The 72,089-nt window shown below is 41.6% G+C and overlaps 1 protein-coding gene and 1 pseudogene across 1 annotated transcript; one reads left to right on the top strand and one right to left on the bottom strand.

The window, feature by feature from the left end:
• The first annotated feature begins 11,494 nt into the window (after positions 1-11,494).
• On the top strand, positions 11,495-20,645 carry LOC142399986 (leptin receptor-like; annotated as a pseudogene).
• An 18,953-nt stretch (positions 20,646-39,598) lies between these two features.
• LOC142400682 (leptin receptor-like) lies at positions 39,599-60,555 on the bottom strand. Its single transcript, XM_075485785.1, has 18 exons — positions 60,489-60,555; positions 58,424-59,272; positions 57,326-58,127; positions 56,036-56,184; positions 54,775-54,916; positions 49,333-49,493; positions 49,100-49,205; positions 48,644-48,743; positions 47,452-47,666; positions 46,977-47,125; positions 46,213-46,366; positions 45,929-46,011; positions 45,219-45,432; positions 43,717-43,920; positions 43,523-43,606; positions 43,325-43,418; positions 42,882-42,957; positions 39,599-42,072 (listed from the first exon to the last, which is right to left on the bottom strand). Exons 2-18 carry the CDS (start codon positions 58,718-58,720, stop codon positions 41,248-41,250), a joined length of 3,855 nt encoding a protein of 1,284 aa, XP_075341900.1. The 5' UTR covers positions 58,721-59,272; positions 60,489-60,555; the 3' UTR covers positions 39,599-41,247.
• Positions 60,556-72,089: the final 11,534 nt, after the last annotated feature.

Genomic DNA, 72,089 nt, shown 5'->3' with positions numbered 1-72,089 from the left:
CCTGAAGTGGTGGAAAAGCCGAGCCCCTGTATACCCAAGGCTAAGCAAGTTGATGGCCAAGAAGCTTTGTGTGGTGGCGACATCAGTTCCCTCTGAGAGAATATTCTCCAAGACTGGACAACTGATCTCTGAAAGAAGAAGTCGCCTCAAGCCTAAAAATGTCCAAGCACTCGTCTTCCTTAACGCAAATTTGCCAAGGGTCAAGCCAGAGAAGAAGACAACGTAAGAAAAGTTTTTCACTCTCTCCAGATCTGTGCAACTCTCTGCACCTTTTTTTATTGTATTCTGTAGTTTTATATATTGTTAGGCCTTCTGAAAATGCCCAATATTTTACAGTTATTGTTTCTATCGTGGGTTAGCCTACTGTGACATTTTTGCACTCTGCAGCTGACTATTGTATTCTGTTTGTTTGAATTTTATCTACTGTTATCTACTGTTATTTATCTACTAATATTTTACACAGTTTATGTTTCTATTGTATGATACTGTGACATTTTTGCACTAACTGCTGCTGACTTAGTTTTTGTGTTTTTGTTCTTTGCATTCGCCACAGTTAAATATCTTCTATCAAAGTGTGCATTAAATCACATTGTATGTTCTATTTTTGCACTAAAAACTATTCTGAAGAAACATTCAGTACAGCTGGCTTTGTTTATTTATGAGAGTTTAACTATTCCATGAAAAACAAGTTGGGGTAGCATTACACACTTAAACATCCGTGTACAAGGTAAATCCACAGCATTGATGTCTAGACAGAGGGATGTTGTACCACCTAGTGGAATATTTAGCCTACAATGAATTCAGACCAAAATTCTTTTCAGCATAGGCCTACACATGGGGTTATAATCAGTATTTCCAAATAAGTCAGACTCAGATAGGGCCTAACGGTTGATAATGGCTGTGATATCAGATTTAGAGGGAATAGAAAAAAAAAAAACGTGCAACACACAAAAAAATGTGTTGGTCCTAATGACGTTCATTCATTTTTGTGTTCCTCAGTATGGGTTTTCCTGGTTATTTACAATGCGTGCATCGCCATTTACTGGCTACTGGCGCCTCCCAGTGGAAGTCAAGGGAAACTTGACTTTCTCAGAATTCTATAAAATGGCAATAACAAACGAACCATATTCATTGATCAAATACTGCAACTTAACATCCAAGATTCTACATAGTGTGTTTTCAAGCATGCTACATTTGATTTCAAATGGAGATGGCGTGTTAAAATGACAGTTCTTCTAATATGTATGATTTCTGCAGCATTCCCAAATGTGTGCAGGACTTTGCGTTTGTGGAGTAACCAGAGATGGTCAAATAGGACTAAGAAAATCTTTGGAGTAACCATGGGTACGAGCGGACTTGGACTTGGACTTGGACTCGGACTCGGCAGCAACAACAGCAATGCTCGAGGTGTTAGAAAATAAGGCATCTCAGTGTGGTTCAAAACGGTCAGATGGAATGAACTCTTATTTGGAAAGGAGCAAAGCCCAAAGATCCGTCGGACTAAATCCCCAAGCCAACGTCTTTGTTCCTCATGAAAATGTTCTTGCCGTACCTGATCCTGCACCAGTAGTAAGGCCAAGACAAAGATCTGCTGCGCAAATGAATGCAAAGCTGCCGCAAGTAACTCATACTGCTCGCCTCGGACATCAAATGGGAAACAGTTTAAACTCACAAACTCAAACTGGAAACAACAAAATTGATATGGTGAACATTATGCAAAAACAAAATGAAATCACTGCATTGTTAGTTCAGCAAAATGTTGTCATTTATTAGGGCCTTTGAAAATGGAGTGGAGATGAAGACGAATAATGGCAGCGACTGTTTGCACTTCCTTGAACAGTACACCAGGGGGCATCCAAGGGATCTTGTGCATAGCTGCCAACATTTTCCCCCAGATCAAGGCTATCAAAGAGGCAAGAGCCGTCTTGCACAGCACTTTGGAGATGAGCATAAAATTGCATCTGCTTACATGGAAAAAATAATGAACTGGACACCAGTAAAAAGTGAGGATGTAAAAGGATTACAATCACTCTCTTTATTTCTCAGAGGATGTTCAAACTTAATGTACATGAGTGAACTAGACATACCTTCTAACATGCGGAGCATAATCCTGAAACTTCCCTACAAATTAAGAGAGAAATGGAGGAATGTGGCATGTGATCTGCTGGAAAGAAGAGGACATAGAGCCCTGTTCATTGATCTTGTGAATTTTATTGAGAAACAAGACCTCAAAGAGATAAATGACAGCTAGCAAGAGAGTGAGAGACGGGATGGCAGTGTTTCAGGAGAAAGGGTTGGTAGTTTGATCCCCACATCCTCAAGTTCAGATGTCAAAGTGTCCTTGGGCACGGCACCCAAACTCTGGTGTTGATGTTGTGTTTGTCAGACAACGCTTCGGGGGCCGAGTGGAAATATTGACGGATGTAAAAGATTACGTATGGTTTCTAAAACTTGTGTTCTGTTCTAAGGTGGAATCATCATAGTGCGTAACGGTGTCGTGCTCACCTGGTAGTTATCGCTTTGACTGAGTGGTTGCTGCATGTCAGAGAGAAAGAGGGGGACGCACTGAACTCACCTTTGGAATTTTTTCAGGCAAAAGATAGGACTGTGAGCGAGTGTGTTGTGGAGTGTTACAAACCGGTTTATCTGCAGGACATGGCTTTGTAATTCATTTGGAAACTAGATATAATAGTAAGCATTCTCTTCACTGCTACCTGTGTCATGTCACAGTCATATAAGTACAGGAAGGTGGAACTATCTTACAGGCTAAGTTTCAGGAGGGGGTCCCTCCTTCTGATCCAGGCCTGATTCAAATCAAAGTACTTTATTAATCCTGCGAGGGGAAGTTAAAGGATTCCCCCTCGCAGGATTAATAAAGTGTCCACCTCTGATGTTCCTCCTTTGTGTGAACACATGTCACGCTGGCCTGAGCCTCTGTGGCTTCCTGCGGATGACAAAGAAACAACAACTCTGACACCAACGGAGGACAAAGTGGAACACCTGAGCTACCGCAGGTAACGTATTGTGCAAAACAGGTGAGTGCATGATTCCGTCTGACTAATGAATGAAATCTACAGAAATGAATGTGTGCTAGCTCACACATGTTGAGTACTTGTGCAGTTTTTCCTTCCTTTTCCTGCTGTGTTTTACCGAGGTGATCATAGATGAGAGAAGACTCCAGCGCAGGTCCGAAGGAGAGAGACTGTGGACCCGACATTGCCGTTATGCACCCAGGGTTTCCGTGACGACGAGGAGCTCCCAGCCGGATGAGTGAAGCTGATGTTAAAAAAAAAAAGCAAGAAAGGAGGACTTGGGGTAGGTCCTTTTTAGTGTCACAAAGTCGTGATCAGTTAAAAGGCCCATTATATACTGCAGTTAGATGATATTAGCTGATATTATAGAAAAAAGTAAAGAAACAAGCTGCTATTTTAAAAACAAAAGATGACAAATTGTCACAAAGTTATGCTTAAGCTTAAATCAGGACTTTCTTTCTGTCTTCCTTGTAGGACCTCACAGTGGACATGGACCAGTCCCAGGAAGCTCCAGCTGCACGGCCGTCCCCTGAACACACTCCAGCACCAAATCTGCTCCCAGACAGCGGACTGTTGATCGGCCCCAGCTGAAACGATGAAAAGCATCCCACACCGAGCCGTACAGATGAAGCCGTCTCCGTGTGTGAAGCTCCTCACAGACACACGGAGAAGAAGATCTGCTCACCTACACCTGCAGAAATAACAGTCGAGACGAGACGCAGATAATTGGGACTGAAAGACAACCAGTGGGACAGTGTTGTTCTTTAAAGACATTATTCGTAAATGATGTATTTAAAACAAAATGTTTGCATTTACATTTTACATGCTGCTTTGGTGCTGGAATCAATAAAAATGAACAGTTTTTACACTTACCCTCTCCTCTGCTGAATGAAACACGAAACAACAACTTTGCCTCAGAGAACGAGGTCTCTGCAAGTTAGAGATATGGACTGAAAAATGCGCCTCTCATCACTGCCGAAGCTGCCACGAGCTTTTAGTAATTTAAGACAAAGTTGCTCATTATTTTACACATCATTTCTGCTACCACTGTAGACACATCTGAAACTTCCAACAGAATACTGAATTTGTTGGAATTTTTGTCGTGTTTTATTCTGTTATTGAACGTAAAATTGCAAGATTTTCTACGATAAATAAATAGCAAAGGGTGTCCCTCAACTCAGTACACAATGCAAAATATAAAAAGTTAAAATATCGCCTAATATGCGATGATTATGTGTGAATTATGAGCGAAGCGCTGTTTTATGATGGAGGGAGGGACGGTGATTGGTCAAAAGTAAGCCCACAGAGGGAAACATGATTGGCTAATGTGGGCTTACTTTGGCCAAATTGACGGGACACAGTAACATGAGAGCAAGCGCTCTACCATCTGAGCTAATCCCCCGTGTGAACATAGCAAACCATCGTCATCAGCTATGTACTGTAGCCTTTCTAGGCCTATATGTCTGGCAAATTCCACACACCTGCGTAAATCTGCGGTGGAAGTGGAGTTACAGGGAAAGACAACGCATAAAAGGACGTCTTGTTTTACCTGGTGAGTACTATTAGAGTGGATGATTGATGACATAGTAGATCTAGATACAGTACATAGCTGATGACGATGGTATACAAATGTGATGAGGGGCGCTGGCCCTGGCCCTTTAAATCTTAGGTAGGTCTCTCAATAGCTTGTCACGGGACATGACGGTCTCCGGTAGCTCCATCGCATCTATTGTTCTCTCAAAACCACATTGACGCGGCAAACGCTGAGAGAAGCACTTGTACACTTTAGCTGCGCCGGCGGTGAGGAAATCCTACTTCAGTTACACGGGTACCGTCGCAGGTTTCCATCGATTATTCATTTGGGGATACTGTGAAAACAGACGAGAACCACGCGTTAGAGCAACGTTTGCACAAGTTAAATCAGTGTAGTGGAGAACAAAGGAGAACGTCACCTTAGACCAGCGGTTCTGAGGGACTGAACTTTGCAGAGGTTGCCATTTCCTTACGCTGACCCGGATGGAAAGCAAAGGCAAACTGCACGGAAACAAGACGGTTAATGCAACCACTGTTTTTAATATACTATTTTTAGGTTAATTTCCCAAGAACCTAGAACGTGAACACCAGGCTCGCTAGTCTGTCGTACTTGTGAAACCCCCTCCTTTCTAACCTTGTGTTTATGTTTATCTTCTCTTTATTTCTGTTTTTGTTACATTTATTTTGCTCAGTGCTGTGGCTGGGTAGCTTGGGGAAGTAGGTTTAGTAGTTGCACCCCTCAGGTGTGCTGTGTACTTGCTTGCTGTGTGAATAGCCCGAGTTGGCTCTTGTTGTGTCGTGTACGGCCCTTGAGTTGGCTACTACTAGTGTGTAGTGTACGGCCTTTGATGTGCCCCCTATTGGTGTGCAGTAAAATAGTATTTATTAGTGGGGTTAGGTGTACTACTGGAAATATTCCTCTGGGGGTCACAGCCACAGCCTGTGTTTCAACCATTAATACTTTTGGAAGCATGTGGTTTATTTTATTCATTTGATTAATTGTTAATAAAATACAGTAACTCTCCATTTCTCTCCTTTTTGAAACAGCGATTTAATAAAACAAATTATATTTTATTTTGCACATCAGTCTCCTCCCTTTTGTTAATTCTATCATTGAATATCCCTACATGTGTAGTAGCCTTGGTGGGGTTACACAAAGTTACAGTTTCTTTGCCAAATACATAAGAAAATGATAACGCGATTGACAGTATGGGATGAGGCTATGGACGTGAGTTTCAGTAAGATGTAAATTGCAGGAGAAAAGGACCATAACATTAGCCCGATAGCAATAATAACTTGGTAGTACCCGAGGCAAAGTTACGTGTTTTCACAAGCATAGGATGAGGTTTTAGTCAGATGTCAATCGCGGGAATAAAGGACCATAATATTAGCGCGATAGCAGTAATAACTTAGTAACTGAGGCAAAGTTATGTGTTACCGAAATGTGGCTGTCTACATCGACATGAATTAAATGCACAAGTCGTTTTCACAGTAGGTGTTATATTGCATCCGAGTTACTGATGTTATGACAGTAGCTGCTAATTTTCTAACTAGCTACAGGTTAGCATAAGGCTAGACTAACTTCAAACTTAATTCATTTCTTAAGCGGTGTCAGGAGTTTTTGAGAGCATGGTATATTTTAATGCTATTATGACTTTATTTTTTGAAGTAATTGTTAACAAAAGTCAGAGAAAAAAATGACATTTACCTCACACAACACGGAGAAATCTGTCGCTTTCCAGTCCTTCCTTCTGACCTTAATCTCCCATCATTTCCTCCGTTTTTTGTCACGGGGGAAACGGTGTAGTTGTTTCCCCTGACCCGGTCTTACACTACAGCCATGTGCACTGCAGCTTGGCATTATATTGGCATAACAACTAATAATAATTTAGTAATGTATTTGAAGTGTTCTTATATAGCTCACTGTGATTATCGCTTTATGAACTAGGAATATAGAGGAGCCAACATGGCGTCCGCAAAACACGTGACCAGCTCAGAACCAATCAGCATAGCCGGAATGCAACAAGGACTCATGGGAGAGAAAATTTAACCCCAATATGGGCTACAGATCTTTTTAATGCACTTGTAATGACGTTGTGATGACACCTGTGCACCTTACTCACCTCCCTCTTCCCTGCTGTGTATCATAGAGCGGTGTTGACCGCGGTACCGTCACTGTGAACGAGAGAGGGTGAGAGGGCTATAAATAGCGCTCGCAGCCGTTGACTTTATATGTGATTGGAGCTAGCTGTCTGTAGCACCTTGCAGATAGGTATCTCTGTGAATCTGACATGGAAAGTCCTCTGCAAATGTTCACAAAGCACTCAAAAAAAAAAAAAAGAAAACATGCATGTAGGGCTGTCCTAGTCAGTGCAAACTTGGATGTCTATCTTAGCTCAAATCACCATTTTCATCTTAGTCACTAGAAAATGCTGACATCTTTTTTAGCCTTTTTATTATTCTTATTTATTAACAAATAACAAGAAAACATACTTTATCATCCAAGTATCTTTCTTAATATCTTTTAATTACTGCTACGACTTAGCTTTGGCGAGCTAACTTAGCTAGCTAAGGAACCATAACGTTAGCCTGTTCAGGCCATGGTTAAGGCCATTGTGGGCGCTTTCCCACCATAGTCCTGTGATGGGCACAGCTCAATTCTGGGTGGATTTCTGCATGCCCGAGACTCGTGGTGTGAGCAGTATCGGAGCGGAACTGGAGGCATTTCATCAAAACTGGCTCCATGCTCCAACTATATTTTGCAGCTCCGCTCCGTTCACATGCTCTGATCAGCACACCATGCAGCCGTGCAGCCACAGTGAAGTACGCAACAGACCATAACATTAGCGCGATAGCAGTAATAACTTAGTAACTGAGGCAAAGTTATGTGTTACCGAAATGTGGCTGTCTACATCGACATGAATTAAATGCACAAGTCGTTTTCACAGTAGGTGTTATATTGCATCCGAGTTACTGTTGTTATGACAGTAGCTGCTAATTTTCTAACTAGCTACAGGTTAGCATAAGGCTTGACTAACTTCAAACTTAATTTATTTCAGTGAATGTGAGCGCGTCTCCGTGTCCGTTTGTCTCCGTGTAGCCCTGTGATGGACTGGCGATCTGTTCCCTGCCTATGGACAGCCGGGATAGGCTCCAGCCCCCCCACAGTACAAGTTGTTGCCTGATACCTTTAGATCGCATTTACTTGTTGCAGCCATAAGGTGACAGAATATCACTACAAGTGAGAACAACAATATTCAGTGTTTTTTGTGCTTGCTTTTTCTCTTATATTCGCTTCCTTTTTTTCTATGATTTTTTAATAATGATCATCCAAACTAAATAAAATACAAATTATTATTATTAAGCAGTAATACTATATAAGTGTTCAAAGGTTGAAAAAAATAATAAAAACCTTGCTGTAGTGTAAGACCGGGTCAGGGGAAACAACTACACCGTTTCCCCGTGACAAAAAACGGAGGAAATGATGGGAGATTAAGGTCAGAAGGAAGGACTGGAAAGCACAGATTTCTCTGTGTTGTGTGAGGTAAATGTCATTTTTTCTCTGACTTTTGTTAACAATTACTTAAAAAAATAAAGTCATAATAGTATTAATATATATACCATGCTCTCAAAAACTCCTGACACCGCTTAAGAAATGAATTAAGTTTGAAGTTAGCCTAGCCTTATGCTAACCTGTAGCTAGTTAGAAAATTAGCAGCTACTGTCATAACATCAGTAACTCGGATGCAATATAACACCTACTGTGAAAACGACTTGTGCATTTAATTCATGTCGATGTAGACAGCCACATTTCGGTAACACATAACTTTGCCTCAGTTACTAAGTTATTACTGCTATCGGGCTAATATTATAGTCCTTTATTCCCGCGATTTACATTTTACTGAAACTCACGTCCATAGCCTCATCCCATACTGTCAATCGCGTTATCATTTTCTTATGTATTTGGCAAAGAAACTGTAACTTTGTGAAGAATTCAGTAGTTAGTCATGAACATTTTGGCTTCAAGATAAGGTGGGGAACAATAGTCTGTTAAGTTGGGGGGGGGAAGAAGGGAGGAGGAAAGAAAGAAACACGAAGAAGAAAGCGGCTGATCCAAGAGTCGCGAGTTCGATCCCACCAGTCGCATATTATGTTTTAATGAAACGGCTCAAACTATAGTATTGTTTTAAAGTATGTATAATGTATATAAAGTATGTTTATTTCCTAAAGCACTTTCTGAGTGAAGTGACTGATAAATTGTTCCTAGTTTATGCATAAAATTATTACTAATATTTCAGAATCAATAGCAGCTCATATTTATTCACAGTAAAATATCATAGACCTTATCTGTTTTTAAAGAACCAAATATTTATTAGTCAATGTGGCAGGAAATGCCCATGAGTTTCCGGCTTGTTGAGATTATTTGCCAATCAGGTCTCACCATCCTGGTTATAAACGCTAGATGGTGATTCATGTTTTACGATTGAACTCGAGTGTTGAGTGCCATCCGCCCACGTACTGTTGAATCTCTGATAGATCGTCTCCCTCTGTGACCTCCCGTGTGTCTGGAACGTTCCCAGTAAGTTTGATTCTCACCTGTCATCAGTCTCTGTTGGATGTATTTTAAGCAGGTGGTTTAGCCTCAGGTAGATGCGCTCGTTTCCAAAGGTGGATAAGCCTCACGCTGCTGCTTGCTTGGATCACCGGCCTGATTGGTATGTAACATCCGCATCCCAGATCGTCCACTTACTGCAATCGTTTAGTAATACGTTTTATTTATGCCCAGAATTCTAGACTGGATCCAAATCCGGAGTAATTGGGACATACCACCGCTTGCCTGACTGCCGCTGTGGCTTAAACTGCAGGAACGCTGCTGCTTTGCCTGTAAATTTCATTTATGTGACCTGGATTTTAGGCAGCCACTGGTTGCGCGGCGCATATGGTGCCGGATCGATTCGTATCATTGTTTGATAACGGAGGACGCCGCTGATGTTTGTTTGAGTCATCGTTTATTTTACGTCTTGTGTTAAAACTGTAAATATATTGTTTAAATTTCCTTTTTTTACATAAACTTCTTTTTTTTTTTATTAATTCTGATTTCAGGCGCTGGAGAGCTTCCAGTGGTGGGGATCAGGGTCCTTTTGGTGGCGGAGTCTCCCTAGTGTGGTTGCATGTGTGGCACATTTGGGTTTGGGCTGCACCACCGCGTGATTGTGAGTGAGAGTGTGACATGTGTGCTGTGGTGTGATTTTTGAGATGTCTTCCTCCTAACCTGCCTCCCCCACTGGTAAGCCTTAGCATTATTATTACAGCCATTTCCTCATTGTTTTTAACTTGTTTTTAAACCATATCTGTTTTAATAAAATATTTTTCATATTGGAACACGTCTAATGCTTTGAGTAAAACGGACCTGAGTGTCTTTGATTTTTGGGGTTGCAACTGCAGCATCATATTACATTTTTGTTTAATTCATTTTTAGGTTTGTTCCCTGGGTGAAATTCCCAGGGTGGCGTTGTCGGGTTTTAACTGTCAGCTTATATTTCCAGTGAGCTCGGTTCGCCACATCAACAACAAAAAGAGTGAATTAAACAATTTTTAACCTAAAAAACCTAAAAACTGTGAACAATCTTAGCATTTACTTTACAAATTTACAAATTTTAAACAGTTGGACTTTGTACACAATTACAATAACAAAAATCATGTAGTATCACCACTAAATAAAATAAATAACCCTCTGTGAAATAAATTAAAAGATTGAGAGGTCTGAAACAGCAGTAACTATACAATGAAAAAAAGTTTGTAAATGCTAAAAAGGTATAAATGAGTACACACTTGTGGCTTCTTTTTAATTTCTTCCAGCCACTGCTCTTTAGTTAGAGTTTCACTAGAGGGACAGTAAATTTGCCCTCTATATTGGCTGTGTCCTGTTGCAGCAATTCTGAACTGCCCGCATTTTTTGCACGTGTTGTGCAACACTTTGCGGGTCAGTTTCCGGGGTGCTCTATTAGGGTGAGTGGAGCCTGCTATGGGAGCCAGAGGAGGGACCAAAACAGGAGCCAGAGCAGGAGCCAGAGCAGGGACCAAAACAGGAGCCAGAGCAGGAGCCAGAGCAGGAGCCAGAGAAGGGACCAAAACAGGAGCCAGAGCAGGAGCCAGAGGAGGGACCAAAACAGGAGCCAGAGCAGGAGTCAGAGGAGGGACCAAAACAGGAGCCAGAGCAGGAGCCAGAGGAGGGACCAAAACAGGAGCCAGAGCAGGAGCCAGAGCAGGAGCCAGAGGAGGGACCAAAACAGGAGCCAGAGCAGGAGCCAGAGCAGGAGCCAGAGCAGGAGCCAGAGCAGGAGCCAGAGCAGGAGCATGTGGAGGAGTGGCAGAGAACGTCCAAAAACTCTGTGTCTGTAAAGTAGTGGGGACAACATGAACCTGAGGCCTTTTGGGTGGAGCAGGGAGAAGCTGCCGCTGTCCTGGTGGATTTGTATCATCTGTAAATGTTAGCTTTCTTTTTAATTTGGCCTGTCCCACAGTGTTAGGTGGTAAACTGTAAATATGTGTTGGTTCTGAATGTGGTATGGCATAATGGGGACGTATACTTTATTAATGTGAATTCCAGGTATGCCTGTGACACACGTGTCATTCGCCTGATGCGGGATCGGACTCAGGGCAACAGCTCTGCACGGCTGTTAAAACAGCTGAAAGAAAACCACGGGGAGGAATGGCTGGATAGGTTGGGGCACTATTTTGAAGAGTGCCCTAACTTTGTTAATCGGCCCAGCCTGTTCCCAGTTGTGTGCCAGGAGCCCCCAGAGCCCGCTGACGTCCCCACTGCTCGCTGGCTGCTGTCTGTGTATGGCAGAGACATCCTGTCACGCATAGACCACATCAAGGCCAGGAAGGCCATATTTGCATTTCTTTATTGTTTCTGAGTTTTAATTTCTAGTTCCTTTGAAGTCTTTAAACACTTGATGTAAAACTCGTGGATTTATAGTTAATTTATTGGTGGAATTATTGTAATGTATGTTGAAACAATAGGATAACATCAGATGGGAGTGGGTTCCCTGTTATATTTGAAGAAAAAAGATCAATCAAAACCTGAACTTCATAACATGATTATAGAAATATATCCTGGCATAAATAAAGGTTATTTCTGAGGGCCTCATAAAAAGTAAGAAGTGAGAAATTACAGCAAAGTGCTATGTGTGGAGAAAGGATGATATAGTATTCCAGCATAAGAACCTTATCCCATGTGTGAAACATTTTGGTGAGACTAAAGCTTTGGGCCTACTGTGTATCTATGAAAGATACTGGACCCCTGGATCTAAACATCTCTGTACCTTTAACTGAACATTTGCAATGCTCAGCAGCTGAGAGTTGTCTTAACTCAAATGAGTTTCACAACTTCTTTAAAGTGCCAGTTGGAAATTCTCCAAAAACTGAAAAAAAAATAGATTAAGGACTTTGGGGATGTGAAGTTCTAGCTGTCAGAAAAGAAGAAAACAAGAATAACACACCGCACCCTTTACACAGAAGTACCCGCACATGTTTCTGTTCTGCCAGTATTAGCAGAACAGTGAGCTCTCTTCAGATGATAGTTGACTGCATGATATTCTACACCATCTGACAGAGAAAACACTTTATTTTTATTCCATTGAGGTTTCTAGTTTTTTTTTTGGTGAAAATCTAAATGGAAACTAGGTGAAATATAATGAGTCAGGTCTTACTTTTCATCTCTTATATTTCTTCTGACATTTATCCAGCTTCTTTTCAAAACATGTCTTGATTGCTGGAAACCAAAATGAGGAGGAGATATGCTGGTCCTTACAGAAAGAAACATTTGTATATTTATTTTCTGTGTGCAGCCGTGAGCTACATCCCTGAAACAGCTGTGGCACTACCAGGGGAATATGTAACAGTGTATTGTGTGTTCAACGACCACAGCAGCAACGCCAGCATGGCCATGTGGACGCTCAACCTCCACCAGCCACTTAATCACAGTCAGTACTACCCAGTCAACCAATGGGTAAGAAAAAATAATGTGTTTTTCTGATAACCAGTAAGCTCAATGACTCTCCTGTGATTTAATTATTTTTTTTAAAAAGCAGCTCATGTAAATATATATATATTTTATTTACTATTTTACCTATAACAGGTCAGCAAGATTACAGTGCGTGCTCCAGAGACTGGAATATACGACCTGCTGACATGCGCACCGGAGTTGACCTTTCCTTATCCTTACAGCAAGATCTATGTGGAAGGTGAGTTTTGTTGCACAAATAAAATCAAAACTGAATAGCATTCAGTTAATGACTAATACAGCTACAATTTACTCAACTCAACTTAACTTTATTTATAAAGCCTTTTAACACAGCCGTGGCTGAAACAAAGTGCTGTACAACACGAAATACAAGGCATAAAACACATTTAGAAGAAAGGAATGCATAGTTTATTTTCAGTGGCTGGAAGCCAATTCTCTCTGCAAGCAAACAAAAAAAGGAAATAAGGTGGGAACATGTCACAACTCAACAATGGGAGCCAAAATCATCCGAGGCAACCTTTGGTGAAGTTTGTTTCATCACTGCTAATTGTAACTACTTTTCGCTCTGTTTTTCAGGGGCTTTCATTGATATAAAGTGCACAACCAGTGGGGACATCGATGCTATGGTTTGCAAGTGGAGCAACAAAGAGAGGATTAAACTCAAATTTCAATCCAAGTAAAGCAGCATTTTCAACTTTCTCTGTAGTGAAGTGTTTTTTTATGTGTAGGCATGCAGTGTTGTTTATGAAACCCTTTGCAAACATTAAGGACTTAATGTGCTGAAAACATGGAAATGCCTGAACACGGAGCACCGGACACATCCTGGAAATACTACAAATCCTGTGCAATCCTGTGCTTCCTGAGGTGATACCAGGACATTTTCATTCAGTAGTTAACCTTATGTCACCGTTATCAGCGTGTCTGACCTCAAGAAAAACAACAAGAAAAAATATATGAATTTGACCTACATTCTGCTGTCTGGACATAAGAGGAAATGTTTTAACCCTTAACCCTTGATAAATGATTCTAAATTGGTAAACGAAAGGGTTTGTTGCTGTTATTTAGACTGTGCCTGAAAGTCTCCACTTAGTAGTAAATGGAAATGTGTTATACGCTTCATATGTCTTATGGGTTTGTTATTTTTTAGGCTAATGGCAGCTAAAAAGAGACAATTTATCGTGTCTTACTGTAGCTTTCACCATTTTGATGCTATTGTTTTGGCAAAATCTGCCCACCAACAAAGACAGATGGACAGCGTACTAAAGAGGTGCTTTGTGATAGTCTGTTTAGTCTATTTTCCTACAATTCATCTGTCCAGGACCACATTTTACTGTGATGCACTTGCACACACATAACAGTTCCAGCTTTGTCACTCCAGCTGGTAACAATTGTGTTACAAATTTAAGAAGCAAAGAAGTAAGGAGTTTCTGTTGCTAAGCAGTCATCCTAGAATCACTCCTGAAGAAGCACACTAACATTTTGGTGCTAAAGTGAGACTTAAGTTGAAATAAATGAGAATTATCTTTTAATTTTTGCTTGTGGGCATCTGATGCTATGTCTCATCTACAGCGGTTTTAATCCCACTGGTGGGGAGAAGACATAAGACCAAGAATAACATGACTTGTCTTATTTTTTGTAATTTATTCTTGGCAGGTGGGCTGTCATGCCATGCAAGGAAATGAAGGAAAGGGAGAGAGCTGGTGAGAATGTTGGGGTGATGGGACCTCCTTGCATGGAGGTCAGATCCACTCAGAAAACCTGCACCATCCAGCCTCTGAATCTAGCCTGCTACAAACTGTGGTTGGAGATGCCATCTGCATTGGGTCTCATCACATCCAAACCTCTCTTCCTGTCACCTTTAGATCATGGTGAGCGTGATGTGGGGAGCACATCTTTAGAAGTATTGCAGAAGTCATTATTAGTTCATATGCACTGGGTCCCTTGGGTGCATTTAAAAATTTTGGCTATTTGAGAAATATCGATCTCCTTCTGTTAGTTAAGATCAATTTTCCACGTTAAGTATTTGCAGAAAAAGAGACAAGTCATTTGACTTTATGGCTGAATTGAGAAATATTTTCTTTTATATTAGCTCCAAACATGTTCATTGGATGTTCTACAGCAACTGTGATACTGTCCTACATATTGTAGATACTCAAACCTGAAACCCTATGCTTTTCCTTGCTCCCCAATACAGTGAAACCTCACACACCTACGAACGTTAGGGCGCTGAGCAAGAGCAGTGGAGTCATGAAGGTAACTTGGAAGCATCCACCTCTGCCGGTCCAGGGCGTCCAGTGTGAGTTTCGGTACTGCTTGTCATCCAATGAGAGAGATGTGTGGAAGGTGAGTTTGTCACAATGATTAACCATCAAAGGCTTTTACTGAAATTTTGGCCAGGTGGCAGTATGGACTGCTTGCCGCTCTCCAGAATATATTATTCTCCACCCAGTATAGATTTGAAATGAAATATTTTGTAATTGCAAAACGGAACGCTCATTTATTGTTGCTCATTTGAACACGACTCAAACTGATCTTTCCAAAATGTTTTTCTTTTTTTTTTAGATATGTAATTACACTATAGGGATCAAGAATTGCTCAATTCCATTTTCAACGTTCCTGTTGAAGCTGAACAAAAGGAACAAACATAATGACTGAGCTTCAGATAGCTTTAATTACAATAGACTTCAGATTATTTTTTTTGTCTTCCTGCCGAAGTAGAGGCATAAGAATGCTGTTGCTTGTCTGCAAGCTTACACAAACTAACCAGCAAAATTTCATAAAATGTGCATAGTGGGCAATGGAATATCGCAAAACATTTTGGCTTTGATCCAAATCATACCAGTCATCTATTCAAAAGTGCTAAAGATGTATTGTCCCCATGCCAATCTTACTTCTATTTGTGATATTTGTCATTTTTCAATATGATCTCTAAAAACGTTGTATCTGCAGGTCCAGAGTTCAGTGCGGGATCCTTGGGGAGAAGTTGTGATACCAGACATATGCCAGGAGTACATGGTTCAAGTACGCTGCAAGCACATCAGTGGGAAAGGCTACTGGAGTGATTGGAGTAAATTTGTAAAGTCCACACCTCTTAACAGCAAAGGTAAGGACATTTCATTCCCAATCTAAACTTCAAAAAGCATTCACTTTGACAGATGCAGTTTCATTTGAATGTAAAAAGTCACATCACAACTTTACATATCTGCTCTAGCGGAAAAAGGTACACATAAATACCATAATCTTATCTTAAGGGTATAAACGGAGGGCAAAAATCTATTTAATGTTCAATGATTGGTCTCCTCAGCTCCTGAACGTGGTCCTGATTTCTGGAGAATCCGTCAAGATGACCCAGACAGAAGAAAGTCTAATGTCATTCTGCTATTTGAGGTACACAAAGAAACATTTTATGGCATATTATAAAAGACGGTGCTTGGATTTTTCAGCCTGGTCTCTATTTTCACATGTATTTTGGAGGAAATTATTGGTAATTGCAAAAATCTTTGTCATTTGATCCAGATTAAGTTAACAGCAATCACTATTCATTTCATTTGAATGGCAACCGCAGAGTAGTTGCAATCTGATTAGTAAGCTTGCCAGTTATGATTACAAACAGCTTTACTTTTCTTCATTCAGTTTCCCTGTTATGTCACATTGCAGCTGTTTACTTGTTGCTGGTCATTCTTTACACCAAACCAGGACTCAGGTTGACTTTTCTTAAATTTGAATAGAAAATGAACTGATTAACTAGTATCTGTGTAGCCGAACTTGATATATCTTATCCCTCCATGTTGTGCTTTAAGTTTTTGTTTATATTCAGCTTAAAATGGCATTGCCCAGCCGTCTAAAGTTGGTGAGCTTTGAAGATAGCAATGCTTTTTTTCCTAGGATTTCGGAGTATCTGGTGACTCCTACTGTGTGGATGGATTTATAATCCTGCGCCAGGCCTTGAATGGATCTGTGAAGAAGATAAAGACCGATCTGGTGTCCTCCTACAGCTTTGAGTGGGATCAGGACTTCCAGACTGTGACCGTGGAGGCCTTCAATAGCATTGGCAGCTCCATTAACAACATAAACATGACGCTGGAGAAACAACCTAAACGTGAGTGAGGAATCGTACAGAAGGTTTGATCAATCACAAAGGAAGGTTGACATGTTTTTGTATGAAATACATGGAAATCTGCCCTCACCACTGTGGTCTGGAGCTGTAGGTTCTATGTTGCGGCGTCAGAATTATGCTCAAATATGAATTTGCTTTTTGAGAAACAAACGTGTACTTGACTTGTTTTTGTTAATTGGCCACAAACTTTTATTCTTCCCTGCTTTACAACACATTGCAGAATAATATGTGGGAAAAATGGCCACTGAAGTGTATGTTTGAGATAAATTTTTTTTGTCTGTACTTGGTCAGATAAATCTATCTTTGATAATTGGCTATGTTCCATCCATCCATTATCTATACCGCTGAATCTGTCGATCGGGTCGCGGGGGGGGCTGGAGCCTATCCCAGCAGTCAATGGGCGAGAGGCGGGGTACACCCTGGACAGGCCGCCAGTCCATCACAGAGCCACATAGAGACAAACGAGACAAACAACCATGCACGCTCACACTCACTCCTAAGGACAATTTAGAGATGCTAATTAACCTAACATGCATGATTTTTTGGACAGTGGGAGGAAGCCAGAGTACCCGGAGAGAACCCACGCATACACGGGGAGAACATGCAAACTCTACACAGAAAAGCCCCAGCTGGGTGTTGAACCTGGAACCTTCTTGCTGTGAGGCAACAGTGCTAACCACCACACCACCGTGCAGCCTGGGTTATTAATGTTGGCTGAAATCTTTTTTTAATATTTAGCTATGCAGTTATCTAAATAGTATTATTTTGGTTATTGAGTGTCGTTGTTCTAAACCTTGGGAGTTTTTTTTTTTTTTTGTCCAAAATTTGTTTTTGATTTACATATTGAACAAGTCTCTCCATCAGCCACTTTGATTTGCAGAAAATTACCGAAATCAGAAGTGTCCAATCCCAAAGTGATGCTAAAAAACTGGTCCATGTCCTCATCACATCAAGTCTGAACTATTGTAATTCCATTTTAGTAGCAAGATTGAATTAATCTCTAATTTAGAATATATTTTAGGATACCCTAGTGTTCGTATCTGAATCAAAGCCCTAAACTGCCAATATCCTTACTGCCTTAAAGATCTTGTAGTTTCATTTGACCCCACAAAAGATGTACAATTCAGACACTTAAAAGCTGCTATAGATGTTGATTTGAAATTTCCAGCCCTGCACATGCAGATTTATCTGTAGGTATCAATGAATAAAATACGTTATATACAAAGTTATATGTTTATCAGTTGTTTAGTTTTAGATGCTGACAGGCTGAAAGCAAATGGAGAAGAAGCCTGGATAAATTGTATGTAATAAAATATCACCAGATCGGTTTCCCCTTAACTTGTCATGTGTGCGCCAACTGGAACCATGAGATTTACCCGACAGTATTGTTTCTTTTCTGCACTGCAGGACCCTGTATGCATTGGTTCCATGTGTTGGCTATAAACAGCACCTGTGTGTCTCTGTCATGGAGCTTGTTGGACAGCAGCTCTATCCCTCTGTTCATGGTGGTCCAGTGGTCCTCACAAAGGCAGCAGGGCCCTGAGGACCCTGGCCTGAGTGAACAAAAGTGGGTCAGACTGCCCTACACTGATCGCCCTGTCTATTTACAAGGTAAAACATTTTCTGCGCTGTCTTTGTGATTATTTTCTTTTCCCTTTTCACTGTTTATAGTAAGTGGTATCAGCCAAAATGACCTTGAGCCATTTTTATGATAATTTCAGGAGATTTTTATGGCTATGAGGATTTTGTCTTCTACTTGTATCCCGTGTTTGCTGATGGGGAAGGAGAGCCGATGTCCACTTCAGGTGTGCTTTCTGTTCAGATTTCCATTAATATCACACGCAACACTAAACGCCAGCACTTTCATTGTATCATTAGATGTCTAATGTGTACTCTCTCCTCGTTACAGCAACCAGACGAGACCCTGAAGCCTACATTATACCATTGTTCATCTTTATACTTTGTGGGGTCCTATTTTTCAGCCTGGTTATCATGCAAAAAAAGTAAGAGCCTATTCTGTCTGAAAAATGACTGCTTGTGTTTTAACATGCAGATTTTTGCAGGTTTTGATCCATGTATACCTTTGTTTCTGGTGTAAATTATAGGGATCCAATGTGAAAACAATTAGCCTCGCATGCAAACACCTGTAAGAAATGATAAATGGGGTTAATCACTAGGTTGCAGTATAATTCGGGACACAGTGACACTGATAATGAAAAATTAGAACTGTGACATTTAACAGCTCATGAGGGTGTAATTAGAATTGATGTAGTTATTTCCACATAGTTACAGAAAACATGCGATTAATTTCTCTTGTTAATATTAAATAAAAGTTAGAGACAGTAACATACTAGGCTTTACCAAAATCTTTGTAACATCAGGGACAGTCTGTGGCATGGTGGTTCAGCTTGTTCCAGAACTCCAGCCATAAATGCCAAATATAAGTGTCAGTAATTCTGATGTACTGTCTTTACTGAAATGCAGTTGTTGTCTTTCCAGGTGGACACCTTTGAGCACTCTTTCCAACCTTTGAAAGGTCTGCAAGCTTTGCCACTGCTGCTGCCCTCTGAGAAGATTTCCAAAATCATCATCGTTGATAAAACTCAGACGGAGGACCTGATGGAAAGTGGAAGACTCCTCAGTAAAACTCCCTCCATAGCCATTAATCTGGATGCATTAATTACCTCAACCCCGAATATAAATGAAATACAACCAGTTGATCCCATAGTGGACCTGCATCAAAGTGGCACTGACACTTCTACCCAGTCTTCAGTCACATATTCCAAAGTGCTTCTCTCTGATCCAAAGCAGGACCAACAGCCCATTCATCTCCATTACAAGGATGATAGTGGTGGTTACTCCAATGATGAAGGAAATTTGTCTGCCAACAACTTGGACATTTCTGTATCTTTCTCCAGTGGAGTGAGGGGGCCAGACAGTTGTTATAGTGTGGAGATAGACAAGTCAAGGCGCTCCTGCTCCTACAACTCTGCGGAGGACATTTCTGAAACATCAGAGGAAGAAGTTAAAGGAGATGTGAAGCAAGAGAAAGATTTGTATTACCCAGCAATGGAATATCCAGCAGAAAATGAGGAGGGAGAGGAAGAGGAGCAGAGTGATCATTGTACAAAAAGTGAGCTTCTTAAAAATGCTGTTTTGAACGGAGAGGACTGTTCTGTGGAGTCACATCTTCTTGTCAGCCCAGAGGGCTTAAGTGAGCTGTCCAGCGAGCTGCTGTTGGATTCAACTTGTGGCTTATCCCCGCTGTACCTGCCTCAGTACAGAACTGCTCCACCCACAGGGATACTCACAGCTCAAACGTAAAACAGCAAACCCCATCTCTGACATAAACCTGCATCATTGAACACTCTACATTGTGAACTACATCATGTTTACGTATTTAACAAAGTGGATCTTCTTTCTTTACTGGTCTTTAAATCCCTGATTCCACTGTGCCAAACTGCTGTTCTGTATAATTACTGTTACAGTTACATTTTCTGAGAAAAATCATAACTCATGCAAATCAGCAAAGAGGTGGTACAAGGAGCATCTTGGTATTCAAGAACAATCAAAAGGGCACTGGTAGCCTTTACTTGAAAGTTTATCAGGAATTTGGGCAGAAAAAGAACAGCGGATGACATTCAGCAAACTGCCTCAGTCTCAGTTCAAACTTTGACAACCTACAGCCTCCAGCTTATATATAGCTGAGCTACCTGGCACCCTGACACAGAGAAGGTTGACATGTGGTAGTATCAGATATCCTGCGGTTAAAATAATCGGCCAATTTAATAATTGGTCCCCTTACATGTAGATGTTTGGATTGAAAGAACTCCGTCTCCACTATAGATCATTTGCTCCAACTACGAGGCTTGAAAAGTCTTTTTTTGTCCTCCAACTGAATTATTTCTGTTGCATTTAAGTAAAAGATGAAAGCGCTTCAATGAGAATAGAGTTATGCACAGAAAGTGATGGATAAAGCCAATAATTTGGACTTCTTCAAAGCATGTTTGACTCTGAGATGGAGATCAAACTTGGATGTCTCTTTAATGCCTTTCATTTAAAGACACTTAATTCACTGCATTCATGGGCAGCCTGTGCGTGAATGTCTGCGTGGACTCATGCACCCACTTACTCAAGGAAACCTTTTTGTATTTTGTGCTGTAATGTATTTGTAACTTTGTTGTTGTCACCATGAAAGCCGGGTTGACTCACAAATCGGACTTATGAGCAGATTGGGTTCAGGGAGATTTGAGTAAAGGCGAGGTTTATTAAAAGGTTGGTGCAGCGATGAGCCCATGAGTGGATCCAGGTGAACAGGTAACTCTGAGAGGAGAGGGAGATCGTTAGCGTGAGCCGGAGACAGGGTCATTTGTGCAATTTGTGTTTTTCCTTACTGGATTAAAGAGGCTTTCCAGAACAGAGGGGAGGGTGCTGGCTGTGGTGAAGAAGGTACTGAGTCAACGGTGGGGAGAGCAGGTAAGTGTCTCGGAATCCCCAATGGAGAGCTAAATCCTTTAGCATGGAAATCCAGAATGCACTGAACAGAGCAGCAGACACTAGGAGCACAAGGGAACGAGTTATGTACATTGAGGTTTTTACTTGTGGAAAAAAGGGGCAGAAGTCAGCCACTGTCGCAGTTAGAACAATCCAGCCAAGAGTGGTTGCTCCTGCAGATCCTTATGAAGGCATGTTGATGAGCGTAGATGGAAAGCAGGTGCAGGAGCTGAACCAGACTCCTCCCTAGGCTTCCTGGAAAACCTGCTCAACCCCACCTAAGACCTAGCCTGGCGACGCCATCCTACGTACTTCCGCCCAAAGATTTTGGCTCCGCACATAGTCTGGCCAAATCCCCCTACCTCGGTTCGCTCAGTGTTTTGCCAATCAGCAAACAGTTGCGAGTGGTGACGCAGAACTCACGCGCGGAGTCCATTGTAGTCCATATAATTGTAGTTCAACCGCAGCGGAAATAAACATGGCGACGGAAGAACGCTAGAAGCTATCCATGAAGTTGTCTCAACTCTGAAGAGCATTACACAATTAAAACGAGAGCAAGAGGAATGCCTCTTCAATATTGTTAGTGGCAAGGATGTCGTAGCTCTCCTTCCAACTGGCTTTGGGAAAAGTTTGATTTATCAAATGGTACCGGTATAATGAAAGCGGATGTGGGAAGCGTGATTCGCGAGCTAGAGCCTCGCGAGAGTAAGCATGAACCTCGGCGCATAACCAACGTCATTTCTAAACATTATGATTGGTTAAGGGAACTCCGTTACTCCAATGAATTTAAGTTGCTGGGTAAGGTCCCGCCCTCCATGGAAACGGATTCCTCTTGGGTTTTCCCAGACTGTTTGACAGAGTCAACAGTCGGCTTTCGCCCAGGCTACCTAAGACCCAGAAACCAAACAAACACCACAGCCAAGCATAATCATGACAGTTGTGTATGTGTAAAATGGGATATCTATTTTTGTCTGGTCCTTGTAAATGAGAGATGCTGTTTCCTGTAGATAAAAGACAAGAGCTTGTTTATTTTAATGATGAAAACTATTGTAAATATACATCACATGATTAAAAGAAATTGTTCTATAAAGATATCTTGTGTCTATTTTTTTCCATTGTGATAATAAAGTATTTATTGTGAGCATGTGTTGTTTGTTTATTAATATTCGTGGATTGTTACTGGTTATGTGACATTTAACCAAAAAGTTTTTAGTTTTTTTTTTTATCACAAGTTTAAAATGCATTAAGACCAAGCTCCACAAATAACTTTTTGGACAGTGACCCAATTCTGTTTAGTTGTGATTTTTGTATTTTTTTTCAACCTTTCAACACTTATATAGTATTACTGCTTAATAATAATAATTTGTATTTTATTTAGTGAGGATGATCATTATTAAAAAATCATAGAAAAAAAGGAAGCGAATATAAGAGAAAAAGCAAGCACAAAAAACACTGAATATTGTTGTTCTCACTTGTAGTGATATTCTGTCACCTTATGGCTGCAATAAGTAAATGCGATCTAAAGGTATCAGGCAACAACTTGTACTGTGGGGGGGCTGGAGCCTATCCCGGCTGTCCATAGGCAGGGAACAGATCGCCAGTCCATCACAGGGCTACACGAGACAAACGGACACGGAGACGCGCTCACATTCACTGAAATGAATTAAGTTTGAAGTTAGTCAAGCCTTATGCTAACCTGTAGCTAGTTAGAAAATTAGCAGCTACTGTCATAACAACAGTAACTCGGATGCAATATAACATGTGAAAACGACGTGTGCATTTAATGTATGTCGATGTAGACAGCCACATTTCGGTAACACATAACTTTGCCTCAGTTGCTAAGTTATTACTGCTATCGCGCTGATGTTATGGTCTGTTGCGTACTTCACTGTGGCTGCACGGCTGCATGGTGTGCTGATCAGAGCATGTGAACGGAGCGGAGCTGCAAAATATAGTTGGAGCATGGAGCCAGTTTTGATGAAATGCGCTCCAGTTCCGCTCCGATACTGCTCACACCACGAGTCTCGGCATGCAGAAATCCACCCAGAATTGAGCTGTGCTCATCACAGGACTATGGTGGGAAAGCGCCCACAATGGCCTTAACCATGGCCTGAACAGGCTAACGTTATGGTTCCTTAGCTAGCTAAGTTTAGCTCGCCAAAGCTAAGCCGTAGCAGTAATTAAAAGATATTAAGAAAGATGTTTTCTTGTTATTTGTTAATAAATAAGAACAAGAAAAAGGCTAAAAAAGACGTGAGCATTTTCCAGTGAATAAAATGAAAATTGTGATCAGAGCTGCTGCTGGTTGACTGTTAGCTCTTCCGGCAGCAGCTAACACCTGTCAAGCACCGCCTGTCCCTCACAAGATAGACATCTGAGTTTGCACTGACTTATGGTGGACCTACATGGATGTATTTATTCTATTTGTGTGTATTGTGATTTGAGAACGTAGTGAAAGTGGCGGGGATGCCACGCCAGATCAACAGAGATGTCTATCAGTGTGATGCTCCAGACAGCTAGCTCTGATCACCTGTATAATCAACGGCTACGAGCGCTATTTATAGTCCTCTCACCCTCTCTCGTTCACAGTGACGGTACCGCGGTCAACACCGCTCTATGATACACAGCAGGGAAAAGGGAGGTGAGTAAGGTGCACAGGTGTTATCACAACGTCATTACAAGTGCATTAAAAACATCTGTAGCCCATTTTGGGGGTAAATTTTCTCTCCCATGAGTCCTTGTTGCATTCCAGCTATGCTGATTGGTTCTGGGCTGGTCACGTGTTTCGTGGACGCCATGTTGGCTCCCAATATTCCTAGTTCATAAAGCGATAATCACAGTGAGCTATATCAGAACACTTCAACTACATTATTAAATTATTATTAGTTGTTATGCCAATATAATGCCAAGCTGCAGTGCACATGGCTGTAGTGTAAGACCGGGTCAGGGGAAACAACTACACCGTTTCCCCCGTGACAAAAAACGGAGGAAATGATGTGAGCTTAAGGTCAGAAGGAAGGACTGGAAAGCGACAGATTTTTCCGTGTTGTGTGAGGTAAATGTAATTGTTTTCTCTGACTTTTATTAACAATTACTTCAAAAATAAAGTCATAATAGCGTTAATATATACCATGCTCTCAAAAACTCCTGACACCGCTTAAGAAATGAATTAAGTTTGAAGTTAGTCTAGCCTTATGCTAACCTGTAGCTAGTTAGAAAATTAGCAGCTACTGTCATAACAACAGTAACTCGGATCCAATATAACACCTACTGTGAAAACGTGTGCATTTAATTCATGTCGATGTAGACAGCCACATTTCGGTAACACATAACTTTGCCTCAGTTACTAAGTTATTACTGCTATCGCGCTAATGTTATGGTCCTTTATTCCCGCGATTGACATCTGACTAAAACCTCATCCTGTACTTGTGAAAACACGTAACTTTGCCTCGGGTACTACCAAGTTATTATTGCTATCGGGCTAATGTTATGGTCCGTTTCCCCTGCAATTTACATCTTACTGAAACTCACGTCCATAGCCTCATCCCATACTGTCAATCGCGTTATCATTTTCTTATGTATTTGGCAAAGAAACTGTAACTTTGTGAAGAATTCAGTAGTTAGTCATGAACATTTTGGATGTATTGAACTTGTGTGTATTTGGCCAATTTAGAAATGAGAGTTTTATTCATCCATGTGTTTGTGAAATAAGAGATGTCTGGTTAAGAATACATGATAACTTATTGATAGCTTTTGTAAATACATTTGCATTTTTCTTTTATCTGCAATTCATTTACTTCCATTAAAAAGTCACTGTCATTTTCCTTTTAGGACCACTTTGATGAAAAACAGTATGAGAGTGGCAGAGCAGATGGCCTGAGGAGACTCGAACCGAATGCCGTCCCAACCAAGTTCATCTTCACACCACCAGAGTGCCCCGACAGGACAGGAGTGCAAAATGCAGCTACAAAGTTAATGTGCCATGTACATAAATATCAATTTATTGGATGTTATAAATTCTTGCTTTATTTTATATGCAGGTATTTATTTCCACTAAAAGTGACAATGCTTTTGGCTAATCAAAATAATAATTGACAGCATTATTATTCATTTTGGTAATGTTTACTAAAGTTTACAATTGCAAACGTGAAGTCTGACCATGACTGATATTATACCATTAAATCTTTCTCACTCTCTGTGCAGTCTGAAAACAATACTGAATTGATAGCGGCCGATTCAACCCATATCTAGTTAGCTTGCATACACGTTTCCGCATTTAATGAGTGTGTGTGTTCTTTTCTTCTGATTCTTTTTCAGATATTCAAGTTGACCATGACCAGTTTGATCTGATGGACAATGCATGCACTGATAAGGCTGTAAGCGGGGAGACAGCGGGCAGGGAGAATGTCAGCGAGGACACTACAAACTGGGACAAACAACAACTGAACATCTTGAAGATCCAGGTATCCTCACTCCAGCGGGCTCTTGTTAAAGAAATGTCGATGTAGAAAGCCACATTTCGGTAACACATAACTTTGCCTCAGTTACTAAGTTATTACTGCTATCGCTCTAATGTTAGGGTCTGTTGGAGCTATACTATTTTTCTTTTTGAGTAGGCTAATGGTAAATGTAATGGTTAATTTGTTTATTGTTTTCATTATCATTTTGCTCACAATAATTATTGATATTTTGCTAATATTATTGTCTAGTTATTTGTTTAGTTAATTGCTTTGCTTTCTAGGTTTAGTCTTTTTCTTTGATTTATTTACTGATATGATTTGAACACCTGGGGGCAGTAGTGGGCGTAGGCACACCTGTATATAGGTAGGAAGAAGGTGGTAATCTGTGTAGGCACCTGGGTGATGGGCATATGGTTTTTTATCAGTGCGAGAGAGACCATGTTGTTTGCTCAACTCGAATCTTCTGCCTGGAAACTGGACTATGTCTTGCCTGCGTACATTACCTGCCCATGGTGCCTGAAGTGTTTGTTTGATTTGTTTGACAAACGGCCACTACAACAAGTAAAAAACCCGCCAAAGTAATTGGATTAAGGAAAAAAGTCTTCCCAAGAAAAGTCTGCGCTATGGATTAAAGAAAACGCTTTCCTTGTATCTGGATCTTTCGGACATTATTGGAATAGCCTATCCGATGGAAAAACTGGAAGGATTCGCTCAGTCGCCATTCATGGATTGTTTGGTGGCGTGAGGGAGGAAGGCCTTGCCCAGAACAAAGAACTCATGGTATGTGCACTTCTGAACAGTTAAAAAGCCGTATAGGAAAACGGTGAAAATCATCTCATTGAAAAGTTCCTTGGACTTTTAAAACCGACTGCCTTGACTGCTGCGCGCTCTGTTTGATTTACGCGCCAGGCCACGCTCATTCATAAAAAAAATAAGCACGATAAAAAAAGGTCTGCATTTGCAACCTGTGTGGATGAAGAGGATTGCTTGTTTTTAAAAAGGGCATTGTTTAAGATAACATCCCACTTTCTGCTTTTATTCACTGGCGCATTCTGAACTTTATTCAAAACACAAGTTTGTAACAAAATGACTGATACGGAAGCGAAATCCGAAGTGGAAAGGCCTGCATCAAAACGGTCAATTAAATGAACACCTAAAGGAATGTGCTTTTACATAAAGACTTGCCAGGAAAACCGCTCTGCAAAAATGAAACAAGCTAAAAAGTGTATGGATAAAATCCGCGGCCTAATGGAATCAGATGGAAATTCTGATGCTGTGAACGCGCAGCTTGCCTTGTTCATTCAGTGCTACGAGGAGGCGCTCAGCATACTACATGATAGTGTTGTGACGTTCGCGAACGAGCCGGTTCTTTTGAACGGCTCTTTGATATGAACGAAGGGAGCCGAGTCGCGGCGGCGCGGGAGCCGTTCTATTTCTCGTTCTTTTTTTTTTTTTGTCATGCGTGTTTCACGCAGCTCCCAGGGGACATCTAGTTGCGGATTCCCCCCACACAGGACAACTACGACTAGGGGGGGTAGGGCGCAGGCAGCTTGCACGTGCCCTTCACATGAGCAGTGAGTGTCTGAGTGAGCACTGACACTTCTGTATGGGGGGGAGGCCTTCGTGGTGCGAAAATAAGCGCCTAAGCGGCGCCACGCCGACACGTGCACACATAGAACGTGAGGGGAAAGTAAAATAGGAATCTAGTCAGACAGTCAGTCACTCATTGCTCGCAGAAAGGGACAGAAAGGGAAGCAGCCAAATTTGTTTCGAAATGAGCCAGAGAAAGAAGAGCAATATTTGGACCCACTTTTCAGCTGAGGGGGATACCAAAGCTAAATGTAACTTATGCAAAAAAAAAACACATCATTCAGGTCAGGATCGACAAATAATTTACATAGGCATTTACGGACGCAGCACCCATCCGTGCAACTGAGCGACGTAAGGACACAAGTGGACAGTGATGATGAATCCTCTGCGTCAACTTCAGCTGCCTCGGAGACAAGTGCCACATCTGCGCCTGGCCAGGCATCATCACCACCACCTCCTCCATCTCCATCGTCACAAGCTCCAGCTCCAAAGAGGAAGCAGACATCCTTGTCGCAATATCTACCCCCTGTTTTGACCCCCCTGAGACAGGAGAGGATCGACGAAGAGCTGGCGAAGATGGTGGCTACTGAATTCCAGCCATTTTCAAAAGTGGAGGACCAAGGCTTTAACCCTCTGGGGTCTAAGGCCTTTTCAGAGACTTTGAGGCAGTTGTCACCACCTTGACATTTTCAAGTATTTCAACTAACTGTAAACATCTATGCAAAAGTGACACATATGGTTGTATTCGGAAAAGCATAACAAAAAACAATATGAGAGTGAAGTGAATGTAATACAAACAAGTTTTATTTAAATTGAGGGGAAACACAACTGTACAAAAAAACAAGTTTTAGAGGTCTTCAAACAGTGCAAGAAAACACACTATAAATATATCTAGCCAAGACTTTTGAAGGTTGAACCTTGTAAACAAAAGTGTTGGCTGCATAAAAGTAAAAAGTGCAGTCAGAAATGTTTTTTTGTTTTCGCACAAACTGTAAAAAAGTAATTGTAACTCCAGTCAGTGTCTCTGTTAGTTGCATACTAATTAGATGGGTGTGTAACACCCCTGATTTCCCCCACCCCCCTGTCACTCTCCATGTGATAATTGTCTGTCACTGGCAGGACATTGCTGCCTTCCCCCACATGCTGGCTGAATGGGGCGTGTTCTCACCTGTGAATAGCCACTCAATCACCTGGTACTTTACATGTGAATAGCGATAGGTGTGACCTCGGAAGCTGCTGCAGTCTGAGACTACAGAAAATCCAAAGATTTCTGTTCACTCTCTTTAAAAAGGGCCAGCTATATAATTTATTTTAAAATATATATATTTGAAAACTAGAAGTTTCAAGGTTTTTAATGGTGTCACTTATATGTTTCAATGACAAAAACTCACAGAGTTACAGATGTGTTTTTGGAGATGTGTCAAAAATGCCCACCGGTGGGCTTTAGACCCCAGAGTGTTAAATCCTACTCAAAGGTTCTTAACCCTGCCTACAGTCTTCCGAGTCGGAGGTCCTTAACCCAGAGATGCCAAACTATGTACCAGAGGGAAGCCGCAGCACTGAAAGGGCGAGTGGCAAAAGCGCCGGCTGTCTGTCTAACCACCGACTGTCGGACCTCGCGGACGACGACCGCCTATATGTCAGTGACCTGTCACTTCATCGAGAATTACACCCTATCCTCCTGCCTCCTGGACTGCTTCGAGTTCAGTGACCGGCCCACGGCAGACAACATCGCCAAAAAGCTCATGGATGTGGCAACAGAATGGGAGGTGGATGAAAAGGTGACATGCTGCCTGACCGACAATGCGGCCAACGTTACGAGGGCCATACAGATACCCGGATGGACGCACCTTCCGTGCCTGGCCCATACAATAAACCTTGTGGTTCGCGATGCTCTCAAGACCACTAATTCCATAACTGAGAAGGTGAAGGCCGCAGTCGAGTATTTCCACCGCAGCACAGTGGGTGCGCAAAAACTGAGGGAAACCCAATCCCAAATCAACCTCGAGGAACGGAGGCCAAAGCAGGATTGCGTCACGAGATGGAATTCGACATACTATATGCTGAAGAGCGTCCTGGAGAGTAAAGATGCCATCATCTCCACACTGGCCATCACCTGCGCACCCGTAGACCACCTGTCCCCAGAGGAATGGACTGCTGTGAAAGAGATGTGCGCAATATTGCAGCCCTTTGAAGAGGTGACCGTCGAGCTAAGTGCAGAAAGGTATGCATCTCACCAGTAGATTTCTGTAGGCTACTATGCATGTACTTGATAAAACCGTATATTATAAATATGACAGATATTTGTAACAATGTTAGTATAGGCTATCATTGTTTCAGCTTTAAAATTGTAACTTTAAAGTGATAGTAAACTGATTAAGATTTATTTATTCATTCATTCATGTATTCATTTATTTATTTTTCTCAGGTATTTGACTGCCTCTAAGGTCATAGTCCTGGCCAGGGGACTCCGAAGAGCCACATCTGATTTCCGACGAAGCACAACAACGAAAGCAGCACAAGATATGCTACAGTGTCTGTCCGACAGCATGTCAGCCCGATTTCACAGAATCGAAGCCCATTCCATACTATCTGATGCTGCTGCACTGGACCCACGATTCAAACGAATGGCCTTCCCAGATGGCAGAGCGGCAGATGAAGCCTTTCAGAGGGTGTCAACCGCAGCTGCAAGAGTCAGCAGACCAGCCACCAGCAGCAACCAGCTGAACCAGCTGAAGAAGGAGCGGAAGGAGCAGGAGGTGGTGCTGCATCAATTGTTTGGAGCTATTTCCAAGAAGAAGTAAGGATGGAAACAACTACTCTCTTTTTACCTCTAAATCTAGTCTCAGTCTAATAATATCATAAATGCATTTCATTTGTACAGGTAGGCTACATACTGCCCATATTGCACATAGCCTATGCAAATCTACTGACACTTCTATTTAGTAACAAAAGTGCCTTTTATTGCTATGTGTGTAATGACAAAAGTTGAATCTAATGTAATATAATATGGTATCCATTGTCATGTCTTCCATCACCCCTATGAGCAGGTGGCTGGAACAGTAGGAGCCAGGAACCCCACTGCAGATGCCATAATGGGGGTGCGAGCCTACCTGGAGGAGCCTCTCCTACCAAGACACGAAGACCCCCTGAAGTGGTGGAAAAGCCGAGCCCCTGTATACCCAAGGCTAAGCAAGTTGATGGCCAAGAAGCTTTGTGTGGTGGCGACATCAGTTCCCTCTGAGAGAATATTCTCCAAGACTGGACAACTGATCTCTGAAAGAAGAAGTCGCCTCAAGCCTAAAAATGTCCAAGCACTCGTCTTCCTTAACGCAAATTTGCCAAGGGTCAAGCCAGAGAAGAAGACAACGTAAGAAAAGTTTTTCACTCTCTCCAGATCTGTGCAACTCTCTGCACCTTTTTTTATTGTATTCTGTAGTTTTATATATTGTTAGGCCTTCTGAAAATGCCCAATATTTTACAGTTATTGTTTCTATCGTGGGTTAGCCTACTGTGACATTTTTGCACTCTGCAGCTGACTATTGTATTCTGTTTGTTCGAATTTTATCTACTGTTATCTACTGTTATTTATCTACTGATATTTTACACGGTTTATGTTTCTATTGTGTGATACTGTGACATTTTTGCACTTACTGCTGCTGACTTAGTTTTTGTGTTTTTGTTCTTTGCATTCGCCACAGTTAAATATCTTCTATCAAAGTGTGCATTAAATCACATTGTATGTTCTATTTTTGCACTAAAAACTATTCTGAAGAAACATTCAGTGCAGCTGGCTTTGTTTATTTATGAGAGTTTAACTATTCCATGAAAAACAAGTTGGGGTAGCATTACACACTTAAACATCCGTGTACAAGGTAAATCCACAGCATTGATGTCTAGACAGAGGGATGTTGTACCACCTAGTGGAATATTTAGCCTACAATGAATTCAGACCAAAATTCTTTTCAACATAGGCCTACACATGGGGTTATAATCAGTATTTCCAAATAAGTCAGACTCAGATAGGGCCTAATGGTTGATAATGGCTGTGATATCAGATTTAGAGGGAATAGAAAAAAAAACGTGCAACACACAAAAAAATGTGTTGGTCCTAATGACGTTCATTCATTTTTGTGTTCCTCAGTATGGGTTTCCCTGGTTATTTACAATGCGTGCATCGCCATTTACTGGCTACTGGCGCCTCCCAGTGGAAGTCAAGGGAAACTTGGCTTTCTCAGAATTCTATAAAATGGCAATAACAAACGAACCATATTCATTGATCAAATACTGCAACTTAACATCCAAGATTCTACATAGTGTGTTTTCAAGCATGCTACATTTGATTTCAAATGGAGATGGCGTGTTAAAATGACAGTTCTTCTAATATGTATGATTTCTGCAGCATTCCCAAATGTGTGCAGGACTTTGCGTTTGTGGAGTAACCAGAGATGGTCAAATAGGACTAAGAAAATCTTTGGAGTAACCATGGGTACGAGCGGACTTGGACTTGGACTCGGACTCGGCAGCAACAACAGCAATGCTCGAGGTGTTAGAAAATAAGGCATCTCAGTGTGGTTCAAAACGGTCAGATGGAATGAACTCTTATTTGGAAAGGAGCAAAGCCCAAAGATCCGTCGGACTAAATCCCCAAGCCAACGTCTTTGTTCCTCATGAAAATGTTCTTGCCGTACCTGATCCTGCACCAGTAGTAAGGCCAAGACAAAGATCTGCTGCGCAAATGAATGCAAAGCTGCCACAAGTAACTCGTACTGCTCGCCTCGGACATCAAATGGGAAACAGTTTAAACTCACAAACTCAAACTGGAAACAACAAAATTGATATGGTGAACATTATGCAAAAACAAAATGAAATCACTGCATTGTTAGTTCAGCAAAATGTTGTCATTTATTTATTTGAAAATGGAGTGGAGATGAAGACGAATAATGCCAGCGACTGTTTGCACTTCCTTGAACAGTACACCAGGGGGCATCCAAGGGATCTTGTGCATAGCTGCCTACATCTTCCCACAGATCAAGACTATCAAAGAGCCAAGAGCCGTCTTGCACAGCACTTTGGAGATGAGCATAAAATTGCATCTGCTTACATGGAAAAAATAATGAACTGGACACCAGTAAAAAGTGAGGATGTAAAAGGATTGCAATCACTCTCTTTATTTCTCAGAGGATGTTCAAACTTAATGGAACAAGTGATGTACATGAGTGAACTGGACATACCTTCTAACATGCGGAGCAGAATCCTGAAACTTCCCTACAAATTAAGAGAGAAATGGAGGAATGCGGCATGTGATCTGCTGGAAAGAAGAGGACATAGAGCCCTGTTCATTGATCTTGTGAATTTTATTGAGAAACAAGACCTCAGAGATAAATGACAGCTAGCAAGAGAGTGAGAGATGGGGTGGCAGTGTTTCAGGAGAAAGGGTTGGTAGTTTGATCCCCACCAAGTGTCCTTGGGCACGGCACCCAAACTCTGGTGTTGATGTTGTGTTTGTCAGACAACGCTTCGGGGGCCGAGTGGAAATATTGCCGGATGTAAAAGAGGACGTATGGTTTCTAAAACTTGTGTTCTGTTCTAAGGTGGAATCATCATAGTGCGTAACAGTGTGGTGCTCACCTGGTAGTTATGGCTTTGACTGAGTGGTTGCTGCATGTCAGAGAGAAAGAGGGGGACGCACTGAACTCACCTTTGGAATTTTTTCAGGCAAAAGATAGCACTGTGAGCGAGTGTGTTGTGGAGTGTTACAAACCGGTTTATCTGCAGGACATGGCTTTGTAATTCATTTGGAAACTAGATATAATAGTAAGCATTCTCTTCACTGCTACCTGTGTCATGTCACAGTCATATAAGTACAGGAAGGTGGAACTATCTTACAGGCTAAGTTTCAGGAGGGGGTCCCTCCTTCTGATCCAGGCCTGATTCAAATCAAAGTACTTTATTAATCCTGCGAGGGGAAGTTAAAGGATTCCCCCCCGCAGGATTAATAAAGTGTCCACCTCTGATGTTCCTCCTTTGTGTGAACACATGTCACGCTGGCCTGAGCCTCTGTGGCTTCCTGCGGATGACAAAGAAACAACAACTCTGACACACCAACGGAGGACAAAGTGGAACACCTGAGCTACCGCAGGTAACGTATTGTGCAAAACAGGTGAGTGCATGATTCCGTCTGACTAATGAATGAAATCTACAGAAATGAATGTGTGCTAGCTAACACATGTTGAGTACTTGTGCAGTTTTTCCTTCCTTTTCCTGTTGTGTTTTACCGAGGTGATCATAGATGAGAGAAGACTCCAGCGCAGGTCCGAAGGAGAGAGACTGTGGACCCGACATTGCCGTTATGCACCCAGGGTTTCCGTGACGACGAGGAGCTCCCAGCCGGATGAGAGAAGCTGATGTTAAAAAAAAAAGCAATAAAGGAGGACTTGGGGTAGGTCCTTTTTAGTGTCACAAAGTTGTGATCAGTTAAAAGGCCCATTATATACTGCAGTTAGATGATATTAGCTGATATTATAGAAAAAAGTAAAGAAACAAGCTGCTATTTTAAAAACAAAAGATGACAAATTGTCACAAAGTTATGCTTAAGCTTAAATCAGGACTTTCTTTCTGTCTTCCTTGTAGGACCTCACAGTGGACATGGACCAGTCCCAGGAAGCTCCAGCTGCACAGCCGTCCCCTGAACACACTCCAGCACCAAATCTGCTCCCAGACAGCGGACTGTTGATCGGCCCCAGCTGAAACGATGAAAAGCATCCCACACCGAGCCGTACAGATGAAGCCGTCTCCGTGTGTGAAGCTCCTCACAGACACACGGAGAAGAAGATCTGCTCACCTACACCTGCAGAAATAACAGTCGAGACGAGACGCAGATAATTGGGACTGAAAGACAACCAGTGGGACAGTGTTGTTCTTTAAAGACATTATTCGTAAATGATGTATTTAAAACAAAATGTTTGCATTTACATTTTACATGCTGCTTTGGTGCTGGAAGCAATAAAAATGAACAGTTTTTACACTTACCCTCTCCTCTGCTGAATGAAACACGAAACAATAACTTTGCCTCAGAGAACGACCGTCTTCTGATGCAACACTCTTAAAAGCAGACCCTACAAAGCTTTCTGCAGTCTGTGTCAGACACATAAGGAATGTTTTACTCATCTGAATTCTAAATGATCAGCTATAACATTTGATTTAGTCTTTCTTTGACTAATAGCCACAGATATGACAGAACAAACATGGGAGGCAGTTTACAGCAGCTGTTGGTAGAATGCCTTTAAAGCCCAGAAGAAGCTTTTTTTCTACTCATGTCTACTAAAGTGCATCAAATTAAATTGTATTATCCAAGAGTCTGTAATTCAACAGGTTTTTCTTCAAGTTTCCTTAACAATGACATGACATCACAGCTCTTTCAGCTGCACCGTGGAAATATTTCAGGGTTTTTTCCAGAGGGCTGGCTCAGTCTAATGAATTTATCTGGAAACATGCATAGTACTGAGGAGGATGTTGTTTAAAACTCCTCTCTATTTATGACAACATCAACCAGCCATCTTCATTTCTGGATATTTGTTGTAAAAATAATAATTAAAATATATATATATATATCTGAAAGGGTTTTAAAGGTTCTCCTGATTTACCTGGATGTCTATGCTCATTGTCCCAGTGCAGAAGCAACTGAATAATAGTGGTACCCTCTAAAACATAATGGCATGGGTCTCTGCAAGTTAGATATATGGCCTGAAAAATGCGCCTCTCATCACTGCCGAAGCTGCCACGAGCTTTTAGTAATTTAAGACAAAGTTGCTCATTATTTTACACATCATTTCTGCTACCACTGTAGACACATCTGAAACTTCCAACAGAATACTGAATTTGTTGGAATTTTTGTCGTGTTTTATTCTGTTACTGAACGTAAAATTGCAAGATTTTCTACGATAAATGAATAGCAAAGGGTTTCCCTCAACTCAGTACACAATGCTAAATATCCATCCATTATCTATACACCGCTGAATCCGTCGATCGGGTCGCGGGTGGGCTGGAGCCTATCCCAGCGGTCAATGGGCGAGAGGCGGGGTACACCCTGGACAGGCCGCCAGTCCATCGCAGGGCCACATAGAGACATACGAGACAAACAACCATGCATGCTCACACTCACTCCTAAGGACAATTTAGAGATGCCAATCAACCTAACATGCATGATTTTTTGGACAGTGGGAGGAAGCCGGAGTACCCGGAGAGAACCCACGCATACACGGGGAGAACATGCAAACTCCACACAGAAAGGCCCCAGCTGGGTGTTGAACCTGGAACCTTCTTGCTGTGAGGCGACGGAGCTAACCACCACACCACCGTGCAGCCCACAATGCAAAATATAAAAAGTTAAAATATCGCCTAATATGCGATGATTATGTGTGAATTATGAGCGAAGCGCTGTTTTATGATGGAGGGAGGGACGGTGATTGGTCAAAAGTAAGCCCAAAGTAAGCCCACAGAGGGAAACATGATTGGCTAATGTGGGCTTACTTTGGCCAAATTGACGGGACACAGTAACATGAGAGCAAGCGCTCTACCATCTGAGCTAATCCCCCGTGTGAACATAGCAAACCATCGTCATCAGCTATGTACTGCAGCCTTTCTAGGCCTATATGTCTGGCAAATTCCACACACCTGCGTAAATCTGCGGTGGAAGTGGAGTTACAGGGAAAGACAACGCATAAAAGGACGTCTTGTTTTACCTGGTGAGTACTATTAGAGTGGATGATTGATGACATAGTAGATCTAGATACAGTACATAGCTGATGACGATGGTATACAAATGTGATGAGGGGCGCTGGCCCTGGCCCTTTAAATCTTAGGTAGGTCTCTCAATAGCTTGTCACGGGACATGACGGTCTCCGGTAGCTCCATCACATCTATTGTTCTCTCAAAACCACATTGACGCGGCAAACGCTGAGAGAAGCACTTGTACACTTTAGCTGCGCCGGCGGTGAGGAAATCCTACTTCAGTTACACGGGTACCGTCGCAGGTTTCCATCGATTATTCATTTGGGGATACTGTGAAAACAGACGAGAACCACGCGTTAGAGCAACGTTTGCACAAGTTAAATCAGTGTAGTGGAGAACAAAGGAGAACGTCACCTTAGACCAGCGGTTCTGAGGGACTGAACTTTGCAGAGGTTGCCATTTCCTTACGCTGACCCGGATGGAAAGCAAAGGCAAACTGCACGGAAACAAGACGGTTAATGCAACCACTGTTTTTAATATACTATTTTTAGGTTAATTTCCCAAGAACCTAGAACGTGAACACCAGGCTCGCTAGTCTGTCGTACTTGTGAAACCCCCTCCTTTCTAACCTTGTGTTTATGTTTATCTTCTCTTTATTTCTGTTTTTGTTACATTTATTTTGCTCAGTGCTGTGGCTGGGTAGCTTGGGGAAGTAGGTTTAGTAGTTGCACCCCTCAGGTGTGCTGTGTACTTGCTTGCTGTGTGAATAGCCCGAGTTGGCTCTTGTTGTGTAGTGTACGGCCCTTGAGTTGGCTACTACTAGTGTGTAGTGTACGGCCTTTGATGTGCCCCCTATTGGTGTGCAGTAAAATAGTATTTATTAGTGGGGTTAGGTGTACTACTGGGCATATTCCTCTGGGGGTCACAGCCACAGCCTGTGTTTCAACCATTAATACTTTTGGAAGCATGTGGTTTATTTTATTCATTTGATTAATTGTTAATAAAATACAGTAACTCTCCATTTCTCTCCTTTTTGAAACAGAAATTTAATAAAACAAATTATATTTTATTTTGCACATCAGTCTCCTCCCTTTTGTTAATTCTATCATTGAATATCCCTACCTGTGTAGTAGCCTTGGTGGGGTTACACAAAGTTACAGTTTCTTTGCCAAATACATAAGAAAATGATAACGCGATTGACAGTATGGGATGAGGCTATGGACGTGAGTTTCAGTAAGATGTAAATCGCACGGACCATAACATTAGCCCGATAGCAATAATAACTTGGTAGTACCCGAGGCAAAGTTACGTGTTTTCACAAGCATAGGATGAGGTTTTAGTCAGATGTCAATCGCGGGAATAAAGGACCATAATATTAGCGCGATAGCAGTAATAACTTAGTAACTGAGGCAAAGTTATGTGTTACCGAAATGTGGCTGTCTACATCGACATGAATTAAATGCACAAGTCGTTTTCACAGTAGGTGTTATATTGGATCCGAGTTACTGATGTTATGACAGTAGCTGCTAATTTTCTAACTAGCTACAGGTTAGCATAAGGCTAGACTAACTTCAAACTTAATTCATTTCTTAAGCGGTGTCAGGAGTTTTTGAGAGAATGGCATATATTAATGCTATTATGACTTTATTTTTTGATGTAATTGTTAACAAAAGTCAGAGAAAAAATGACATTTACCTCACACAACACGGAGAAATCTGTCGCTTTCCAGTCCTTCCTTCTGACCTTAATCTCCCATCATTTCCTCCGTTTTTTGTCACGGGGGAAACGGTGTAGTTGTTTCCCCTGACCCGGTCTTACACTACAGCCATGTGCACTGCAGCTTGGCATTATATTGGCATAACAACTAATAATAATTTAATAATGTAGTTGAAGTGTTCTTATATAGCTCACTGTGATTATCGCTTTATGAACTAGGAATATAGAGGAGCCAACATGGCGTCCACGAAACACGTGACCAGCTCAGAACCAATCAGCATAGCGGGAATGCAACAAGGACTCATGGGAGAGAAAATTTACCCCCAAAATGGGCTACAGATCTTTTTAATGCACTTGTAATGACATTGTGATGACACCTGTGCACCTTACTCACCTCCCTTTTCCCTGCTGTGTATCGATAGAGCGGTGTTGACCGCGGTACCGTCACTGTGAACGAGAGAGGGTGAGAGGACTATAAATAGCGCTCGCAGCCATTGACCATACATGTGATCGGAGCTAGCTGTCTGTAGCACCTCGCAGATAGGCATCTCTGTGAATCTGACATGGAAATTCCCCTGCTAATGTTCACAAAGCACACAAAAAAAAAAAAGAAAACATACATGTAGGGTTATCCTAGTCAGTGCAAACTTGGATGTCTATCTTAGCTCTGATCACCATTTTAATTTTATTCACTGGAAAATGCTCACGTCTTTTTAAGCCTTTTTCTTATTTATTAATAAATAACAAGAGAACATACTTTATCATCCAAGTATCTTTCTTAATATCTTTTAATTACTGCTACGACTTAGCGTTGGCGAGCTAAACTTAGCTAGCTAAGGAACCATAACGTTAGCCTGTTCAGGCCATGGTTAAGGCCATTGTGGGCGCTTTCCCACCATAGTCCTGTGATGGGCACAGCTCAATTCTGGGTGGATTTCTGCATGCCCGAGACTCGTGGTGTGAGCAGTATCGGAGCGGAACTGGAGCGCATTTCATCAAAACTGGCTCCATGCTCCAACTATATTTTGCAGCTCCGCTCCGTTCACATGCTCTGATCAGCACACCATGCAGCCGTGCAGCCACAGTGAAGTACGCAACAGACCATAACATTAGCGCGATAGCAGTAATAACTTAGTAACTGAGGCAAAGTTATGTGTTACCGAAATGTGGCTGTCTACATCGACATGAATTAAATGCACAAGTCGTTTTCACAGTAGGTGTTATATTGCATCCGAGTTAGTGTTGTTATGACAGTAGCTGCTAATTTTCTAACTAGCTACAGGTTAGCATAAGGCTTGACTAACTTCAAACTTAATTCATTTCAGTGAATGTGAGCGCGTCTCCGTGTCCGTTTGTCTCCGTGTAGCCCTGTGATGGACTGGCGATCTGTTCCCTGCCTATGGACAGCCGGGATAGGCTCCAGCCCCCCCACAGTACAAGTTGTTGCCTGATACCTTTAGATCGCATTTACTTGTTGCAGCCATAAGGTGACAGAATATCACTACAAGTGAGAACAACAATATTCAGTGTTTTTTGTGCTTGCTTTTTCTCTTATATTCGCTTCCTTTTTTTCTATGATTTTTTAATAATGATCATCCTCACTAAATAAAATACAAATTATTATTATTAAGCAGTAATACTATATAAGTGTTGAAAGGTTGAAAAAAAATACAAAAATCACAACTAAACAGAATTGGGTCACTGTCCAAAAAGTTATTTGTGGAGCTTGGTCTTAATGCATTTTAAACTTGTGATAAAAAAAAAAAACTAAAAACTTTTTGGTTAAATGTCACATAACCAGTAACAATCCACGAATATTAATAAAGAAACAACACATGCTCACAATAAATACTTTATTATCACAATGGAAAAAAATAGACACAAGATATCTTTATAGAACAATTTCTTTTAATCATGTGATGTATATTTACAATAGTTTTCATCATTAAAATAAACAAGACTTGTCTTTTATCTACAGGAAACAGCATCTCTCATTTACAAGGACCAGACAAAAATAGATATCCCATTTTACACATACACAACTGTCATGATTATGCTTGGCTGTGGTGTTTGTTTGGTTTCTGGGTCTTAGGTGGGGTTGAGCAGGTTTTCCAGGAAGCCTAGGGAGGAGTCTGGTTCAGCTCCTGCACCTGCTTTCCATCTACGCTCATCAACATGCCTTCATAAGGATCTGCAGGAGCAACCACTCTTGGCTGGATTGTTCTAACTGCGACAGTGGCTGACTTCTGCCCCTTTTTTCCACAAGTAAAAACCTCAATGTACATAAGTCGTTCCCTTGTGCTCCTAGTGTCTGCTGCTCTGTTCAGTGCATTGTGGATTTCCATGCTAAAGGATTTAGCTCTCCATCGGGGATTCCGAGACACTTACCTGCTCGCCCCACCGTTGACTCAGTACCTTCTTCACCACAGCCAGCACCCTCCCCTCTGTTCTGGAAAGCCTCTTTAATCCAGTAAGGAAAAACACAAATTGCACAAATGACCCTGTCTCCGGCTCACGCTAACGATCTCCCTCTCCTCTCAGAGTTACCTGTTCACCTGGATCCACTCATGGGCTCATCGCTGCACCAACCTTTTAATAAACCTCGCCTTTACTCAAATCTCCCTGAACCCAATCTGCTCATAAGTCCGATTTGTGAGTCAACCCGGCTTTCATGGTGACAACAACAAAGTTACAAATACATTACAGCACAAAATACAAAAAGGTTTCCTTGAGTAAGTGGGTGCATGAGTCCACGCAGACATTCACGCACAAGCTGCCCATGAATGCAGTGAATTAAGTGTCTTTAAATGAAAGGCATTAAAGAGACATCCAAGTTTGATCTCCATCTCAGAGTCAAACATGCTTTGAAGAAGTCCAAATTATTGGCTTTATCCATCACTTTCTGTGCATAACTCTATTCTCTTTGAAGCGCTTTCATCTTTTACTTAAACGCAACAGAAATAATTCAGTTGGAGGACAAAAAAAGACTTTTCAAGCCTCGTAGTTGGAGCAAATGATCTATAGTGGAGACGGAGTTCTTTCAATCCAAACATCTACATGTAAGGGGACCAATTATTAAATTGGCCGATTATTTTAACCGGAGGATATCTGATACTACCACATGTCAACCTTCTCTGTGTCAGGGTGCCAGGTAGCTCAGCTATATATAAGCTGGAGGCTGTAGGTTGTCAAAGTTTGAACTGAGACTGAGGCAGTTTGCTGAATGTCATCCGCTGTTCTTTTTCTGCCCAAATTCCTGATAAACTTTCAAGTAAAGGCTACCAGTGCCCTTTTGATTGTTCTTGAATACCAAGATGCTCCTTGTACCACCTCTTTGCTGATTTGCATGAGTTATGATTTTTCTCAGAAAATGTAACTGTAACACTAATTACACAAAACAGCAGTTTGGCACAGTGGAATGAGGGATTTAAAGACCAGTAAAGAAAGAAGATCCACTTTGTTAAATACGTAAACATGATGTAGTTCACAATGTAGAGTGTTCAATGATGCAGGTTTATGTCAGAGATGGGGTTTGCTGTTTTACGTTTGAGCTGTGAGTATCCCTGTGGGTGGAGCAGTTCTGTACTGAGGCAGGTACAGCGGGGATAAGCCACAAGTTGAATCCAACAGCAGCTCGCTGGACAGCTCACTTAAGCCCTCTGGGCTGACAAGAAGATGTGACTCCACAGAACAGTCCTCTCTGTTCAAAACAGCATTTTTAAGAAGCTCACTTTTTGCACAATGATCACTCTGCTCCTCTTCCTCTCCCTCCTCATTTTCTGCTGGATATTCCATTGCTGGGTAATACAAATCTTTCTCTTGCTTCACATCTCCTTTAACTTCTTCCTCTGATGTTTCAGAAATGTCCTCCGCAGAGTTGTAGGAGCAGGAGCGCCTTGACTTGTCTATCTCCACACTATAACAACTGTCTGGCCCCCTCACTCCACTGGAGAAAGATACAGAAATGTCCAAGTTGTTGGCAGACAAATTTCCTTCATCATTGGAGTAACCACCACTATCATCCTTGTAATGGAGATGAATGGGCTGTTGGTCCTGCTTTGGATCAGAGAGAAGCACTTTGGAATATGTGACTGAAGACTGGGTAGAAGTGTCAGTGCCACTTTGATGCAGGTCCACTATGGGATCAACTGGTTGTATTTCATTTATATTCGGGGTTGAGGTAATTAATGCATCCAGATTAATGGCTATGGAGGGAGTTTTACTGAGGAGTCTTCCACTTTCCATCAGGTCCTCCGTCTGAGTTTTATCAACGATGATGATTTTGGAAATCTTCTCAGAGGGCAGCAGCAGTGGCAAAGCTTGCAGACCTTTCAAAGGTTGGAAAGAGTGCTCAAAGGTGTCCACCTGGAAAGACAACAACTGCATTTCAGTAACGACAGTACATCAGAATTACTGACACTTATATTTGGCATTTATGGCTGGAGTTCTGGAACAAGCTGAACCAGCATGCCACAGACTGTCCCTGATGTTACAAAGATTTTGGTAAAGCCTAGTATATTACTGTCTCTAACTTTTATTTAATATTAACAAGAGAAATGAATCGCATGTTTTCTGTAACTATGTGGAAATAACTACCTCATACAGTGCTGTTGTGATGTAAATGTGCTTCAATAAACTTGATTATGCTGTGTCTTCAAAGTAGGTGATAAAAAAAAAACATTGAAAAACAACATGTAATAAAATGCTTAACCTACTGTATCTACAACAGTGCTCCATGATAAAAACAAGTCTGTTATAAAACAGAACATTGGTCAAAGGCATGTGTTGGTGCATAGAAGAAAACAGCTTAAAAATTTGAGAAGTGTGTTTATTGTTTCATGTTTCCTGGTAAAATGTTATGAGGTTGGTCGGCTTAGCTTGGGGTAAAGACTGAACAATCTAATTAAATCAATTTATTTAAATCCAATAATATATATATTTTTTTTAAATCTGGGTTTTTTTGTAGGATAAAGCTTTTGGAAAAAGACAAAATATGTCAAGAGCTGCGGCAACAAGCTGCCGTTAATGTGGCACCATAATGAATTAGTGACCTTTTAGAGTAGCTGAAGGCAGATTAATTGACCAGGATCAGATTCAGTCGGGCTATCTACACATTCTATAGATTTCCATCTCATCCAATAGCAAGCATTGAGTTTCATATTAAGATGTTTTACCTTTTTGAAGTTAAGACCTTCAGCCCATGAGCATTTCTTTGGATTGGGAACATTCTTCAACACTAACTTTTTCATTCTGGAAATTAAACATAGCACACATTCAGGATGAACACTCAATCGAAGCACTCTTCTCTCCTTCCTTTCTGTTGCATGATTCCTCCCCCTCCTATCGACTAGTATCAATTCTAATTACACCCTCATGAGCTGTTAAATGTCACAGTTCTAATTTTTCATGATCAGTGTCACTGTGTCCCGAATTATACTGCAACCTAGTGATTAACCCCATTTATCATTTCTTACAGGTGTTTGCATGCGAGGCTAATTGTTTTCAAATTGGATCCCTTCAATTTACACCAGAAACAAAGGTATACATGGATCAAAACCTGCAAAAATCTGCATGTTAAAACACAAGCAGTCATTTTTCAGACATAATAGGCTCTTACTTTTTTTGCATGATAACCAGGCTGAAAAATAGGACCCCACAAAGTATAAAGATGAACAATGGTATAATGTAGGCTTCAGGGTCTCGTCTGGTTGCTGTAACGAGGAGAGAGTACACATTAGACATCTAATGATACAATGAAAGTGCTGGCGTTTAGTGTTGCGTGTGATATTAATGGAAATCTGAACAGAAAGCACACCTGAAGTGGACATCGGCTCTCCTTCCCCATCAGCAAACACGGGATACAAGTAGAAGACAAAATCCTCATAGCCATAAAAATCTCCTGAAATTATCATCAAAATGTCTCAAGGTCATTTTGGCTGATACCACTTACTATAAACAGTGAAAAGGGAAAAGAAAATAATCACAAAGACAGCGCAGAAAATGTTTTACCTTGTAAATAGACAGGGCGATCAGTGTAGGGCAGTCTGACCCACTTTTGTTCACTCAGGCCAGGGTCCTCAGGGCCCTGCTGCCTTTGTGAGGACCACTGGACCACCATGAACAGAGGGATAGAGCTGCTGTCCAACAAGCTCCATGACAGAGACACACAGGTGCTGTTTATAGCCAACACATGGAACCAATGCATACAGGGTCCTGCAGTGCAGAAAAGAAACAATACTGTCGGGTAAATCTCATGGTTCCAGTTGGCGCACACATGACAAGTTAAGGGGAAACCGATCTGGTGATATTTTATTACATACAATTTATCCAGGCTTCTTCTCCATTTGCTTTCAGCCTGTCAGCATCTAAAACTAAACAACTGATAAACATATAACTTTGTATATAACGTATTTTATTCATTGATACCTACAGATAAATCTGCATGTGCAGGGCTGGAAATTTCAAATCAACATCTATAGCACCTTTTAAGTGTCTGAATTGTACATCTTTTGTGGGGTCAAATGAAACTACAAGATCTTTAAGGCAGTAAGGATATTGGCAGTTTAGGGCTTTGATTCAGATACGAACACTAGGGTATCCTAAAATATATTCTAAATTAGAGATTAATTCAATCTTGCTACTAAAATGGAATTACAATAGTTCAGACTTGATGTGATGAGGACATGGACCAGTTTTTTAGCATCACTTTGGGATTGGACACTTCTGATTTCGGTAATTTTCTGCAAATCAAAGTGGCTGATGGAGAGACTTGTTCAATATGTAAATCAAAAACAAATTTTGGACAAAAAAAAGAAACTCCCAAGGTTTAGAACAACGGCACTCAACGCCAAAATAATACTATTTAGATAACAGCATAGCTAAATATTAAAAAAAGATTTCAGCCAACATTAATAACCCAGTTTCATCCAAATTCATGACTGATTGTGTCAAAGGCCGCACTGAGATAAAAAAAAAAAAGAACCAGCAAAGTCCTCTGTTGGAAGCAATAAAGAAGTAATTTGTCATTTTAGCTACTGTAATTTCAGTGCAATGTGCTCCAATTCCAGACTGAAACTCTTCATACAAACTATTTTTCTGCAAGGATAGATATCAACATGTAATCTGCTACATGATCATGATTGAGAGTGGGCTTTTTTATATCAATGGTTTAACATAGCCAATTATCAAAGATAGATTTATCTGACCAAGTACAGACAAAAAAAAATTATCTCAAACATACACTTCAGTGGCCATTTTTCCCACATATTATTCTGCAATGTGTTGTAAAGCAAGGAAGAATAAAAGTTTGTGGCCAATTAACAAAAACAAGTCAAGTACACGTTTGTTTCCCAAAAAGCAAATATTCATATTTGAGCATAATTCTGACGCCGCAACATAGAACCTACAGCTCCAGACCACAGTGGTGAGGGCAGATTTCCATGTATTTCATACAAAAACATGTCAACCTTCCTTTGTGATTGATCAAACCTTCTGTACGATTCCTCACTCACGTTTAGGTTGTTTCTCCAGCGTCATGTTTATGTTGTTAATGGAGCTGCCAATGCTATTGAAGGCCTCCACGGTCACAGTCTGGAAGTCCTGATCCCACTCAAAGCTGTAGGAGGACACCAGATCGGTCTTTATCTTCATCACAGATCCATTCAAGGCCTGGCGCAGGATTATAAATCCATCCACACAGTAGGAGTCACCAGATACTCCGAAATCCTAGGAAAAAAAGCATTGCTATCTTCAAAGCTCACCAACTTTAGACGGCTGGGCAATGCCATTTTGAGCTGAATATAAACAAAAATTTAAAGCACAACATGGAGGGATAAGATATATCAAGTTCGGCTACACAGATACTAGTTAATCAGTTCATTTTCTATTCAAATTTAAGAAAAGTCAACCTGAGTCCTGGTTTGGTGTAAAGAATGACCAGCAACAAGTAAACAGCTGCAATGTGACAACAGGGAAACTGAATGAAGAAAAGTAAAGCTGTTTGTAATCATAACTGGCAAGCTTACTAATCAGATTGCAACTACTCTGCGGTTGCCATTCAAATGAAATGAATAGTGATTGCTGTTAACTTAATCTGGATCAAATGACAAAGATTTTTGCAATTACCAATAATTTCCTCCAAAATACATGTGAAAATAGAGACCAGGCTGAAAAATCCAAGCACCGTCTTTAATAATATGCCATAAAATGTTTCTTTGTGTACCTCAAATAGCAGAATGACATTAGACTTTCTTCTGTCTGGGTCATCTTGACGGATTCTCCAGAAATCAGGACCACGTTCAGGAGCTGAGGAGACCAATCATTGAACATTAAATAGATTTTTGCCCTCCGTTTATACCCTTAAGATAAGATTATGGTATTTATGTGTACCTTTTTCCGCTAGAGCAGATATGTAAAGTTGTGATGTGACTTTTTACATTCAAATGAAACTGCATCTGTCAAAGTGAATGCTTTTTGAAGTTTAGATTGGGAATGAAATGTCCTTACCTTTGCTGTTAAGAGGTGTGGACTTTACAAATTTACTCCAATCACTCCAGTAGCCTTTCCCACTGATGTGCTTGCAGCGTACTTGAACCATGTACTCCTGGCATATGTCTGGTATCACAACTTCTCCCCAAGGATCCCGCACTGAACTCTGGACCTGCAGATACAACGTTTTTAGAGATCATTTTGAAAAATGACAAATATCACAAATAGAAGTAAGATTGGCATGGGGACAATACATCTTTAGCACTTTTAAATAGATGACTGGTATGATTTGGATCAAAGCCAAAATGTTTTGCGATATTCCATTGCCCACTATGCACATTTTATGAAATTTTGCTGGTTAGTTTGTGTAAGCTTGCAGACAAGCAACAGCATTCTTATGCCTCTACTTCGGCAGGGAGACAAAAAAAAAGTATAATCTGAAGTCTATTGTAATTAAAGCTATCTGAAGCTCAGTCATTATGTTTGTTCCTTTTGTTCAGCTTCAACAGGAACATTGAAAATGGAATTGAGCAATTCTTGATCCCTATAGTGTAATTACATACCTAAAAAAAAAAGAAAAACATTTTGGAAAGATCAGTTTGAGTCGTGTTCAAATGAGCAACAATAAATGAGCGTTCCGTTTTGCAATTACAAAATATTTCATTTCAAATCTATACTGGGTGGAGAATAATTCATTCTGGAGAGCGGCAAGCAGTCCATACTGCCACATGGCCAAAATTTCAGTAAAAGCCTTTGATGGTTAATCATTGTGACAAACTCACCTTCCACTCATCTCTCTCATTGGATGACAAGCAGTACCGAAACTCACACTGGACGCCCTGGACCGGCAGAGGTGGATGCTTCCAAGTTACCGTCATGACTCCACTGCTCTTGCTCAGCGCCCTAACGTTCGTAGGTGTGTGAGGTTTCACTGTATTGGGGTGCAAGGAAAAGCATAGGGTTTCAGGTTTGAGTATCTACAATATGTAGGACAGTATCACAGTTGCTGTAGAACATCCAATGAACATGTTTGGAGCTAATATAAAAGAAAATATTTCTCAATTCAGTCATAAAGTCAAATGACTTGTCTCTTTTACTGCAAATACTTAACGTGGAAAATTGATCTTAACTAACAGAAGGAGATCGATATTTCTCAAATAGCCAAAATTTTTAAATGCACCCAAGGGACCCAGTGCATATGAACTAATAATGACTTCTGCAATACTTCTAAAGATGTGCTCCCCACATCACGCTCACCATGATCTAAAGGTGACAGGAAGAGAGGTTTGGATGTGATGAGACCCAATGCAGATGGCATCTCCAACCACAGTTTGTAGCAGGCTAGATTCAGAGGCTGGATGGTGCAGGTTTTCTGAGTGGATCTGACCTCCATGCAAGGAGGTCCCATCACCCCAACATTCTCACCAGCTCTCTCCCTTTCCTTCATTTCCTTGCATGGCATGACAGCCCACCTGCCAAGAATAAATAACAAAAAACAAGACAAGTCATGTTATTCTTGGTCTTATGTCTTCTCCCCACCAGTGGGATTAAAACCGCTGTAGATGAGACATAGCATCAGATGCCCACAAGCAAAAATTAAAAGATAGTTCTCATTTATTTCAACTTAAGTCTCACTTTAGCACCAAAATGTTAGTGTGCTTCTTCAGGAGTGATTCTAGGATGACTGCTTAGCAACAGAAACTCCTTACTTCTTTGCTTCTTAAATTTGTAACACAATTGTTAACCAGCTGGAGTGACAAAGCTGGAACTGTTATGTGTGTGCAAGTGCATCACAGTAAAATGTGGTCCTGGACAGATGAATTGTAGGAAAATAGACTAAACAGACTATCACAAAGCACCTCTTTAGTACGCTGTCCATCTGTCTTTGTTGGTGGGCAGATTTTGCCAAAACAATAGCATCAAAATGGTGAAAGCTACAGTAAGACACGATAAATTGTCTCTTTTTAGCTGCCATTAGCCTAAAAAATAACAAACCCAAAGACATATGAAGCGTATAACACATTTCCATTTACTACTAAGTGGAGACTTTCAGGCACAGTCTAAATAACAGCAACAAACCCTTTCGTTTACCGATTTAGAATAATTTATCAAGGGTTAAGGGTTAAAACATTTCCTCTTATGTCCAGACAGCAGAATGTAGGTCAAATTCATATATTCTTTCTTGTTGTTTTTCTTGAGGTCAGACACGCTGATAACAGTGACATAAAGTTAAGTGCTAAATGAAAATGTCCTGGTATCACCTCAGGAAGCACAGGATTGCACAGGATTTGTAGTATTTCCAGGATGTGTCCGGTGCTCCGTGTTCAGGCATTTCCATGTTTTCAGCACATTAAGTCCTTAATGTTTGCAAAGGGTTTCATAAACAATACTGCATGCCTACACATAAAAAAACACTTCACTACAGAGAAAGTTGAAAATGCTGCTTTACTTGGATTGAAATTTGAGTTTAATCCTCTCTTTGTTGCTCCACTTGCAAACCATAGCATCGATGTCCCCACTGGTTGTGCACTTTATATCAATGAAAGCCCCTGAAAAACAGAGCGAAAAGTAGTTACAATTAGCAGTGATGAAACAAACTTCACCAAAGGTTGCCTCGGATGATTTTGGCTCCCATTGTTGAGTTGTGACATGTTCCCACCTTATTTCCTTTTTTTGTTTGCTTGCAGAGAGAATTGGCTTCCAGCCACTGAAAATAAACTATGCATTCCTTTCTTCTAAATGTGTTTTATGCCTTGTATTTCGTGTTGTACAGCACTTTGTTTCAGCCACGGCTGTGTTAAAAGGCTTTATAGATAAAGTTAAGTTGAGTTGAGTAAATTGTAGCTGTATTAGTCATTAACTGAATGCTATTCAGTTTTGATTTTATTTGTGCAACAAAACTCACCTTCCACATAGATCTTGCTGTAAGGATAAGGAAAGGTCAACTCCGGTGCGCATGTCAGCAGGTCGTATATTCCAGTCTCTGGAGCACGCACTGTAATCTTGCTGACCTGTTATAGGTAAAATAGTAAATAATATATATATATTTACAAGAGCTGCTTTTTAAAAAAAATAATTAAATCAAAGGAAAGTCATTGAGCTTACTGGTTATCAGAAAAACACATTATTTTTTCTTACCCATTGGTTGACTGGGTAGTACTGACTGTGATTAAGTGGCTGGTGGAGGTTGAGCGTCCACATGGCCATGCTGGCGTTGCTGCTGTGGTCGTTGAACACACAATACACTGTTACATATTCCCCTGGTAGTGCCACAGCTGTTTCAGGGATGTAGCTCACAGCTGCACACAGAAAATAAATATACAAATGTTTCTTTCTGTAAGGACCAGCATATCTCCTCCTCATTTTGGTTTCCAGCAATCAAGACATGTTTTGAAAAGAAGCTGGATAAATGTCAGAAGAAATATAAGAGATGTAAAGTAAGACCTGACTCATTATATTTCACCTAGTTTCCATTTAGATTTTCACCAAAAAAAAAAAACTAGAAACCTCAATGGAATAAAAAAAAGTGTTTTCTTTGTCAGATGGTGTGGAATATCATGCAGTCAACTATCATCTGAAGAGAGCTCACTGTTCTGCTAATACTGGCAGAACAGAAACATGTGCGAGTACTTCTGTGTAAAGGGTGCGGTGTGTTATTCTTGTTTTGTTGTACTACACCAAAACTTTTCTGACAGCTAGAACTTCACACCCCCAAAGTCCATCCATCCATCCATCCATTATCTTCCGCTGGTCCAGGGATCGGGTCGCGGGGGCAGCAGCTTGAGCAGAGAGACCCAGACGTCCCTGTCCCCGGCCACTTCCTCCAGCTCCTCTGGGGGGACCCCGAGGCGTTCCCAGGCCAGCCGAGAGACATAGTCTCTCCAACGTGTCCTGGGTCTTCCCCGGGGTCTCCTCCCAGTGGGACGGGCCCGGAACACCTCACCGGGGAGGCGTCCAGGAGGCATTCTCACAAGATGCCCGAGCCACCTCATCTGACTCCTCTCGATGCGGAGGAGCAGCGGTTCTACTCCGAGCCCCTCCCGGATGACCGAGCTTCTCACCCTGTCTCTAAGGGAGAGCCCAGCCACCCTGCGGAGGAAACTCATTTCGGCCGCTTGTATTCGCGATCTCGTTCTTTCGGTCACTACCCACAGCTCGTGACCATAGGTGAGGGTAGGAACATAGATCGACCGGTAAATCGAGAGCTTCGCCTTCTGGCTCAGCTCCTTCTTCACCACGACGGGCCGGTGCAGAGCCCGCATCACTGCAGACGCCGCACCGATCCGTCTGTCAATCTCCTGCTCCATTCGTCCCTCACTCGTGAACAAGACCCCGAGATACTTGAACTCCTCCACTTGGGGAAGGATCTCATTCCCGACCCGGAGAGAGCATTCCACCCTTTTCCGGCCGAAGACCATGGTCTCAGATTTGGAGGTGCTGATGGTCATCCCAGCCGCTTCACACTCGGCTGCGAACCGCTCCAGTGAGAGCTGAAGGTCACGGCCCGACGACGCCAACAGAACCAAATCGTCCGCAAAAAGCAGAGACCCGATTCTGAGGTCGCCAAACCGGACCCCCTCAACGCCCTGGCTGCGCCTAGAAATTTTGTCCATAAAAATTATGAACAGAATCGGTGACAAAGGGCAGCCCTGACGGAGTCCAACCCTCACAGGAAACATGTCCGACTTACTGCCGGCAATGCGGACCAAACTCTGACACCGGTCATACAGAGACCGAACAGCCCATATCAAGGAGTCCGGCACTCCATACTCCCGGAGCACCCCCCACAAGAGTCCCCGAGGGACACGGTCGAACGCCTTCTCCAAGTCCACAAAACACATGTAGACCGGTCGGGCGAACTCCCATGCTCCCTCCAGGATCCTGTGGAGGGTATAGAGCTGGTCCACTGTTCCACAGCCAGGACGAAAACCACACTGCACCTCCTGAATCCGAGATTCGACTATCCGGCGGATCCTCCTCTCCAGTACCCCCGAAAAGACCTTACCAGGGAGGCTGAGGAGTGTGATCCCCCTATAGTTGGAACACACCCTCCGGTCCCCCTTTTTAAAGAGGGGGACCACCACCCCGATCTGCCAGTCCAGAGGCACTGCCCCCGATGTCCACGCGATGCTGCAGAGGCGTGTCAACCAAGACAGCCCCACAACATCCAGAGCCTTGAGGAACTCAGGACGGACCTCATCCACTCCCGGGGCCTTGCCACCGAGGAGTTTTTTGACCACCTCGGCAACCTCAGCCCCAGAAATGGGAGGTCCCACGTCCGAGCTCCCCAACTCTGCTTCCTCATCGGAAGGCGTGTCGGTAGGATTGAGGAGGCCCTCGAAGTATTCCCCCCACCGACTCACGACGTCCCTAGTTGAAGTCAGCAGAGCCCCGCCCTCACCATACACGGTGTTGACGGTGCACCGCTTCCCCCCCCTGAGCCGCCGAATGGTGGACCAGAATCTCCTCGAGGCCGTCCGGAAATCGTTCTCCATGGCCTCCCCGAACTCCTCCCAAGCCCGAGTTTTTGCCTCAGCAACCGCCGAGGCTGCGTTCCGCTTGGCCTGCCGGTACCCATCAGCTGCTTCCAGAGTCCCACTGGCCAAAAAGGCCCGATAGGACTCCTTCTTCAGCTTGACGGCCTCCCTCACCACTGGGGTCCACCAGCGGGTTCGGGGATTGCCGCCACGACAGGCACCGACCACCTTGCGGCCACAGCTCCGGTCGGCCGCCTCAACAATGGAGGCACGGAACATGGCCCATTCGGGCTCAATGTCCCCCACCTCCCCCGGGACATGGTTGAAGCTCTGCCGGAGGTGGGAGTTGAAACTCCTCCTTACAGGGGATTCCGCCAGCCGTTCCCAGCAGACCCTCACAATACGTTTGGGCCTGCCAGGTCTGACCGGCTTCCTCCCCCACCAGCGGAGCCAACTCACCACCAGGTGGTGATCAGTTGACAGCTCCGCCCCTCTCTTCACCCGAGTGTCCAGGACATACGGCCGCAAGTCCGACGATACGACTACAAAGTCGATCATCGAGCTGCGGCCTAGGGTGTCCTGGTGCCAAGTGCACATATGGACACCCTTATGCCTGAACATGGTGTTCGTTATGGACAATCCGTGACGAGCACAGAAGTCCAACAACAAAACACCACTCTGATTCAGATCGGGGGGGCCGTTCCTCCCAATCACGCCCCTCCAGGTCTCACTGTCATTGCCCACGTGAGCATTGAAGTCCCCCAGCAGGACGAGGGAGTCTCCCGGAGGAGCACTCTCTAGTGCCTCCTCCAGGGACTCCAAAAAGGGTGGGTACTCCGAACTGCCGTTCGGTGCATAAGCACAAACAACAGTCAGGACCCGTCCCCCCACCCTAAGGCGGAGGGAGGCTACCCTCTCGTCTACCGGGGTAAACCCCAATGTACAGGCGCACAGCCGGGGGGCAATAAGTATGCCCACACCTGCTCTACGCCTCTCACCGCGGGCAACTCCAGAGTGAAAGAGAGTCCAACCCCTCTCGAGGAGGCTGGTTCCGGAGCCCAAGCCATGCGTCGAGGTGAGTCCGACTATATCTAGCCGGAACCGCTCAGCCTCGCGCACCAGCTCAGGCTCCTTCCCCAGCAGAGAGGTGACGTTCCACGTCCCAAGAGCCAGCTTCAGTAGCCGAGGATCAGACCGCCAAGGTCCCTGCCTTCGGCTGCCGCCCAGCTCACACTGCACCCGACCCCCATGGCCCCTCCCACGGGTGGTGAGCCCATAGGAAGGGGGACCCGTGTTGTTTCTTCGGGCTGTGCCCGACCGAGCCCCACGGGCACAGACCCGGCCACCAGGCGCTCGCCGGCGGGCCCCACCCCTGGGCCTGGCTCCAGGGGGAGGCCCCGGTAACCCGCGTCCGGGCAAGGGAACACGGCGTCCAAAAGTATCACTCATCCCCAAAGTCCTTAATCTATTTTTTTTTTCTGTTTTTGGAGAATTTCCAACTGGCACTTTAAAGAAGTTGTGAAACTCATTTGAGTTAAGACAACTCTCAGCTGCTGAGCATTGCAAATGTTCAGTTAAAGGTACAGAGATGTTTAGATCCAGGGGTCCAGTATCTTTCATAGATACACAGTAGGCCCAAAGCTTTAGTCTCACCAAAATGTTTCACACATGGGATAAGGTTCTTATGCTGGAATACTATATCGTCCTTTCTCCACACATAGCACTTTGCTGTAATATCTCACTTCTTACTTTTTATGAGGCCCTCAGAAATAACCTTTATTTATGCCAGGATATATTTCTATAATCGTGTTATGAAGTTCAGGTTTTGATTGATCTTTTTTCTTCAAATATAACAGGGAACCCACTCCCATCTGGTTGTTATCCTATTGTTTTAACATACATTACAATAATTCCACCAATAAATTAACTATAAATCCACGAGTTTCACATCAAGTGTTTAAAGACTTTAAAGGAACTATAAATTAAAACTCAGAAACAATAAAGAAATGCAAAGATTGCAAATGGAAAATTAGAGTTCCACTGCAGCCACCTAGGGCCTGAGCTGCTAACGAGGTTCCACGTTTCCAGGGTATCTTCCACATATCTGGCATAACAACCCTAACTAACAAATAGATTTCTTACTCATTCAATATATAATAGCATAAAATAAAAGCTCATCAATATCACTGCCACATCGTGACAGCACAGGTAGATCTGATGAGTTACAATTGTGTAGCCTATTTTATCAAATGAATGTACTGCATGTGCACTCTTGAAGTATGCAAAGAAGTTTCTGTTTTAGGCCAACAGCGTAATCTTTCTTTGAAGAGTTGGAAAGAGATTCTCTCCAGATTCTCTGATTCTTTTGATGATATTATGTACTGTCAATGATGGATTATTAAATGTCTTTGCAATTTTACTTTGAGGAACATTACTCTGAAATATCTCCATACTTTGTAGACAAAAGTTATTTGGATGATAGCAGCCCCTGCCTATCTTCACTTATAAGAGATTCTGCAATCATTTCTTTTTAGTACCAGCTTTATTGCTGCTGTCTCAACACTTTAAGATGTGTTGCTGCCATTAAATTCAAAATGAGCTAATATGTTTCATGTAATAGTAGAATATCTCAGTTTCATCATTTGATACGTTTTCTTTGGCTTCTTGTGAAGAAAAGATCAGATTATAAAATTTACAATCGCTGAATTATGTTTTTATTTACAGCTTACAGTGTCTCTTTAAAACAAAACAGTTAGAGTGTCATTTCACTCCCATATTTTAGAGCCATACAATGCTCTCTGAAACAGAGCAACTCGTGAAAGTAGCCCTCTTTTGTAAGTCAGAGTTGGATGTCAGTGGTTTTCTGATCAATTTAATGAACCAGTAGAGTTCTTCCAAGTGGAGCCTTAAACCCCTTGTTAAAGAGTGTGGATCTCCAGACATTTATAAACAATGACTCAAAAACAGGGCAGAATTACACTGAGTGACTTCATTCATAACACAGAAAACAAAAATTTGAAGCTCCCCAATGTTTATCAGGGAAAAAGCCTACATTTCTTTGAATTATCTGTCTCCATGTAAAGAAGGAAATTGCTCCTCTTACTGTTCAGTAGGATGTTGTGTGGCTTGCTCCACTCGCTCCACATAGGAGGCTCGGCCAGGCCAGAGCAGCGAACTTGGATGGTGTAGTTTAGGTTGGGCTTCAGATCCAGAGACAGCTTGGGCTTTCCAAAAGTAGACACCACCTGGAGTAAGAGAAGTTCAGTTCAGTTGACTTTATTAGTCCCCGTAGGTAGATCTGTTCTGCAGAAAATAGGAGAAGGCATCTCCCGCACCTTATTAACAGACATTAATTTGACAGAGGACAGGTCAAGACAATACAAAGACAGACATGGCAAGTACTCACAATGCTCACTGAACAGGATAAAAGTAGATATTGCCCACAAGGCAAGGAACAATAAATAAAGGTTGAAACCAGGCTCAGGGTTTCTATAAAAAGAATTCATTAATAAATAAATTGTAAAATAGATCTCCGCAGTAAAGTGCGTACAGCGACTCCAAGCCCAGCTGTGTTTCCCCAATCAACCGACCTGACCATTTAATAATCTGGTTGAGTGAACGCCTTTCTTTTAGGGACAAGTTTCCGAACCATGATGCAAGTGAAAAGGTTCAAATAGATTCGATAAAAGCATGATAAAACAGTGTCATCATGGTCCTATCAATGTGGAAATGGGACAACTTCCTCAGGCTGCGGCTACACGAAAACGTTTTTCACTGTAAACGATACTTTTTCTTATCGTTTCGCTGTCGCGGCCACACGGAGCCGGCGTTCCCACTACCCCAAAACGATAGTTTTTGAGAACGGGTTCCATAATGGGAAAGTTTGAAAACGGCCTCGTTTCGTTTCCATTGTTACAGCTAAAACATTTTTGCGTCAGTCAAACGTTGACTTCGTGAGCCAATTTTAACACTTCTCTATTGTCTCACAGCGTGGCGTGACACAGTGGCGTGTGTACTGCATCGTTTCATCGTTTTCATCCGTTTTCGTCTGGACCTGAGTCTTTACAGCAGCGCGTTGCCGTGTGGTCGCAAGAATTTTCGTACCCGTTTTCAAAAAAAACCTTGTTTCGTTTTCGTGTAGCCGCAGCCTCAGACAGAACAGCCGCTGGTGTCCCTTCCTGCTCACAGCTTTGCAGTTCTCTTTAAAGTTTAGGCTCGAGTCAATGATTGTCCCCAGATTTTTATAGGACTGCAGTTGTTCAATGACTTGTCCCTTGGTCCTTACAGGTTCAAGGGAAAAGGGAAATTACCACAAACAGACACACATATACAACTCCCTTGGTTTGCAACAGGTGAGTATCTACCTGCCAGGTTGAATGAGTAGTATTGGAGGAGTATCGGACCTCATATCTCAGTGGGCCAGACAGAAAGTCTGATGGTTTGTCCCAGGAGACAATGAGTTCTCCCTCATGGGTTTGATGGTTTGAAAGGTTGACTGGAGGACTTGGTTTCACTATAAAACAAAAGAAAATCACAGTGTCTTAAACTCAAAACCTTAAAATCAAAGTGCTATAAATCTGACAGAGTACTCAAAATTGTCATCATCTAATTTGTATGGCTACAATACAATGATCATAAAATGAAATGAATATCATATTTTTCACAAAAGTATAACAAGGTAGTGATACAAAAGCTCTGAATAATTCCTGCTCGGTCTCATTCAAAGACTAAAGGGGAATTATAGACATTAAGTAACTCTAGTTTTTCACAATTTATCTCAGTTACAAATATGATACGCACGAGTATAGCCAACAGTGTTTTCTACTCCACAGAATCATACAGATTTTTGGATTTTGACTCGACAGCACTCTCATTCAATTTTCATGTTCAGCACCTCGTCTAAAAATGACCAGCACTGAACATTTCTGATTGGGTGAGTATTCCCAACATTTCATTTTGCTCCTTTGTTTCAGTCAGATCAGGTGTTAAAGCGACACTGGTTTGTAAAATATGTTAATCTTAATCTATACAGCAAAAATAGTTGTTACTGTTTGTAAATGCAACATTCAAACTCAACACTTTACGACACCTTCAGTCAGCTGAGACGACAGAGTGCACCTCTTAGCTGGAGTGGTTGAGCGGGCTCAGGAATGAATAGGGAAAGATAGGTCTGACTGTGACATGAAAGCAATTTAGTTCAATTCAATTCAGTTTAATTTCATTAGTGCCAAATCACAGCAAATGTTATCTCAAGGCATTTCAAAGATACAGTTCAATTCGAGCCTATTATATTCAATTCATTGGCATACAATCATAATTCAATGAAATCAAATTAATTCAAATTCAAACTTTAATACAGAATAAAACTTGGGAAATTTATGGTTAATTGATGGCTATATGTGAGAAGCCTTTTTTATTTTTTTTTACAGACAAAAAAAATAAGAGCGTTGTTTCAAACACAAAACCATCTCAATTAAAAGGATAAAAGATGTAGTGGTAACACGGCGTTAAACCTCCACAGACCCAAACGAGGAGAACAGCAGTGAGGAGAATGTTAAATCTAGGCAACATGCCATTAATATCCAAATTGCTTGTTGATCCAGTTTTGATATCAAATCCAGCTAAGAGGTGTAATCATGTAGAGAGTGACTTACCAGGAATAAACCTGTTCAAATGGCAGTGAAATGACTCCAGCGATGTTGATCCTCTGGCACAGCGGTAGCTGGTGAGCTTGATGCCACTCTTGTTCCTGCTGCCTACTTCAGTGTACAACGGAATCCCTGGAACATCCTGGATGCATTTTATGTGCCGTTTTTGCACACGCCAGATGTGATCCATCCTCACTTCATCCAGCAGAGGAACACCCATCAGGTCTCTCCCTTTTGGACCCCTTAGCTCCTCCAGCAGCCGTTCTAGTTGCACAAGAGTTGATTCCTCTCCCCGAGTCCTCCTACGGCAGAAAGTACTCAACTCTTTTTTTGTTATATGGCTGTCCACCATGGATCTGGTTATACCAGGTCTCTGTTCTTGCTGGAGCTGCTTTGTTTTTGATCTCCGGAGGAGGTCGAGGTCCCCTGCATCCCACTCAAAGATGCACGAGGACAGGGCCCTCATGAAAGCAGGATACAGGGGATGAGCATCTGTCGTACATCCCACAGCCAGCCGCCGCATGAAATGCCAAATGTCAAGTCGTATGTGGAGATCTGGCCACTCCCCTAACCTGGCCTGCAGCTTGCTCAGCCCCTCAGTTATACAGCAGCCACAGTCCACATAAAGCACCTTGGGAGGTGCAACCGCAGCCTGGCGGTACCGCTCCATCAGGCCAGCAGCCATCCTGTCCAGTCCTGGACCCTCCTGCACAGTCAGGACACTATTTAAGATTTGGCCCAGCTCGTTGCCCACAGAAGACACCCACAGGGCCGTTCCTTTGCTGTGTCCTGCCAGCTTCTTTGTGATCTACAATTAAAAATGTGATGTTAAATCTCACAGTTTGTCTTGTCATTAGAAACCACTGTATGCTATAGATTTCATTGCATTTTTTATGCACTTTATACAATAAACATTTCACAAATAATTAGAATGAAACAAGTTTAGTTGTTTGTGAAATTAGAAAAAATGAGTGTGATCTACCAAACCTTTTTAAATTAGTGTATTTAATACTCTCACATTACAAAGTAGTTTTTCTAGGAGCATATGATAATAATAATGATGATGATAATTATAATTGTTATTATCATTACATTATTACTCACCTTTTTGGTGGAGTCCAACTTTAAGATGGTGCCCAAGGTGGATGTGAGGCTGGCCTTGATGTGGTCTATGCGTGACAGGATGTCTCTGCCATACACAGACAGCAGCCAGCGAGCAGTGGGGACGTCAGCGGGCTCTGGGGGCTCCTGGCACACAACTGGGAACAGGCTGGGCCGATTAACAAAGTTAGAGCACTCTTCAAAATAGTGCCCCAACCTATCCAGCCATTCCTCCCCGTGGTTTTCTTTCAGCTGTTTTAACAGCCGTGCAGAGCTGTTGCCCTGAGTCCGATCCCGCATCAGGCGAATGACACGTGTGTCACAGGCATACCTGGAATTCACATTAATAAAGTATACGTCCCCATTATGCCATACCACATTCAGAACCAACACATATTTACAGTTTACCACCTAACACTGTGGGACAGGCCAAATTAAAAAGAAAGCTAAAATTTACAGATGATACAAATCCACCAGGACAGCGGCAGCTTCTCCCTGCTCCACCCAAAAGGCCTCAGGTTCATGTTGTCCCCACTACTTTACAGACACAGAGTTTTTGGACGTTCTCTGCCACTCCTCCTCTGGCCCCTCCTCTGGCCCCTCCTCTGGCTCCTGCTCTGGCTCCTGCTCTGGCTCCTGTTTTGGTTCCTCCTCTGGCTCCTGCTCTGGCTCCTGCTCTGGCTCCTGTTTTGGTTCCTCCTCTGGCTGCTGCTCTGGCTCCTGTTTTGGTCCCTCCTTTGGCCCCTGCTCCGGCTCCCATAGCAGGCTCCACTCACCCTAATAGAGCACCCCGGAAACTGACCCGCAAAGTTTTGCACAACACGTGCAAAAAATGCGGGCAGTTCAGAATTGCTGCAACAGGACACAGCCAATATAGAGGGCAAATTTACTGTCCCTCTAGTGAAACTCTAACTAAAGAGCAGTGGCTGGAAGAAATTAAAAAGAAGCCACAAGTGTGTACTCATTTATACTTTTTTAGCATTTACAAACTTTTTTTTATTGTATAGTTACTGCTGTTTCAGACCTCTCAATCTTTTAATTTATTTCACAGAGGGTTATTTATTTTATTTAGTGATGATACTACATGTTTTTTGTTGTTGTAATTGTGTACAAAGTCCAACTGTTTAAAATTTGTAAATTTGTAAAGTAAATGCTAAGATTGTTCACAGTTTTTAGTTTTTTTAGGTTAAAAAATTGTTTAATTCACTCTTTTTGTTGTTGACAAATAAATATTTGGTTCTTTAAAAACAGATAAGGTCTGTGATCTTTTACTGTGAATAAATATGAGCTGCTATTGATTCTGAAATATTAGTAATAATTTTATGCATAAACTAGGAACAATTTATCACTCACTTCACTCAGAAAGTGCTTTAGAAAATAAACATACTTTATATACATTATACATACTTTAAAACAATACTATAGTTTGAGCCGTTTCATTAAAACATAATATGCGACTGGTGGGATCGAACTCGCAACTCTGGGATCAGCCGCTTTCTTCTTCGTCTTTCTTTCTTTCCCCCTCCCTTCTTCGCCCTTCTCTCCTTTCTCCCCTCCTTAACAGACTATTGTTCCCCAGCTTATCTTGAAGCGAAAATGTTCATGACTAACTACTGAATTCTTCACAAAGTTGCAGTTTCTTTGCCAAATACATAAGAAAATGATAACGCGATTGACAGTATGGGATGAGGCTATGGACGTGAGTTTCAGTAAGATGTAAACCGCGGGAATAAAGGACCATAACATTAGCGCGATAGCAGTAATAACTTAGTAACTGAGGCAAAGTTATGTGTTACCGAAATGTGGCTGTCTACATCGACATGAATTAAATGCACAAGTGGTTTTCACAGTAGCTGTTATATTGCATCCGAGTTACTGTTGTTATGACAGTAGCTGCTAATTTTCTAACTAGCTACAGGTTAGCATAAGGCTAGAATAACTTCAAACTTAATTCATTTCTTAAGCGGTGTCAGGAGTTTTTGAGAGCATGGTATATATATTAATACTATTATGACTTCATTTTTTGAAGTAATTGTTACCAAAGGTCAGAGAAAAAAATGACATTTACCTCACACAACACGGAGAAATCTGTTGCTTTCCAGTCCTTCCTTCTGACCTTAATCTCCCATCATTTCCTCCGTTTTTTGTCACGGAGGAAACGGTGTAGTTGTTTCCCCTGACCCGGTCTTACACTACAGCAAGGTTTTTATTATTTTTTTTTCAACCTTTGAACACTTAGTATTACTGCTTAATAATAATAATTTGTATTTTATTTAGTGAGGATGATCATTATTAAAAAATCATAGAAAAAAAGGAAGCGAATATAAGAGAAAAAGCAAGCACAAAAAAACACTGAATATTGTTGTTCTCACTTGTAGTGATATTCTGTCACCTTATGGCTGCAACAAGTAAATGCGATCTAAAGGTATCAGGCAACAACTTGTACTGTGGGGGGGCTGGAGCCTATCCCGGCTGTCCATAGGCAGGGAACAGATCGCCAGTCCATCACAGGGCTACACGAGACAAACGGACACGGAGACGCGCTCACATTCACTGAAATAAATTAAGTTTGAAGTTAGTCAAGCCTTATGCTAACCTGTAGCTAGTTAGAAAATTAGCAGCTAGTGTCATAACAACAGTAACTCGGATGCAATATAACACCTACTGTGAAAACGACTTGTGCATTTAATTCATGTCGATGTAGACAGCCACATTTCGGTAACACATAACTTTGCCTCAGTTACTAAGTTATTACTGCTATCGCGCTGATGTTATGGTCTGTTGCGTACTTCACTGTGGCTGCACGGCTGCATGGTGTGCTGATCAGAGCATGTGAACGGAGCGGAGCTGCAAAATATAGTTGGAGCATGGAGCCAGTTTTGATGAAATGCCTCCAGTTCCGCTCCGATACTGCTCACACCACGAGTCTCGGGCATGCAGAAATCCACCCAGAATTGAGCTGTGCCCATCACAGGACTATGGTGGGAAAGCGCCCACAATGGCCTTAACCATGGCCTGAACAGGCTAACGTTATGGTTCCTTAGCTAGCTAAGTTTAGCTCGCCAAAGCTAAGTCGTAGCAGTAATTAAAAGATATTAAGAAAGATACTTGGATGACAAAGTATGTTTTCTTGTTATTTGTTAATAAATAAGAACAAGAAAAAGGCTAAAAAAGACGTGAGCATTTTCCAGTGAATAAAATGAAAATTGTGATCAGAGCTGCTGCTGGTTGACTGTTAGCTCTTCCGGCAGCAGCTAACACCTGTCAAGCACCGCCTGTCCCTCACAAGATAGACATCTGAGTTTGCACTGACTTATGGTGGACCTACATGGATGTATTTATTCTATTTGTGTGTATTGTGATTTATGAACGTAGTGAAAGTGGCGGGGATGCCACGCCAGATCAACAGAGATGTCTATCAGTGTGATGCTCCAGACAGCTAGCTCTGATCACCTGTATAATCAACGGCTACGAGCGCTATTTATAGTCCTCTCACCCTCTCTCGTTCACAGTGACGGTATGCGGTCAACACCGCTCTATGATACACAGCAGGGAAAAGGGAGGTGAGTAAGGTGCACAGGTGTTATCACAACGTCATTACAAGTGCATTAAAAAGATCTATAGCCCATTTTGGGGTTAAATTTTCTCTCCCATGAGTCCTTGTTGCATTCCCCCTATGCTGATTGGTTCTGAGCTGGTCACGTGTTTCGTGGACGCCATGTTTGCTCCTCTATATTTCTAGTTCATAAAGCTATCCTCACAGTGAGCTATATAAGAACACTTCAACTACATTACTAAATTATTATTATTAGTTGTTATGCCAATATAATGCCAAGCTGCAGTGCACATGGCTGTAGTGTAAGACCGGGTCAGGGGAAACAACTACACCGTTTCCCCCGTGACAAAAAACGGAGGAAATGATGGGAGATTAAGGTCAGAAGGAAGGACTGGAAAGCGACAGATTTCTCCGTGTTGTGTGAGGTAAATGTCATTTTTTTCTCTGACTTTTGTTAACAATTACTTCAAAAATAAAGTCATAATAGCATTAATATATAACATGCTCTCAAAAACTCCTGACACCGCTTAAGAAATGAATTAAGTTTGAAGTTAGTCAAGCCTTATGCTAACCTGTAGCTAGTTAGAAAATTAGCAGCTACTGTCATAACATCAGTAACTCGGATCCAATATAACACCTACTGTGAAAACGACTTGTGCATTTAATTCATGTCGATGTAGACAGCCACATTTCGGTAACACATAACTTTGCCTCAGTTACTAAGTTATTACTGCTATCGCGCTAATATTATGGTCCTTTATTCCCGCGATTGACATCATACTAAAACCTCATCCTATGCTTGTGAAAACACGTAACTTTGCCTCGGGTACTACCAAGTTATTATTGCTATCGGGCTACTTAGGTGAAGTTAGTTTTAAGTTGGATATTCGACAGACATTCGCAAGCAAGCCACTCCAACATTTCAAGTGCACCCGTATTGCAGACTTTACACTAAACACACGGAGAGGACGACTGCAGCGTGTTCCAACTTCCTGTTTTCAAAATAAAATAAAAATGAAAAAAATGTGATATTTAAAGCAGAGATAAGCGACTGTGTATAAAGTTATTGCAAATTATGGACAGAACTGAATTGTAAAAATAAAAGATGTATCTCATGAAGCCAGTGTAGTATGACCCCACACTGATTTGGAGTCAATTGATCACATGACCTGGAAGCTATTGAGCAAAAATGCTAATATTTACATATAAAAATTCATAAAAAATATGAACAGATCTAAAATGTAAAAATAAAAGGCGTATCTCATAAAGCCAGTGTATTTACATGATCCCACACTGATTTGGAGTCAATTGATCACAAGACCTGGAAGCTATTCAGCAAAAAGACTAATATTTACATATAAATATTAATAAAAAATATGAACAGATCTAAAATGTAAAAATAAAAGGTGTATCTCATGCAGCCAGTGTAGTTACATGATCTCACACTGATTTGGAGTCAATTGATCACATAACCTGGAAGCTATTGAGCAAAAATGCTAATATTTACATATAAAAATTCATAAAAAATATGAACAGATCTAAAATGTAAAAATAAAAGGCGTATCTCATAAAGCCAGTGTATTTACATGACAAGAGCTATTTATAGTCCTCTCACCCTCTCTCGTTCACAGTGACGGTATGCGGTCAACACCGCTCTAGATACACAGCAGGGAAAAGGGAGGTGAGTAAGGTGCACAGGTGTTATCACAACGTCATTACAAGTGCATTAAAAAGGTCTGTAGCCCATTTTGGGGGTAAATTTTCTCTCCCATGAGTCCTTGTTGCATTCCGGCTATGCTGATTGGTTCTGGGCTTGTCACGTGTTTCGTGGACGCCATGTTGGCTCCCAATATTCCTAGTTCATAAAGCGATCCCCACAGTGAGCTATATCAGAACACTTCAAATACATTATTAAATTATTATTAGTTGTTATGCCAATATAATGCCAAGCTGCAGTGCACATGGCTGTAGTGTAAGACCGGGTCAGGGGAAACAACTACACCGTTTCCCCCGTGACAAAAAACGGAGGAAATGATGGGAGATTAAGGTCAGAAGGAAGAACTGGAAAGCGACAGATTTCTCCGTGTTGTGTGAGGTAAATGTCATTTTTTTTCTCTGACTTTTGTTAACAATTACTTCAAAAAATAAAGTCATAATAGCATGTTATATGACTAATCTAATTGGTTCTTTTTTTTCTTTTCAGAACAACACATTCCTTCACCACCATCATGTAAGCGTTTTCCCAATTGTGTGATGTATTGGCATGGGCTTCTGTTTTCAAATTACATTCATAGGAATCTCGCCATATTATAATTGACATCTGTGTCATCTTTCTATGCAGGGCCTCAGAGCCGTGTAGCCGCCAGTCCCTCCAGCCATGCACCCAGCTGTCAGACGGGTGAAGACTCGGATATTGCGGAACAATCACTATTCCCGGAAGTCGAGGGTATATTTGCTTTGAATTATATATTTATACTATATGATTACAAGCTCCTAACCAAGAAAGCAAGCCAACAATTTTCTTTTCAAAAACTTCAGGAATGACCCATGGCGAAGAGCGGGGGGCATCAGGCATGGCTGTCCTAATAAAGCGTAAGTACTTGATACACAATTGATGTTCACACAGCAAAAGTGTTTTGAGTGTAAAACTACAATGAATTTCATCTCAATTCTACCTTTAGTTATGAAGGAACAGAAGGCCATCCAGTTGCAAACAAGAAGAAGTAAGTACTACATGCACACATTTTCACACATAACAAGTATATTAATTAAAAAAAAAAAAAATCAATTCTATAATAAATACACCTAGCAATGGAAGAGCACATGGGGCGTGTGACCAGAAGGATGGAGGCTATCGAGAGGAGGATTGAGGGTTTGGAGAAGAAGTCGGACACGTTGGAGGCTGCTGTTATCTCCAACCCGCCTCAGCATCAGCCTCCTCAGCAGGAAGAGGTCCTGTTGAGTCAATGTAAAACAGTGGAGGAGCTGGAGGAGCTAGGAGTCTGGCCCAACCAGACAGAAGGAACCAAATGGTAATTAATTGGTTATAATTATAAATGAAGATGTATGCATGTAATGTGTTTGATTTGAATAATGAAAGTAGACCACATAAGCTCTGCATTTCTTTTCACTTCATTTCATTTGTTTTGTTTTTTTCTAGAAACGTTTCCTGGGAAGCCTGGGTGGGGCGAATCTGGGGGCCGCCGTTCGCCACATTTTACGCCAGGTGGCAACAAATCAGGTCCTGGGGGAGTACAGCCTGAGGGGGAGGAGGGCAAAAAAGGCCTTCCAGAACCTTGCTCTGTGCAAAGTTATTACCGGTAAGTTTAACAGGTATTTTTTCCAATTCAGTGTTATGCCAAGTTTGATTGAGGTTTAAATGTGTAACTTTTTTTAACTTTCATTTAACTTCATTTCATTTCATTTGTAGAGGCCTGCATGCAGAACTTCCCACTGATGAAGGTCGCCGACATTGAGGAGTGCATTGGCCATGCACTGAAGTTTGCACTGCACAGAAGGTAAATGTAAACTTTAGTCTGTCATATCAATCTCTGAATAGTCACATTAATGAAATGAAATTTTGGTACTAAGTTGGATTAAACCGTTTCATATTCTTTTTAGGCTAGCTCCTCAAGACGGAACCACACACTGAACCACACACCAAATACCACCACCAGCACCAGCACCAGCACCCACACCCATTTTTTTATTCTTGTAGTTAATTGTATTTTATTCATATTGTTTTTTTGTTTATATTTTATTATTATTGTTTTATTCAAATAAAACCATGCACCCACACCCATTTTTGATGTTTATTCTTGTATTTAACTGTATTGATTTGGTATTAAACATTCTCGTCCTGCAACATTTGCCTGGTCATTCATCACTGCTTATGCTCTGAAGTAAATAGTTGTTGTGCATTTTTACAAACTAGAAATGCGACAACATTGTGGGAAAGAACCCAAATATGTAATCAACAAGGTTACTAGAATGTAGTAGGGGAACCAACACATAATAAACAAGGTTATGGGAACCAAATGGGAACGGCAAGGAAACAAACATGACATGAACAAGAATAAAGGGACGGTGAGAGAACGGCAAGGGAACGAAATGGGAACCACACACATACCGTTCTGGGAACCAAAATTAAACTTTCCTGCTAACCAAATTAGAACTGAAACAAAACCAAAAATCAACGTGCTTAGAACCGAAAAACAACCAAGGGCTCATGTTCCAGGAACATTCTCGGAACGAAAAATTGTTAGTAGGGAATGACTCTCTGCCTCCTAACGCTCTCTGGTCGCTATGGTAACGCTTAAACATGCCTTCAAAATGCAGCTTTCTTTTTTTTGGTGGTCACAGCCTCTTCTTCTGTCTCCTCACTGGGAAGAAGCTTTCCAAACACGTCTGTTTTTGACTCATTTTGCTCGGTTCGTGGGTTTAATATCAGCGTTGATGCATCACGTGACGAGAGTTAAGAGTCAAGAACAGACGGATAAAACGGAGAGAATTCGGTCATTTTTCTGAATAATGTGGCTCTTTGTGCAGTAAAAAATGCGGCTCTTAGTCTCTGACCGGTTGGCCATCCTTGATTTAGAGTCACCAAGTAACCTGACATGCATGCTTTTGGACAGTGGGAGGAAGCTGGAGTACCTGGAGAGAACCCACGCATACACGGGGAGAACATGCAAACTCCACACATAAATCCCGAGCCGGGATTCGGACCAGGAACCTTCTTGCGGTGAGGCGTCGGTGCTAACCCATATGAATAATAATATATTTAAATTACTTTGCATTGCATACATTATTGTAGTCCCACTTCAGATTTATGTTTGTTTTTTAGACATTTAGTTGTGGAAAGAAAAACTGTGGAGAATAACATAAATTTCTCTTAAATATGTAAGCTATTACATTACGGTCCTTTTGCAGACACTTATCCTAAGCGACTTACAATAAGTGTGTTTCACATCGGTAGGCAAAAGAACTTCAGGTCACAAGAAATCATAAGTGCATTTCCTTCTAAAACCAAACAGCTAAGAGCATAACTAGTGCTAGAGTAAGTGCAGTAAGTTAGGTTACTATGTATTAACATAGATACTTTTAAGGTATTAAAATATTTGTTTTAAAAAAGCTTGTAATTAACAAAAAAGTTACTCATTTTCCTCAACAATAAGATTAAAAAAAAAAAACTAACTACATATGTAAAATACAGTGACTGAAAAAAAGTTGTACAATTGTTAACTTGGTGACTTGGAACATGACAGTCAAGTTGATTTGAGCAATCTAAATCTGAATAAGACACACCCCGCAAAAACAGATCCATGATCAATTCTGTAAAGCTAGGCTCTTCATTCATTTGTGGCCTTACATTCTGTAAAATGGGTGTATTTGCATTTTGCAGCCACAAGGAGACAGAAAAGCACCACTGATGGAGGCCAGTCAGCTGTGAAACAGTATCCTTACAGGCCCTCTCATGTGTTTACCATAGAAGGACATGATGGTGAGAAGTGCTGCTGCCTTTGGCAAAGAAAGGTTCAAAATCATTGAGCCCTGACGCCTTACAAACAGAGAAGATATCTGGTTCAGATATGGTAACAGTGGGAGGGGTTGTGTTTATGGCGATGAGAATACAGCACTTTAGTTCAAGATCACATCTACAAAACGAGCTGCTGCAGGGTTATTTCAAATATCTCAAGAGCCATCTGGCTCAAAAGTTTCAATTGAAGAAATTGACAAAATTACACCCCACATACGGAAGTGATGCCATGTCTAGTCAAGTGACCCAGATTCCTCAGAGGACCCCAAAAGCAGACCTCAGTACCCACTTCCTGTTCTAGAAACCAGTAGCTTTACAAATGGGGCTGCAAGATAAAAAACACCCTCCTGGAAAAATGGTGCACGTGTGAAAGTTCTTTAGTGCTCTGCTATTCCCACAGCTGTGATACATTTACCTCAGTAAGGTTCAGTGACTAACAATTAAAGCAGAATAGCTTGAATCTTAATGAAGAGGTGGAACACGGACAAGTTCTCCAGATACCTTTCTAGAAAACTGCAGGACTGGACACTAGTCGTGAAGAAGGACTTACCACGAGCCCCTCTGGTTGTATTTAAGAGAAACGTACTTTCGTCATGATAAATTCAGCTTGTTTTGAATTGTGAAAAAAGGAGATTAAATGAGCTCAGTATGTCTTTGAAGGTGGTATAAGCAAATTGAATACATGTGAAATGTCATAATCTAGATCATAAGAGTGAGATTTTCCCTAGTAAAAATCCAATTATGCATATTTACTGAAGTTTCCCTTTTGAAGTCCAAATCCATGTTTCTGACATGGATTTTGTTCAATGCCACAAGCTTAGCAGTGACAAAGATTTATACAGTGGGGGCTTTAAAAAGTCAATAAGTAAAGAATGCAAAAAGAGATTTACATGCAAAACAACTTTCTTGGAGCTAAGATGTAATGGAAATTTCTCATTCAGGATAGCATGCTCACTAACTAGAAATATACAGTATGTCTGCTACTGCAACTTTCTTGACATTATGTACTTTTAATATTAATATTTGTTTTTGTTAAAATTGACAAATGTGCTGATCAGTATGGCACAGTACTGTACAGTATAAGCATGTTTAAAGAACTGGAGGCCTGCATCAACAATGTGATTTTTGAGGGCTGCAAAAATGCACGGCGCCAGTGGCACCAACATACTGGATGAAGATCTCATGAATGCTGAGTACACAGTCCAAAAACAAAGGGAAAAACTATGCTGGTAAAAAAAGCTCACTGTCTATATTGAACAATAGACTAATAATTCAAATAGTCTAGCATTGGTTAACTGCTGATAAATACCGAGAGAACTAAGAAGAGAAGTCCAATAAGATATTTACAAAGCGCCAAAAACAAGTAAAAAGGGGAATCTGAGAATAGTGTGTTAATCATAGTTTCTGATTAAAACAACAAAGCTCCTCAAAATGGTGTTCAACAGTGTGCTTTTTGATACATCTATTCATCTATTCATCCATCCATTTTCTATACCGGATTAATCCAATTCAGGGTTGTAGGGGGGCTGGAGCCTATCCCAGCTGCCATTGGTCTAGTGGCAGGATACTCTCTGGACAGATCCATCAAAGGCTTTAAGTTGCATGCCGTACTGAAAAGCTACTAAACTTGTGTAACACACCTTGGGTGTTCAAAGCACCACCATTTTATTGAAGTAAATATTATACTATGTTTGTAATCAGAGATGAATGTGTTCTCTGTGATAAATTGGTAGAACAGGTCAAACTGAAATTAATGAAAATAAGAGGCAGATAAAGGTGAATGAACCAGAAATGCACTTGAATAGTAAAATTCCCCACAGATGTATAGTAATAATAATGAGGGTATCTTACTTTAAATTTCTGCAAACAATAGATATATAGAATCTCAGGGTTTCCGAATCAAAAGAATCGGGTGTCCTCAGCCCATCACATGCTTAATCAGGAATATGCAGGCCAGGGTTGTGAAAAACTTGTTAAAACTTTGTTTTTTTTTCCATAAACTTAACTCTAAGTAAACACAGAGTGGTTAAAAAAAATAAAAAAGATAAGAAAATAAAAATGGTCTCACCAGACAGAGAAATTTCCCTTTCGAAGGCCAGAAATAATGGATGATATCCACTAGACTTAAGCTATCACCACTAAGGCACAAAACCAGCACACACTCCTGCAGTTCAAGTGTGCATTAAATACTGTTGTTAATGGTCATCTAAGGACACGATGTGCATCTCTATGAGAAACCCTGAGATCACAAGTTTCTATTGTTTCTTGAGGACAAACTTTTACTCTGGCTATGGATATACAGTTGGCTCATCTGATGGCTAGTTATTTCTACTTTTTCAGTAACTGACACTAAAGGTGTTTGCATACTTGCTCTACATTCCTAAAATTTTTCAGAGATTATCAGGAAGTGTGAGCATTTACTGCTCGGGAGTGAGCTTGCATGCTGCTAAGACTTGCTTTGAATAATCAGGAAGCCTCATCCGCCATTTTCAATTTGCTGTAAACAAAACAGAAATTTCAACAGCAAACTTTTTCACATATGTGAACTGCAGCTGTGGTAAAGGTTTAGACCAAATTGTTTGCACATTCTCCTGAAACATTGCTGTTGTTTATGTGTGGATACAGCCAAAAGCAATTACTGAAAAATGCTAAAATGCATTCCAATGATGAAGGACACCACAGAGTTGAGTTCTAATTGCCTCTGAGTCTGTCAACACCAGTGACACTTGCACATCATATAGTTTCAGCACCTGATAGAGAAAATATTGATTCGTGAAGCTTTCATTTCTAAAATAATGGTATGGTCCCGTAAGATGAATGGTGTGAGTAGAATGGTTTGCAACTTAGCCCAGGAGGAGTCATGTTCTCTGGGAAAGCAGATGTGATTTTCAGTGGTTAGCTGTGGTTATTCACCACAGTAAGAAAACACCCACCACTGCTGAATGCAATGCAAATCTAATTACAAGTACAGTTTACATAAATCTTACTGACTCTTCCAAACACAACATTTACTGATTTTGTGCAGACAACACCAAACAGCCAGAAAAAAAAGGAAATCAAAATGTATCCACCGTTTCAAAATGTTTCAAAATGTTTTAAAATGTTTTCCACATAAAATATTTATGTGAAGACAAACTTGCTGTGATATTATTACATTTACTGAATTTTGTTTTCAGTGGACTGACAAATTTAACGAATAATTGTGTGTGTGCATGCTCTGACATCACTGTGCTTGCTCTGGCTGTTGCCATCAACCCTGTTAATGTAAATCAGGCGGGAGATTTCAGCAGCTTGACATTGTAAATCCCTCATTGATCTCCTGGCGCGAGGAGCTGGAGCTACTGATGTTTATCCATGTTGGCTTTGAAGACCTTAACATCTGGGATAAAGGTCAGATTGTGGCAAGTTGGCAACAAACCCCAAGCAAAAGGGAAATTAAGAAAATCTGCTCTTGTGGGTTTAGAGCCACATATGCACACTGCTTTCCTAGTTCAACAGAATGGAAGATAAAAAGACTTGGCTTGGTTGCCATGGCACTGCAGTAAGTTGGTTAGTATGGGTTCTCTAGAAATGTAGTGCCTGAGATTACAGCTACAGCTCAGCTGCAGGGATATCAATGTCATCAGCAGTCATGAAGGGAGACAAAAACCCCAGAGAAGGTTTTTTTTTTTAATCTGAGAGAAACAACACTGGCTAAAGTAAATGTAGTAAATGTATCTGTAGCTGCAGGTGGATCAGAGCTGAGTAAAGAGATTGAGGGGGTGTAAGATCTTGGGGGGGAAGGGGGTGTAAAAAGCATGTCCACAGAAGTGACCTCTGCGACCTTCTCCTGAGGCTCTCTCTGCGCTGAGGGCCTTGAAGAGGATTTAGCCAGACGTGCACATTGGTCTCTCATTCCATTGCTCTCTGACAGAGTTGTAAATATACAAGCTGTTTGATTTATCTCACCTGGCAATAGTCCACTTTCAAAAGTTTTTCAGAGGAGTAAATTAAATAAGTTTACCTTTAATAGGCTTCATAAAACAAAACAAAAAAACAAATGGGTAAGCTTCAGATTGTTATAGTTTGTGTTTGGTATGACACTTATCTTTTCTAATATCGTATCCCCTGTTCCTCAAGCATTCCTTTAGCTTGAATGCTCTCATCATTATTTGCAGTATATATATTTCAGTATATCAAGTATGTTACTAAAATCATCGATGTACTGATGCATTTCCTTTCTGGACAGCTGTTAAAAAATGTTTGGAGTCTGTTTGGAAGATCAAGTGTGGTTGCAGTTCATGAATGAAAGTAGTGCCCAGTTCTTTGGGTGACACCCTAAAACTGCACTGATCTTTGAACAGAGACGCAGTCAGCTCGGGAGCAGGTACACAGGAGCTGTGTACCAGGAGCAGCACAAACTGGTAAGCCAGTCTCACAGCAAAATGTGAAATAATCAGAAAAACTGAATCTATTGATTTGTATCAACAGGCACAATTACTGTCCTTTTTTTGTGCTTCTGGTCAGAAACATAGCTACATAGAGGATGTGTGGCTTCTTTTAGTTAGAAATTCCAGGACATCTTATATTTCCTCCAG

The sequence above is a fragment of the Odontesthes bonariensis genome, chromosome 15 (genome assembly GCF_027942865.1).
Source record: "Odontesthes bonariensis isolate fOdoBon6 chromosome 15, fOdoBon6.hap1, whole genome shotgun sequence".
Taxonomy (NCBI): Eukaryota; Metazoa; Chordata; class Actinopteri; order Atheriniformes; family Atherinopsidae; genus Odontesthes; species Odontesthes bonariensis.
Note: the sequence above shows the minus strand (reverse complement) of the source record. Positions and strands in the feature narration are given on the sequence as shown.

Bases quoted from the DNA above. Each gene is read 5' to 3' on its own strand.
- LOC142400682 (XM_075485785.1), bottom strand. From the start codon at position 58,720: ATGCGGGATCGGACTCAGGGCAACAGCTCTGCACGGCTGTTAAAACAG. The intron at 47,667-48,643 runs GTAAAGCAGCAT...TATTCTTGGCAG, and splicing joins AAACTCAAATTTCAATCCAA to GTGGGCTGTCATGCCATGCA. The intron at 42,073-42,881 runs GTAAAACATCTT...TTGTCTTTCCAG, and splicing joins AAGGTCTTAACTTCAAAAAG to GTGGACACCTTTGAGCACTC.